This window comes from Trachypithecus francoisi, unplaced genomic scaffold, assembly GCF_009764315.1.
Source record: "Trachypithecus francoisi isolate TF-2019V2 unplaced genomic scaffold, Tfra_2.0 Lachesis_group6, whole genome shotgun sequence".
Taxonomy (NCBI): Eukaryota; Metazoa; Chordata; class Mammalia; order Primates; family Cercopithecidae; genus Trachypithecus; species Trachypithecus francoisi.
The window spans coordinates 77,169,493-77,241,581 of NW_022681471.1; the positions used below are offsets into that span (position 1 = coordinate 77,169,493).

Sequence of the window (72,089 nt, forward strand, 5' to 3'; positions counted from 1 at the left end):
ACAATGAAAACAAATTGAAAAGACATAAATAAAGTCACACCTACAACTATCCATTCTTCAACAAACCTGGCAAAAACAAGCAATGGGGAAATGACTCCCTATTCAATAAATGGTGCTGAGAAAACTGGATAGTGTTATGTAGAAAATTGAAACTGGACCTCTCCTTAAACAAAAATCAACTCAAGGTGGATTAAAACTTAAATGTAAATCCCAAAACTATGAAAATATTGGAAGACAACCTAGGCTATACCGTTCAAACTACAGGTATAGGCAAAGATGTCATGATAAAGATGCCAAAAACAATTGCAAAGCAAGCAAAAACTGACCAATTGGATTTGATTAAACTAAAGAGCTTCTGCACACCAAAAGAAACTATCATCAGAGTAAACTGATAACCTATATAATGGAAGAAAAATTTTGCAAACTATGTATCTGACAAATGTCTAATATGCAGTATCTATCAGGAGTTTAAGCAAATGTACAAAAATATAACTATTAAAAAGTGAACAAAGGACATGAACAGACAATTTTCAAAGAAGACATACATGCAGCCAACAACCATATCAAATAAAGCTCAACATCATTGACTATTAGAGAAATGTAAATCAAAACCACAGTGAGATACCATCTCACACCAGTCAGAATGGCTATTAATAAAAAGTCAAAAAATAACAGTTGCTGGCAAGGCTGTGGGGAAAAAGAATGCTTATACACTGTTGGTGAGAGTGTAAATTAGTTCAACTATTGTGGAAGACAGTGTGGTGATTCCTCAAAGGCTTAAAGTCAGAAATATCATTTGACTCAGCAATCCCATGACTGAGTATATACCAAAATGAATATAAGCTGTTCTACTATAAAGACACATGCACACATATGTTTATTGCAGCACTTTTACCATAGGAAAGTCATGGAATCAACCCAAATGCCTATCAATGATAGGCTGGATAAAGAAAATGTGATATATATACACTATGGAATACTATGTAGCCATAAAAATGACTAAGATATGTCCTTTACAGGGACATGGTTGGAGTTGGTGGCCATTATCCTTAGCAAAATAACACAGGAACAGAAAACCAGATGCCATATATTCTCACTTATAAGTAGGAGCTAATGATGAGAACACATGAATACATAGAGGGAAACAAGCACACTGGGGCCTATCAGAGGGTAGAGGGTGGGAGGAGGAGAGGATTAAAAAAAATGACCAATGGATACTAGGCTTAATACCTGGGTGAAGAAATAATGATTACAATAAACATGTTCACCTATGTAACAAACCTGCACTTCCTGCACATGTACCCCTGTACTTAAAATAGAAGTTTTAAAAAATAAAGTACATTGCTTAATTTCCACTAATTTTCAAGATTCTGTTTTTTTTTTTTTTTCTTCTTCTTAATGATTTCTGGCTTTATTCCACTTAGTTTCAAAAGCTACTCTTTATTTCAATATTTTAAAAAACATAAAGACTTGTTTTTCGGCTTAGCATGTACAATATCCTGGAGAATGCTCCTTGTGTGTATTGAGAAATATGTGTATTTTTCTGTTGCTGGCTGGAGTACGTCTGTTAGGTCAAGTTTCCCTATACTCTTATTTAAGTCCTCTCTTTCTGTATTGATTTTCTACCTGGTTATCTATTCATTATTGAAAGTGGGACAATGAAGTATGCTTCCATTAATAAAGATATGCCAATTTCTCACTTTAATCCTGTCTATATTTACATTACATATTTTGGAGTTTTGTGCATATATATTTGTAATAAATATTACTTCTTGGTAAGTGGATTCTTTTATAAACATCTAGTATCTTTTCTGGCTTCTTGTAATAGATTTTGACTTAAATTCTACTTTAGCAACATAGCCACCCATGTTCTCTTTTGATTACTTTTGGCATGGAGTATGTCTTTTCATACTTTCACTTTCAACTTATTTGAGATTTTACATCTAAATTGAATCAATTGTAGACAGCATATAGTTAGATTGGTAATATATATCTTTTAAATTGGAAGTTAATCAATTTTATTAAAAGTAATTACTGATAGAGAATGACTTCCTTTGCCATTTTGTTACTTGTTGCTGTATGTATTATAGCTTTTTTTAAAATTCTGCCTGCCTCTATTACTACTTTTCATTGTGTTTAATTGATTTTTCTGGTAGCACATTTCAATTTCTTCTCATTTATATCGATATTTTCTCTGTTGCTAACCTGAGCATTACATAAACACCTAAAGTTATAACTATTTTATATTAACACCAACACAACGTTATTACATTCAAAAACTCTACACCTTTACTGTTCCAGTCCTCCCTTGATTTTATTGATATTACTAACTACATCTTTATGTATTACATACCCATAACGTAAGTTTATAATTATATTTATGCATTTATTTTTTAGTAGAAAATAAAAGTAAAATTAAAAAATTAAAAAGTGGAGTTACAAATCAAAATTACAATAACACTTTCAAAAATATTTTTATGTGCTCAGTTTACCAAAGAACTTCATGTTTTCATATTGATTATTACTGTCTAATGTCCCTTAATTTTAACTTCAATTACTCCCTTTATGATTTTATACATGGTATGTCTAGTGGTAATAAAATCCCTCACCTTTTGTTTATCTGGGAAGTTATCAGTTTATGCTCCATTTTAGTAGAACAATTCTTTTCAGATATAAAATTCTTGGTTGACATTTGTTTTCTATCTCAGCACTTTAAATATATCATCCCACTGCTTTCTGGCCTTCCAGATTCCTGGTGGGAAATCCACTAAGAGCATTATAGATTTCTTGTACTTAATTAGTCATTTTTGTTTCTCAATGCATTTAAAATTGTCTCTCTGACTTTGACTTTGGACAGTTTGATCATATGTGTTAGTGTGAATATTTCTCTTTCATTCCACTTGCAGTTGGCTAGACTTGCAAGGAAAGATCTACATCCTTCCTCAAATATGGATGATTTTCAGCCCTTCTTTCTTCAGTTAAAACTTCTTCCCATTTCTCTCTTTCTTTTACTCCTAAAGCATGTATAATGTGTATATTGGTCTGCTTGATGGTATTTCAATATGTTTCTTAGGCTCTTTTCAGATTTGCTGATCCTTTGTTCCACCTATTCAAATCTGCTATTAAACCCCTCTGTATTAGTTAGAGTTCTCTACAGAGACAGAACTGATAGGATATACATAGATAGACATAAAGGGGAGGGAGTTCATTAAGCATTAACTCACATGATCAAAAGGTTCCACAATAGGCCATCTGCAAGCCTATTGTGGAGCTAGGAGAGCCATTCCAAGTCCCAAACTGAAGAACTTGGAGTTCAGTGTTTGAAGGCAGGAAGCATCCGGCATGGGAAAAAGGTGTAGGCTGAGAGGCTAGGCCAATCTAGTCTTTTCACATTTTCCTGCCTGTTTTATATTCTAGCTATGCTGGCAGCTGATCATATCACGCCCACCAAGATTAAGGGTGGGTCTGCCTTTCCCAGCCCACTGACTTAAATGTCAATCTCCTTTGGCAACACCCTCACAGATGCACTCACAAACAATAATTTGCATCCTTTAACCTAATCAAGATGACACTCAGTATTAACCATCACAAGCACACCTCTTGTAAACTTGAACCCACACACATCTTCTGAGATCATACACAATTTTGAAATAAAGACAATAATATTGTCATAATTACACCAAACAATATATGACTATCCTTCATACAACCAAAAATACACCAATATCCAACCCAAATACTATAATGTAAACTTAACAATATGTTCATTTTTGATATGATGTCAATCTTATGTCACATGATAAAGGATACATAAAATAAAAAGATATTTTCTTAGTATAAGTGTATATACATGCACAAATCTGTTTTTAACTAAAGAAAGAGAAAATACTCATGACAATTGCAGTCCTCATTTCTGCAGCTAGTAACATGGTCATAGCTGGTATTGATTACTGCCTTCTTATACTACCCAATCTGTAACCATTTGCCTTCAGCAAGCACCTCAGCAGATCATTTTTTTTTTTTTTTCAGGTGAAATGAACCAAATCTTCATTCTTAAAGCGTCTGGGCCATTTGTAGTCCTAGCTTGGACTGTTGTAGCTTTCCATTGACCTTAATCACAAGGCATGGTAATACTAAGAGATGCCCTGATGGATCTCCTGTATTCCATGTATTCTCCTCCTTACCTCCGTTGTGGAGTACTAGACTGATTTCATCTTGAGAGTCTGGGTCAATCACCCCAGTCAGCACTGTAACTCCCTTCCTAGACTGTTGGCTTCAAGGTAGGAGGGGCCCAAAGTGTCCAGGTGACAATCTTAACTTCTAATATAATGGATTATTGTTGTGTCTCCTGGTTGCAGTGTTCCATTCTCTAGAACTAAGACATCTAGGCACAGCAAAATGTAATGTCACTGTAACAGGAATCAAAAAATTTGCTAGTGGATCACTAGAAGTCATAGTGAATGGTGCCTCTTCCACTTCCACCCCTTGATTCCTGGACCATGAAACCTGGCTATGGGAGAAACAGTACCATACATTGGAAGCTGATTAAGAGGACACATGGCTCTCTGGAGAACTTTTCTGCAGCCCTGCAAAGTATTGTCACCTACTTGGGATTTTAATTATGAGTTCAAAAGGCCATTCTACCATTCTGTCAATCCAGCTGTTTCAGGATAATGGGAAACATGGTAAGACTAGTGAATTTCATGAGCATGAGCCCACTGCTGCACTTCTTTAGCCTTAAAGTGAATGCCTTCATCAGAGGCAATGCTGTGTGGAATACCATGACGGTGGATAAGGCATTCCATGAGTCCACAGTTGATACTCTTGGCAGAAGCATTGCATGCAGAATAGGCAAACCCATATCTGGAGTTAAGTGTCTATTCCAGTGAGGACAAAACTCTGCCCTTTTCATTATGGAAGAGGTCCAATATAATCAACCTGCGACCAAGTAGATGGCTGATAACCCCGAGGAGGGGTGCCATATTGAGGGCTCAGTGTTGGTCTTTGCTGCTGGCAAATTGTGCATTCAGCAGTGACCGTACCCAGGTCAACCTTGGTGAGTGGAAGTCCATGTTGCTGAACCCATGCGGAACCTCCATCTCCGCCACCATGGCCACTTTGTTCATGGGTCCATTGGGTGTTGACAGGGGTGGCTGGGGAAAGAGGCTGTGCAGTGTCCACTTGATTATTAAACTCCTCCTCTGCTGAGATCACCCATTGGTGAACACTCACATGGAATACAAATATCTTCACAGTTTTTGACCACTCAGAGAAGTCCATTCACATACATCTTCCATAAATTTCTCTGTCATCAATTTTTCAATCATGCTTCTTTTAAGTCCCTGGCCATCCAGCCAAACCTTTAGCTCATGAATCAGTATGTAACCACACATCTGGTCATTTATCCTTCCATGAAAAGTACACAACCAGTTGCACTGCTTGATGTTCTCCTCTCTAGAAAGATTTTCCTTCACTGCTGTCCTTCAGGGATGTCCTAGTAAAGGACTATAGTGCTGCAGCTGTCCACTTTTGGGTGGTACCTACGTATTATGCAGAACCATTTGTGAACCAGGCCCTAGTCTTCCCTTTCTCTGTCAACTGATCATAGGGAACTCCCTATGAGGCCTTCAGTGGAGGCTGGGGGAGAGAAGACAGGGTGACAGGAGTGGAGGGTATGGGCATTTGAGACATTTTCTCAGGTAACTTGCTTGTGCCTTCAGGACCTGCTCAAGACCAAACACATATATACCACTTCCAGTTCATGATGGAATGCTTGTGTGCAGAACCCACTTTATGACTAGATGGGTCAGAAAACACCCAGTTCATTATAGGCAGTTCAGTTTTGCCTACTGACTTGAATACACACAGTCAAACATTCAGTTTCCACCAAAGCCTAGGTGGAAGTTGTCTCTCAAGAAAAGAGTAGTTATCTGCAGAAGACAGCAGACCCTTGCTCCAAAATCTTAGAGGCTTCTGCTGTGATTCACATATGGGACCCTGCCCGAGGCTCCAAACAGCATTCCTATCTGTGACTGACACCTCAGGCACCATTGGATCTGCTTGGTCATATGGCCTAAGTAGGAGATCAGCTTGCACAGCAGCCTGGACCTGTTGCAGAGCACTATCCTGTTCCGAGCCCCCACTTAAAAGTATCAGCCCTTCAGGTCACTCAATAAATAGGCCAGAGTAACATACCCAGATGAGGAATGTGTTTCCTCCAAAATCCAAATCGGCCCACTAGGCATTGTGCCTCTTTCTGGTTCTAGGACAAATGCAGCAACTTATCCTTTACCTTAGAAGAAATAGCTCAACAGGCCTCATGCAACTGTACCCCTACAAATTTTACTGAGTTACAAGGTCCCTGAATTTTAGTCAGATTTATTTCCAATCCTCTGTCATGTAAATGTGTCACCAATAAATTTAGTGTGTTACTTCTTGCTCATTGGATTCAATCAACATAATGTCATCAATGTATTGGACCAGTGTGATATCCTATGAAAGTGAAAAGCAATCAAGTTCTCTGTGAATAAGAGTATGACACAGAAAGGGAGAGTAGATATACCCCTGTGGTATGACAGTAAAGGTATATTGCTAGCTTTGCAAGCTGAAGCCAAATTGCTTCTGGTAGGCCTTGTGGACAGAAATGGAGAAAAAAAAGCATTTGCCAAGTGAATGTCTACATACCAGGTACCAGGAGATGTGTTCATTTGCTCAAATAATGAAACCACATCTAGTATAGCATCTGCAATTGGAGTCACCACTTGGGGAAGCTTACAATAATCTACTATAATTCTCCAAGATGCATCTGCCTTTTGTAAAGGCCAAATAGAAGAGTTGAAGAAGGATGTGGTGGGAATCACCACCTCTGCACCTTTCAAGTGCTTGATGGTGACACTAATCTCTGCAGTTCCTTCAGGGATGTGATATTGTTTTTGATTTACTATTTTTCTAGGTAGAGGCAGCTCTAATGGCTTCCTTTCTCACCATAGCAGCCCTCATTCTATTAGTCAGGGAGTCAATGTGGGGGTTCTGTCAGCTGCTAAGTATGTCCATGCCAACTATGCATTCTGGCACTGGGGAAGTGACCACAGGATGAGTCCGGGACACACTGAACCCACTGTATGTCAGACCTGATATAAAACCCCACTTTGCCTATTCCCTATTGCCCAATTCCAAAGTCGCTTCCACATTTTCTGGTATCTTTTCAGCAGTGCCCCACTCTACTAGTACAAATTTACTGTATTAGTGCATTTTCATGCTTCTGACAAAGACATAACTGAGACTGAGCAATTTACAAAAGAAAGAGGTTTAATGGACTTACAGTTACACATGGCTGGGGAGAACTCATAATCATGGCAGAAGGTAAAAGGCACATCTCACATGGCAGCAGACAAGAGAAGAGAATGAGGAGGAAGTGAAAGTAGAAACCCCTTAAAAATACGTTAGATATTGTGAGACTTACTACCAGGAGAACAGTATGGGAGAAACTGCCCCCCCCCGATTCAATTATCTCCCATGGGTCCCTCCCACAATACATGGCAACTATGGGAAAAAATTCAAGATGAGATTTGGGTTGGGAAACAGAGTCAAACCTTATCAGTTGTTGTAGTTCTTTTTACTGTTTTCTAGAGCTCCTTTAAAGAAGCTTTAGAGAGTACTCGGGTTTTAAAAAAATATGTTTTCATAGAATGACAAAGAGTTTGAATTTCTAAAATTTCCTAGTTTCCTCAGTTCATCCTGGCTGCTACAACAAAATATCTGAGACTTGATAACTTATAAACAACAGAAATGTATTGCTTACAGTTCTGGAGGCTGAGAAGTCCACGATCAAGTTGCCAGTAGATTTTACGTCTAGTGAATGCCTTCTGTCTCATAGTTGGCATCTCCTACCTGTGTTTTCACACAGGAGAAAGAGCTAGCTAGCTCTCTGGGGTCTTTTATTAATAAGGTCACAATCTCACTCAAGAGGACTCTGCCCTCATGACCTAATCATTTCTTAAAACAACATTTTCTAAAACTATTGCATTGGAGATTATGTTTTGATTTGTAAATTTTGGGAAGGGAGGACACAAACATTCAGTTCATTGCACTATTCCACCATCGTGATGAGGTCATTCATTAATTTTTTACAATAAGGATGATTGTGTTTTTGGATAATGGTTTTCTAATATATTTCCATTCTCACGTCTTTATTTCATTATCTGTAGAATACCTTTATGTCCACTTTATTTCATCTGTGGCCTCAAGTAGGCTAGACTTTTGCTTTTCAACTTCAAATTGATGGATTTTCCGTAGAATAATAGTGGTGGCATCCACAGGAAAAAATACAACTAAACTAAACAAAAACAGATCTTGAGCATTTACTTTGTACATGAAGATAACAACCTTTACTCACAATTATCTTATTAAAAGATCTAAAACACTTTCTGGGACAGGTAAACTGATTGTCTTCTCATTTTTGTAAATAAAGGGGACTAATTTGGAGAAGAGGTAAATGACATGATAGTTTTGCAGCTAGTAATAAGGGCTGGATTTTGAGACTAAATCTGTCTGATTTCAAATTCCATGCCTTGAATTCCTACCTTATGCTATTCCTTCCCAGTGTCAATTGTTTGCTTTGCTGCTTATTATCTCTGCCCATCTAGTGGAACAGTTGGCTCCTTCATCTTGAAATTTTGCTACTTCTTACTAGCCAGCCTATTGGAGCTGTGGGCTGCCAGAGCTGTAATTTTATTGTGCCCTGTGTGGTAAATACTGTTGTGTGCCTACTTAAGAGCCATTACCCACTTTTTGGGTAAAGTAACTCTGATTTTTTAAAAACTTTTATTTCATGTGTTTCAAGGGATGTTGCTCTCAACAGCCTTATGGAATAAATCCTAATGGAGTTAAGCCAAGCAAGAGGACATCATGCTTTTTGTCAATGATTTGTTTAGATATTGGCATGTAATAAAAAAAAAAACTGGTCAGTTAGACATGAGAAGTCCACTGAAATTCACTGAGAAAAGTTTTTCTTGATTTTAAACATAAATTTTTGCAAGAAACAGTCTCTTTTAATACCTCTGGATGTTGATAAGTGGGGGATATTGGGCCTGGGTCTGTCATTGTCTTTTTATCAGGAGAACGTTCATACTAAAATATAGCAAAGTAAACAATGAAAAATTGAGTTTTGATGATATTTTTGAGCTACCAAATCAACCAATCCAAGAACTGTCCTGTCTCTTCACTTTCAGTTATGTAAAATAAAAATATATTCTGAACCCTCAAGCCAGTAGTTCTCCTCAGCTGATCATTAGATGCACATAAGAACTTTAAAAATACTATACTAGTGCTTGTGTCACACTTTCAGAGATTGTGATTTAGTCTGGGGATATATCTTCGTTCAGGATTCTAGTTTTTTTTTTTCTTTTATTGTATTGTATATTTTTAATTTATATCACATAGTGTTTTGATATATTTTGCATTCCTGCTTCACTTTTGCCCCCAATAATGCATCATCCACTAATCTTCTAAGCTCAATTCCATCCCTGATTTTCTGTATTATCTTGGAGAAATCATTTTCTTTTTCTGGTTCTCACAATTAGATAGTGGATTGAATAGATGATCTCTAAAGTCTCTTCTATCTCTGATGTTTGAGTAATGATTTAGTGGGTGAACGCTCTGAAAGAGAACACAGAGAAAAGAAAAAAAGACTAGAGAACCGAACCTCAAGCAATAGCAGCATCTAAACCTTATAATTTTGTGGAGTGAAACTTAATTGCTCCTTACACACTGATAAGTCACAAATTTGTACCTCTGAGAAATCCCTCTGGGAAGAGATTCATGTACCCCACTATATAATAGAAAGCTGCATTTGAATATACAACAAACATTTCAAATTAGCATGTCCTTGTATGATTTATTGGTTTATTTGTTCTCACAAACTTCCATTCATTGTAACTTCAGGAAATTACACCATTGCCGTGTAGCTGCTCAAGCCCAAAAGCTAGAGATTATTTTTGATTCTTCTCTCTTTCCCTACATACCAAAACCAACAGCAAATTATGCTGGTACTAACTTCAAAATGTATCTTGAATGTGTTCTTTTAACTCAATTTCCACTGCACAGTCCCAATCAAGGCTGCCATCGTCTTTTGCAGAAACGATTGCAAGTCTTGTAACAGATCTTCCTGCTTCACTCTTAACCTCTACAATCTATTGGCCATACAACAGTCAATGGAAGATTTTAAAAGCAAATAATAAAAATATGCTACTTCTCTCCTTAGAACCCTCTGTCTGCTTTTCTCACAGTACTATTTAAACTCATATGATGTATTTATTTGCTTGTTTATTGTTTGTTTATAAACTCCCATTTGAATAGGAGCTTATGATGGTATGTACATAGTTTGTACTGATGGCATTTTTATCTCCATCTCTTGACACTAGGCACCAGACACAAGGCATTACATAGATAATTGTTGAATGAATCAATCAAGAGAAAAAAAAAAGAAACTAAAGCAAAAGGAAGCTTTCTTAAGCAGATACACCACTATTTTCAACCCCATCACTTTCAAATCCAGATAGGAGACAAAAAGATAATTATTATTTACTGAATGCCTACGATGTGCCCAATGCTATAATGGAAACTTGGTAATGAATGGGATTCATTAACTTCATGAATGAATGTAATTCAGTAACATCTCTACCAAGTTCTCATTGTAGCATCCGGCTTATAGTAACTTCTCTGAAAAACCATATTAAGTAGATAGGCCTACATTTTACAGATGAGAAATCTGTAAACAATCAAACATCATCCTCTAAGGAAAGTAAAGCAACCTGGCAGCCTAACTGGAGTTGCCTGTTTCCAAGCAGTGCCAAGTGGACATTAAATGAGTCCAAGTGATGAAGTCATTATCAAGAAGTTCATCCAGGGACATTCTTAGCCTTCTTCCCTGTAACATGGTAAGTCTTCTATTGACCCTTAGCACCACTTCATAAGAGCATAAATACCACAGTTAAGGAGGTTATTATTTGTTCATTAATTCCAGAAATATTAATTGAGCACCTATTCTTCACCAGGTAAGAATATAAGGATTCACACAAGTACATTTCTTACTTGCATGGAGCTTACAGTCTAATGGAGATTGACAGATAATAACATATGTATAGATAGATAGATAGATAGATCAGTGATAATTGCCATAACAAAGATAAAGAGAGGAAGGAAACAAAATAATGTAGGAGGAAAATTTTGGATAGTATGAGTGGTCTAAGGTATCTCTGAGAAGGTATAATCACAGATCAAATATTAATAACAAGTAGCTTCTAATGAGTGAATACAGTAGAAAAACAGTTTAGACAGAGGAAGTAGCAAGTATAAAACTCTCAAGTAGGGCTAAGCTGTATATGTTTTAGGAACATCTAAAAGGCAGAGGTGACTAGAGAAAAAAGTTAGAAAAGTAGAAAGAATAAGAAAAACGTTTTATGAAGTGAAGATAGTAAAGTTAGCAAGGTCAAGATGAATTTGATTTAATTAAAATAGGAAGTAATTGGTAGATATTAAGCCAGAGAGTGACATAATTTAGCTTATATTTTAGCAGGAAAAACTGGCATAAATGTGGAAAGTGGATTGTAAGATGCAAGAGTAAAGACACAAAGAGACTGCTACTGTAATCTAGGTAAGATATGACAGTGGCATGGACAAGAAAAGTACAATGGAGGTGGAAATAATTGGCTAGATTCAAAATACATGTTGAAAGTAGAGGGGACGGAAACATAGTGGTTTAGAAACATGCAGAAGCCCAGGAATTCCAGTTTAATTCTATCACGAACCAGTTGTATGACTTGGAGCCAGTTTTGCTCCCCTCCCTTCAGCTTCAATTTCACAATGTCTACTTCACATGATATGGTGAAATCCTTATTTAAAAATACACACATTTGGGCAGCATTTACAAAATGCCTTCAAATCATTTTCCCATTTTCATTGTGAGCCTCACAGCAACCCTGTGAAATAGTTAGAACAAGGGTAATTAGCCTCAATTAAATGGTGAGAAAAGTGAGATTAAGTCTAGTAGAATCCAGAGTGAAAGCTTCAGGGAAGTCATACAGCATCTGTAGATTTGATGAAAACACCTGGGGCTTGGAGCCAGAACACCTGAGATTTAATCATGGCATGGGAAAGTCACTTCTCTCAAATTTAAGTATTTTTATGTACCATATTTACCTCTGAAGTTTGGTGGACAGGTTTGTATAAACTCTACCCTTTATAGCCAACATCATTGTTACATGGGTTTATCTTCCAACACATTGAGTTCATCTTAACAGCTGAGTTATTTATAGCTCTAGAGGCTATAGTCTCAGATTTTTCAGTAGTTCAATTATGACCTCTTGTTATATGATATAAGACCAAGAAGTCAAGCTTTACCCATTTTGTATGTCTGAGAATAATGGAAATAATCATACATTGGATATCTACTCTGTGCCTATTCCTTTGTATGCTTTGCCTCATTTAATCTTCACGGAAACTCTGGGAGGTAGATTTTGTTCTTTTCACTTGCTCCAAGTTACACTATTGGTCAATAATAGAGCTAGGCTGTCTGGTTTAAATTCTATGTTTACTTCACTCTGCCATATTCTTGGTAGCCAGCCATTGCTTGTATCTCTCATTTCAGCCACGTCCAAAATGGATTCACCTACCCAACTTCAGAAAATATCAGGGATCCTATAGAACTTCTAGGTTAGTAATTAGATTCTGTCACCTTGGTATACCAGTAACTGGTGTTGTGCATGAAACATAATATATTTTCACGAAGCTTGTTGTTGAGCCAATCCATTAATTAAACATTCATACAATCATCTATTCATATAGTCATCAACCAAGTATCTAGGGTGTGAAGGTTGAGAGTATAGGCCTTTAAGTCAGATTATATGAATTTAAATCTCAGATCTTGCTTTCAATAATGTGATGATCTGGGCAATATGCTTAATCTCTCTGTTCCTTGATTTTCTTATCTGTTAAATGATGGTAAAATTACCTTTTTTGTAAGCTTGTTGTGGGGATTAAATGAAAAAATCTACGTAAAAGTTCTGAAAATAGTGCTGGGCATGTAGTAGATACTCAGTAAATATTAATTCTTATTTTTAAGTGTTTCATCAATAAATCCATTTACTTAAAGTGATATGTTGCAATTAATTACATTAAGTGATATTACCAAACAATTTTAGAGTGGTTAGATCTAGAACAAGAAATGACACACTCTCTTGACCCCAGTAATCCCATTACTGGGTATATACCCAAAAGATTATAAATCATTCTACAATAAAGACACATGCACACATGTGTTTGTTGTGACACTGTTCACAATAGCAAAGACTTGGAACCAATCCAAATGTCCATCGATGATAGACTGAATAAAGAAAATGTGGCACATATACACCATGGAATACTATGCAGCCATAGTAAAGGGTGAGTCCATGTCCTTTGCAGGGACGTGGATGAAGCTGTAAACCATCATTCTCAGCAAACTACCACAGGAACAGAAAACCAAACACTGCATATTCTCACTCATTAGTGAGATTTGAGCAATGAGAACACATGGCCACAGGGAGGAAAATATCAGTTGACCAAGTGACCCAATCCCATATTACTCCTCTCTTCAATTCTATTCCTTCCCAGGGTCCTAAGCTTCCCATACACCCTAAATATTGCTAAGGAGTGAGCTGATGCTGTCATGGTATGAATGAGGCCAGGTATGATATGCTCAGGTTTATGGAAAGAAGATGACAAGAAGTGGACCTGGAAGATAGAGAGCTAAAAAAGCATACCAACTGATTCTATTCACTTTCCCTCTTCCTCTGAGTATTCAACCACACCATCCCTCCAACAAAAGGAAGCTAATGTAACACAATGAAGCTGATGAAGAAATAACAGTGTTATGGTGTCCTCCCCTTATCCTAGTCCTAAGCACAGATACAGATATGTATATGTTCAGGGAAGCTTCTAAACGTGAACAGAGCTCTAAAGGAGGAATTGGATAAATACTTCAAGGTCTTCATGCCTGGTCCATTTATTTTTATCCCTTAGTCACCTAGGCAAATAGCTTTGGGTTATCCCCTCTTGTAGTTCCAAACCCAATGCTTGGAGCAGCCAAATGGGGCACTGAGAGAAGATGAAATCCCTCTCATCTAAGAATTTGCCACCTTATGGGCTGCACACTTGGGAGGCAGTTTTCTTAAAGGGGACTACATCCTAGTTGACCTGAAATCTTTAGGCATGGAGGGACTACCGTGCCCTCCTTTCTCTCCATCATGCTGTATGGCTGGAATTATTCAACAGTAGAAACTGTTTGGTGTCCTTGACACAAGCACACTTATATTTCTTTAATTAATATTAATTCTTATTATTTCTATGTGCCAGGTATTATGCTAAACACTAGATGTGTATTTATAAGTAAAGCAGACAAGGCCTCTGCATTCTTGGAATTGATAGTTTAGTGTTGGAGACAAGCATTAAATAATTAAACAAATAAACATATAAATACAGATTTTCATATGTTGTAAAATGTAAATAAATATAACACAGTAATATAAAATAATTGTAAGGGGAGAGTATGGTGCCTATTCAGAGCAGGCATGGAAGACCTCTTTGAAGAAGTATCAAGTAAGCCTGAAGGTGAAAAAGGACCAAGTCATGCAATGAGCTGATGACAGAAGAAAGGCCAAGTAGGATGCCCATATTCCTAGTTTTCTCAGACAGTTTCTTTCTTTACTTGTTCCAGCACAGTTACCATAGCACTCCCCCTCACTCTCAGAACTTTTACAGATTACAAGTGAAGAATGATCCAACCAATTAACTGCAAACCCCTCAGGCCCCAGTGTTTATTACCAGGTACCAACTTTGTTTTCTGAGTGAAAGCAGCACTGTGTGCTTGGAGACCTTCTGGGTTGTTGTGTACAAAAGAAACAGTGGCCCAGAAGTATTTCTGAGCCCATGTCATGGGTCCATGCACTGATCTATCTGGGAGAGGAGACTAGATTTGAGAAGCAGAAATTCCTTCCATGCGGCATATCAGGCTCTTTCAGGACCCCTCAAGAGTTTTTGAACCAGCAGCCAAGCTACCTGCATCCATATTTTCCAGCGTAGAAGGTAACAATTCTTTAAAGAGTGACATTGTGAGAATTTTCCACCTAGATTATTTAAAGTCAGACAGATTAGGGTTACTTGAGTTTCAACACTGATTTTCTACTAAGCTAAAGAAACTTGGAAATGTCTCTGCATCTTTCTGATCCTCATTTTGCTTATCTGTGAAATGGAGAGCAGTCAGGCTCATCACCCTCATGAAATTAAAATGAAAATATGTGAATCATCTAGCACAGTTCCTTGCATGTAGAAAATACTCAGTCAGTTGTGATCATTGATAATAACAATAATAGCTCCCACTACCAAAAGCTAGCTGAGCCAATCCCAGTACTGGCCTATCAGTCTTCAGCCTTCTTAAAAACTTCAACCATCACTTGTACAGCCTCTGACTCTGCTGAGATTCTCCATTTCCCTGCCCTGAAATGTCAACCACTGCCCTGCCTTTCCAAATGCTTCTTTTCAGCCCTAGCTGAAACCCATTTCTATCTAGTAAGCTGTTTTCCTCACTCCAGCTAACACATAGTACACTATCTCCAGAGCCTTCAAGATTGCAAAGGCTGTCAGCAGCCTTTGCATCCACTCCTAGGCTGCCTAATATCACTTTATTGTCTCACGTGTATGTTGCCTCATCTTTCCAATTTGTTGTAAACCTTCAACGGATACTTTGTACTTAAACCGAAAACAAGAATGCATCCCTGTTGACCCTCTTAACTCCTCACTGCAAAGCGATAGAATGCTGAATTTATCACAACACCGAGCAAGTGGATTTCACCCAGCCTCTCTGTCATTCCTTCTTGTACGGTTAAAGAAGGTGTTATGGATAACTGTTGTTTCCACACTGAGTCCACGGGGATCTTCCATTTTCCATTTCCCTTCTCTCTCTCTCTCCCTCTCTCTGCCACAAGAAATGCGGAAAGAAGTTTTGCTGTTATACATTTAACATTTACATTCTCCTGGAAAGGGGGCTGAAGCCAGGGAGTCAAGTGGTCCAGCTCAGAGGAACCCACCCCCATGGAGCCAAGCAAGCTAAGATCCACTGGCTTGAAATTCTCATTGCCAGCACAGCAGTCTGAAGTCAACCTGGGATGAGCGAGCATTGTGGGCTTGAATAGACAGGTTTTCCCCTCACAGTGTAAACAAAGCAACTGGGAAGTTCAAACTGGGCAGAGCCCACAACAACTCCAAAAAGCTGCTGTAGCCAGACTGCCTCTCTATATTCCTCCTCTCTGGGCAGGGCGTTTCTGAAAGAAAGGCAGCAACCCCAGTCAGGGTCTTTTAGATAAAACTCTCATATCCCTAGGACAGAGCACCTGGGGGAAGGGGCGGCTGTGGGCACAGCTTCAGCAGACTTAAATATTCCTGCCTGCCGGCTCTGAAGAGAGCAGTGGATCTTCCAGCACAGCTCTAGAGCTCTGCTAAGGGACAGACTGCCTCCTCAAGTGGGTCCCACAAACCCATGCCTCCTCACTAGGGGATGCCTCCCAGCAGGGGTTGATAGACACCTCATACAGGAGAGCACTGGCTGGCATCTGGTGGGTGCCCCTCTGGGATGAAGTTTCCAGGGGAAGAAACAGGCAGTAATCTTTGTTGCTCTGCAGCTTCCACTGGAGATACCCAGGCAAACAGGGTCTGCAGTGGACCTCCAGTAAACTGCAGCAGACCTGCGGCGGAGGGCCCTGACTTTTGGAAGAAAAACTAACAAGCAGCTAGGAATAGCATCAACATCAACAACAACAACAAAAAAAATCCACACAGAAACCCCATACGAAGGTCACCAACATCAAACACCAAAGGTAGATAAATCCATGAAGATGAGGAAAAACCAGTGCAAAAAGACTAAAAATTCCAAAAACCAGAAAGCCTCTTCTCCAAATGATCACAACTCCATGCCAGCAAGGGAATAAAACTAGACAGACAATGAGTTCGATGAACTGACAGAAGTAGGCTTCAGGAGGTCGGTAATAACAAACTCCTACAAGCTAAAGGCACATGTTGTAACCCAATGCAAGGAAGTTAAGAAGCTTGAAAAAAATTAGAAAAAATGCTAACTAGAACAATTAGCTTAGCGAAGAACATAAATGACGTGATGGAACTGAAAAACACAGCACAAGAACTTCGTGAAGCATATACAAATATCAATATCCGAACTAATCTAGTGGAAGAAAGGATATCAGAGACTGAAGATCATCTTGATTAATAAAGTGTGAAGAAAACATTAGAAAAAAAAATGAAAAGGAATGAACAAAGCCTCCAAGAAATATGGGACTATGTGAAAAGACCAAACCTACACTGATTGTTGTACCTGAAAGTGAGAGGGAGAATGAAACCAAGTTGGAAAACACTCTTCAGGATAGTATCCAGGAGAACTTCCCCAACTAGCAAGACAGGCCAATATTCAAAGTCAGGAAATACAGAGAACACTACTAAGATACCCTTTGAGAAAAGCAACCCCAAGACACATAATTGTCAGGTTCACTAAGGTTGAAAAGGAGTAAAAAATGGTTAGGGCAGCCAGAGAGAAAGGTCAGGTTACCCACAAAGGGAAGCTCATCATACTAACAGTGGATCCCTCTGTAGAAACTCTATAAGCAGAAGAGTTTAGGGCCAATATTATATTCTTAAAGAAAAGAATTTTCAACCCAGAATTTAATATCCAGCCAAACTAAGCTTCATAAGTGGAGAAATAAAATCCTTTACAGACAAGCAAATTCTGAGAGATTTTGTCACCACCAGCCCTTCCTTACAAGAGCTCCTGAAGGAAGCACTAAATATGGAGAAAAAAAAAAAAGTACCAGCCACTGCAAAAATATACCAAATTGTAAGACCATCAACACTATAAAGAAACTGAATCAACTAATGAGCAAAATAACCATCTAGCATCATAATGACAGGGTGAAATTCACACATAACAATATTAACCTTAAATGTAAATAGGCTAAATGCCCCAGTTAAAAGACACAGACTAGCAAGTTGGATAAAGAATCAAGACCCATTGGTGTGCTGTATTCAGGAGACCCATTTCATGTGCAAAGACACACATGGGATCAAAATAAAGGGATCAAGGAATATTTACCACATAAACGGAAAGCAAAATAAAAGCAGGGGTTGCAATTCTCATCTCTAATAAAACACACTTTTACTCAATGAAGATCAAAAAACACAAAGAAGAGCATCACAGTTAAAGGAAATAGGGAAGGAAGAGCAAACAAATTCAAAATCTTGCAGAAGACAAGAAATAACTAAGATCAGAACAGAACTGAAGAAGATAGAGACATTAAAAACACTTCAAAAAATCAATGAATCCAGGAGCTGATTTTTTGTAAAGATTAACAAAACAAATATCCCACTAGCCAGACTAATAAAGAAGAAAAGAGAGAGCAATCAAGTAGACACAGTAAAAAATGATAAAGTAGATAACACCACTGATCCCACAGAAAGACAAACTACCATCAGAGAATATTGTAAACACCTCTAAGCAAATAAACTAGAAAATGTTGAAGAAATGGATAAATTCTGGGACACATACACCTCCCAAGACTAAATCAATAAGATGCCAAATCCCTGAATAGACCAATAACAAGTTCTGAAACAGAGGCAGTATTTTTTTTTTTTTTTTTTTTATTATACTTTAAGTTCTAGGGTACATGTGCATGACGTTTATATCATGTATAACTCCCCAATGCAATCCCTCCCTCCTCCCCCCTCCCCATGATAGGCCCCAGTGTGTGATGTTCCCCTTCCCGAGTCCAAGTGATCTCATTTTTCAGTTCCCACCTATGAGTGAGAACATGCGGTGTTTGGTTTTCTCTTCTTGTGATAGTTTGCTAAGAATGATGGTTTCCAGCTGCATCCATGTCCCTACAAAGGACGCAAACTCATCCTTTTTGATGGCTGCATAGTATTCCATGGTGTATATGTGCCACATTTTCTTAATCCAGTCTGTCTATTAATAGCTTACCAACCAAAAAAAAAGCCCTTGACCAGACAGATTCACAGCCAAATATTATCAGAAGTACAAAGAGGATCTGGCACCATTCCTTCTGAAACTATTACAAACAATAGAAAAAGAATGACTCCTCCCTAACTCATTTTAGGAGGCCAGTATCATCCTGATACTAAAACCTGGGAGAGACACAACAACAAAAAAAGAAAATTTCCGGCCAAAATCCCTGATGAAAATCCACACAAAAATCCTCAGTAAAATACTGGCAAATCGAATCCAGCAGCACATTAAAAAGCTTATCCACCATGATCAAACCAACTTCATCCCTGGCATGGAAGGCTGGTTCAACATACACAAATCAATAAACATAATTCATCACATAAACAGAACCAATGACAAAAACCACATGATTATCTCAATAGATGCCAAAAAAGGTCAACAAAATTCAACACCCCTTCACGTTAAAAACTCTTAATAAACTAGGTATCGATGAAACATATTTCAAATTAATAAGAGCTATTTATGACAAATCCACAGCCAATATCTTACTGAATGGGCAAAAGCTGGAAGCATTCCCTTTGAAAACCAGCACAAGACAAGGATGCCGTCTCTCACCACTCCTATTCAACATAGCATTGGAAGTTCTGGGCAAGGCAATCAGGAAAGAGAAAGAAATAAAGGGTATTCAAATTAAAAGAGAGGAAGTCAAATTTTCTCTGTTTGCAGATGACATGATTGTCTATTTAGAAAACTCCATAATCTCTGACCAAAATCTCCTTAAGCGGATAAGCAACTTCAGTAAAGTCTCAGGATACAAAATCAATGTGCAAAAATCACAAGCATTCCTATAAACCAAAAATAGAGAGCAAAATAATGAGCAAACTCCCCTTCATAATTACTACAGAGAGAATAAAATACCTAGGAATACAACTTACAAGGGATGTGAAGGACTTCTTCAAAGAGAACTACAAACCACAGCTCAAGGAAATAAGAGAGGACACAAACAAATGGAAAAATATTCCATGCTCATGGATAGGAAGAATCAATACCACAGAAATGGCCAGACTGCCCAACGTAATTTATAGATTCAATGCTATTCCCATTAAGCTACCATTGGCTTTCTTCACAGAATTAAAAAAACTGCTTTAACTTTCATATGGAACCAAAAAAGAGCCCGAATAGCTAAGACAATCCTCAGCAAAAATAACAAATTGGAGGCATCATGCTACCTGACTTCAAACTATGCTACAAGGCTATAGTGACCAATACAGCATGGTACTGGTACCAAAACAGATATATAGAACGATGGAACAGAACAGAGGCCTCAGAAATAACATCACACATCTACAACCATCTGATCTTTGACAAATCTGACAAAAACAAGCAATAGGGAAAGGATTCCCTATTTACTAAATGGTCTTGGGAAAACTGGCTAGCTATATGCAGAAAACTGAAGCTGGATCCCTTCCTTACACTTTATACAATAATTAACTCAAGATGGATTAAAGACTTAAACATAACACCCAAAACCATTAAAAAAAAAAAAAAAAAAAAAAAGCACCGTAGAAGAAAACCTAGGCAATACCTTTCAGGACATAAGCACAGACAAAGATTTTATGATAAAAACACGAAAAGCAATGGCAAGAAAATCCAAAATTGACAAATGGGATCTAATTAAACTAAAGAGCTTCTGCACAGCAAAATAAACTATCATCAGAGTGAACGGGCAACCTACAGAATGGGAGAAAACTTTTGCAATCTATCTATCTTACAAAGGTCTAATATCCAGAATCTACAAAGAACTTAAACAAATATACAAGAAAAAAGAAAACTCATGAAAACGTGGATGAAGAATATGAACAGACACTTCTCAAAAGAAGACATTTATGTGGCCAACAAACATGAAAAAAAGCTCATTATTACTGGTCATTAGAGAAATGCGAATGAAAACCACAATGAGATACCATCTCTCACCGGTTAGAATGGCAATCATTAAAAAATCAGGAAACAACAGATGCTGGAGAGGATGTGGAGAAGTAAGAATGCTTTTACACCGTTGGTGGGAGTGTAAATTACTTCAACCATTATGGAAGACAGTTTGGCAATTTCTCAAGTATCTAGAACCAGAAATACCATTTGACCCATACCTAATGTAGATGACGGTTTGATGGGTGCAGCAAACCATCATGGCACATGTATACCTATGTAACAAACATGTACATTCTGCACATGTATCCCAGAGCTTAATGTATAATAAAAAAAAAAAAAAAAGAAAAGAGAAAGAATGTGTAATTATTGTTTACTGTGTGAAAAAGCTTGACTATTTTGGTGCTAAAGATTGTGCAATATAGAGAATGTAATCAGTGCCACTAAATTTTCCATTTAAAATTGTAAAAATGGCACGTTTTATGTTACATACGGTTTAGTGTAACAGAATAAAACAAGAAAGTTCTAAAATTTATAACCTGACTTTACATCTTCTAAAACTAGAAAAAGGAGTGCACACTAAAACCAAAGAAGCATAAGAAATTAAATAATAAATAATAGAATTAACAAAAATGAAACAGAGAATAAATCAAAACAACAATACAGAGAATCAGTGAAAACAAGATTGGTTCTATTAAATGATCAACAAAATTAAGAAATCTTTATAAAAACTTTAGACTGAGAAAAGATAGATGACTTAAATTAATAAAATCAGAAATGAAAGCATAGGTATTGCTTTCAAATTTATAGAAGTAGAGTTGATTTCAAGAGAACATCTTGATAAATAGTAATTCAATACATTATATAATCTATATGAAATGAACAAATTTATAGAAACAAACAACCAAAACTGAATCAAGGAGAAATAGACAACTCACATAGGCCTAACAAGTACAGAAATTGAATTAGTAATCAAAAACCTCTCAACTAAGAAAAGCTCAAGACTAGATAGTTTCATGGTGAATTTTCTTGTTTAACAAAAATTAACCTAAGTCTTTTTCGAACTCCACCAGAAAATATAGCAAATAACGGAAAACTTCTAAACTTATTCTTGTGAGAACAGATGTAACTTGATACCAACATCAGGCAAAGATATCAGAAGAAAATTACAGACCAATATCTCTTATCAATAAATATAAAACAATTCTCAACATACAAGCAAACCAATCCATCAGCATATGAAAATCATTGCACACAATGATGAAGTGGAATTTATGCCAGAAATACAACAGTTTCCACACTCAAATATCAATCTGTGTAATACTCACATTAATAGGAATAAAAAAATAAAAGAAACACATGATCATCTCAACTGGCGCAGGAAAAATTTTCAATACATCATAATGAAACATGTATTTCTTAGATACAATATCATAACACAGCAGTAGAAATAGATCTTAAACCCTAAAACTCATACAAGAAAACAGATACGTCTCCATGAACATTTGTTAGATAATAATTTCTTAGATACAAAACCAAGCACAAGAAAAAGGTGAATAAATATAACTTCATCACAATTTAAAATGTTTTGCTTCAAAGGCAAATTCAAGAACATATAAAAACAATTCACAGTATGGCATATAATTTGCAAGGCATGTGTGTGATAAGAAACTTGTGAGTAAAACATATAAATAACTTTTACAACTAAACAATGAAATGTAAAAAGCTAATAAAAATATGCATAAAATATTTGCATAAATATTTCTGTAAAGAAGATACACTAATTACTAATGAGCAGAAAAATGATGTTTGAGATTATTAGTCATCAGGGAAATCAATATCAAAATCTAAATGTAATATCACTTAATACTCACTGGGAAAAGTATAATAATAACTGAACAATAACATGTGGTGTCAAGGTTACAGATTTATCAGACAACTTGCACACTGATGGTAAGATAGAGGATAATGGTATTTACAGTATGCAGAACAGTCTGGCTGTTCCAAAAAAGGTTAAACATAGCGTTACCATATGAAGCTGCAATTCCATTCCTAGGTATAAATCCAAAAGAATAATAAACTATGTTCTAGCAAAAGTTCTACACCAACGCTCATAGCAGTATTTTTCATAGTAGCCAAAAAGTGAAAAGTGACAAATTACCATCAATCAAAGAATGGATACCTAAAATGTAGTATATCCATACAACTGATATTATTTGGTAATATAATACATGAAGTATTGGTATATACTAAAACATAAATGAACCCTGAAAGCATCTTAAGTGAAAGTCAATCACAAGCAAGCACATATTGTACTGCTCCATTAATACAAAACATTAAAATAAACAAATCTATAGAAAAAGGAAATAGATTGTTGGTTGGCTATGACTAGAAAAATTGAGGGAAAAATAAGACTGACTGATAATGAGGAGAGTAATATCTTTTGGGGTGATGAAACTATTTTAAAAGCAACAATGATGATGGTTGTGTAGATTTGTGAATATTTCAAACACAAACTATACACTTTAAATGAGTAAATTATGTAAATTATACATCAGTAAATCTGTTACTAAGATGACATCAAAACAATAGAAGCCTTAGGAATAAAACTAACAAAAACACAAACTTGTACAATAAAATGCACAAGTATTACTTAAAGAAATTGAAAGGGGCAGAGCAGGATGGTAGACTAGAAGGCCCCACTGTTCGTGTCCACCAAGAGGAAAACATAATTTAACGACTATCTACACAAAAGAAGCACCTTTGAGAAAACCAAAAGTCAGGTGAGTACTCACAGTACCTTGTTTTAAATTTGTATCATGGAAGGGGCATTGAAGAGGGTGTGGTGTTATAACATATATTGTTTTCATCCATGGTTCCTGGTTCATTACTCCTATAACCCTTGTTAATCTTTTGTTATAAGATTGGGTGTGTTAGACCTCAGAGGCACTCCTCTGCTCTTCTCCTGCCCTTCTTTAACTCCAGTGTTTCTCTGACTTTCTGATTGTGAATCTTAAGACTCTTCCCTGAGAGGGTCTCACCCTATACCCTGGAGAAGAAGAAATGCTGATGTCATGAAGCTTCCATAAAAACTCAAGAGAACAAGGTTCAGGGAGCTTCCACATAGCTGAAAACAGGCAGGTTCCTGGAGAGTGGTACAACCAGAGAAGAAATGGAAGTTCTATGCCTCACTCAATGCCTCTCTTCATCTGTATCTTTTGAAATATTCTTTATAATAAACCTGCAAATGTAAGTGTTCCCCTGAGTTCTGTTGGCCACCCCAACAAATTAATGGAAACTGAAGTGGAGGTCATGAAAATCCTAATTCGAAGCCAGTTGGTCAGAAGTTCTGGAAGCCCAGACTTGTGACTGCTGTGTAGAGGGATCAGTCTTTGGGACTGAGCCCTCATCTTGTGAGATTTGACACTATTACTGGGTAGATAGTGATAGAACTAAATTATAAAACACCCAGCTGTTTTTCACTACTTGCTGTGTGGGGAAAACCCCACACACATTTGGTCACAGAAGTCTTCTGTGTTGATGATTGTTTTTGTGTGAGAGTTGAGGGAAATCATGGCTAAAGGGTGATTTCCCTAAGCATTTTGTGTCAAGAGTGGAATTTGCCAGATAGCCCTGACTCACGGAAACATGCAGTTTGAAGAGAGAAAGGATAAAAGGGTGGAGAATGAGAAAACTTTGATTCCTGGGTGTCCACATGATCATCCATGATATGAAGCCACAGTTATGTTGACATCAGTTTCAAAAGGCAAAATTGACCAGTGGAATTTAGAGATGGATCCAACTCCCCAGGAACTGATCTGCTAAATGCATAAGGAAATGTGAAATAATAAGAGAAAAGTGAAATATTCAATCTCTTGGTTATTGTTATCTGTAATAACTAAAATGAAGTTAAAAGAGAATACTGGGTCAGATTTTTGTGCTAGAGCAAGCTCATATTTCAGTCAGTCTGAGCTCAGGCCACTAGTCTCAAAGTTACCTACGAAGCAGAAAATTATGCAAGGACAACCGAAAGTATCTCTGAGACCTGTGGTTACCAAGGATGTAGTGAATGTGAAGGAAGAGCAAAATCAAGTAACTGTTGATACCATATGATATATTGTGAAGCAATTGTTTCATTTTGTAGATCAGTATCATCAACTTACTGGGGGATGTTTGTTAGAATGGATTATTAGAGTGACTAATGTAGGAGCATTATCTTTGTTTTTAAATGTTGCAGGGTGAAAGAGCATGTTTGGGTTGATGTAGGACCCACAGCTCACCATTGAACAATCAAAGATGGGTATATATGATCCAGACACAAAGGAGGTTATTCTTGAGGAAACAGACATTCTGGTGGACTGGATAAAAGCTACTATAAGGTCTCTTTACCCTGAGAATTGGAACTGTCCAACTCTACCTATAAATGCCAAATGGAACGCCCTAGATGAGGCAGCTGATATGCTTTGGAAGCAAGCCATGTGGGACTGGCTATATAAAGACAAGAATATTTACCCACTGAATATACTGATTTCTCATTCATGGTAAATCATACCGTGTTTAAGGGGCACATGTGATGTTGATCCTGAAAAATCTAACAACAGTTTGCGAAGGCTTATCAAATTTACTGTCTCGTCTTTCCTTCACTGGTCTTACAGATGTTGATAAAAACAATAGGTTAGTTAATATGATAATGGGGAAGGGCAAAAGTGAGAGTCAAATGACTCATTCCAGAAAGGTGGAAATATTTAAATGGTTATTAAGAAAAAAGGTGAACGGCTCCAGCTCCTTTGCTCTCTTTGCTCCACTAGGGGAAGGAAGAGAAGGAAAAGGACTGGGTGTCACCTGCCCACACTCTCTTTGGATGCTGGAGGCACTGAGGTAGTATGGCAGCAACAGCATGAGGCAACTTTGGAGTGGCGTCATAGTGACCTTGCCTTTCATTGAGCTTCTTTCCAGAGCCCAAGAAGCCCCGAGCATATGACAACCAGCACTAAAATGAGGAGGAGGCAGCCCAGGAAAGGAATTAAAGAAATAATCAGAATGCTTCCATATTTAAGACCACATATTTGCTGGTGAAGAAGTGCGCACTGCAAGGACTAACCATCTGAATTCCACCGCACAACATAACTTTCTTGGGAATGGTCAAGTGGCAGAGTGCAGTGATAGTAGGATGTGCATAGGTAAAATTCATTGTACAGGGTAGTGAGCTCAGTGTGAAAGTCATGACAGCCAGAATATAAGAAGGAAAAGGAGCCAGTGCCTCAAATAAAGGCTGGAGTGCAGTGGCATGATCATGGCTCATTACAGCCTCAACCTCTGGACTCAAGCAATCCTCTAACCTCAGTCTTCTGAGTAGCCAGAACTACAGGTATACACCGCCACACCTGGCTAATTTTTGTATTTTTTGTAGAGCCTCACAATAAATTTAGACAGAAATCAGACAGAAAGTCTGATGCTGCAGGCTGTTGAATTGTAAGGCTCTTGCAGAAGCAACTTTCCTGATAACAGAGGCAGTGTGGCTTTGGGAGCTATTCAGATTTAGTCCTGCTCCTCTTGACTTTCCAACAATTTTATTTGATCCCTCTTCAAGATGACTAGAAGCAGCTGCAGTATGTGTCATTCATTGAGAGGAAGAAAAGGGGCCAGTGAATACAGCACATTCAATTGGAATATCTAGGTTCTCATGTGCATTGGGACTAATCAGGAAATCAACTTGACCCCTGGAGAATGAAGAAAAGCAGGGTAGGGTAATGGCTCACCTGGGAGTGACAAGGAGCCAAGGGAATCCCCACTCCCAGTCAAGGGAAGTGGCGAGTAATTGCGCAACCCGGGGAAACCACACTTCTCCCATGGATCTTTGCAACCCGTGGATCAAGAGATCCCTTAGTGAGTCCATGCCAACAGGGCCTTGGGTCTGACACACACACCTATGTAGAGTCTCAGCAGAGCAGCTGTTCAGGCATGCGCAGAAACCCGGGAGCTTTACATATTTCAGCCCCAGGATTCACAACAAAGGTATGTGCAACTCAGGCAAGGCAAGAAGTCAGTACACAACCCTAGGAAGGTGGCTAAATTCAGGGAGCCAAGCAGCATTGGTCTGCAGACCCCACTTCCATGGCATCCACCTATGCTGCTTGGTTGACTCAGCTTTTCCAGTCTGCAGGTTTTGGAGAGTCCAAATGACCCAGATGAGGAAGGTTCCCCACAGCACAGCACAGCTGCTTTGCCAGAACATGGCTAGACTGCTTCTAAAAGTGAGACCCTGATCCATTCCTACTCAATGGGGCAGGACTTCCCACCTGGACCCTCCCACAACCCTGCCTGTATTCTATAGGTAGAGTGAACTCTCCCTGGGACAGAGTGCCCAGAGAGAGGCAGGTTGCCACGTTGGTATTTTGGATGACTCAGCTGCTCCAGCCTGTGGGATTTGGAGGGTATAAACCGACATGGGTAGAGGTGGTTCCCAAGCATGGCATGGATATTTGATTGAGGCATGGTCAGACTGCTTCTATAAGCAAGACCCTGATCCACTCCTCCTTGTGAGATGGGTACTCACAACCAGGGCCTCTGGCTACCCCCGCCAGTGTTCTATGACAGAATTCTAATTTCTCCCTGGGATGGAGTACTAAGGGGGTGGGGCAGGCCACCTCCTTGGCTGTTTGGGTATCTCAACCAGTCCAGCCTGTGGGCCTTGGAGAGACCACACTAATCAGGGGCTGAAGGAATCCCCAACACAGCACAGCTGCTTTATCAAAAAGCAGCCAGGCTGCTTCTTTAATCAGATCCCTGATTCCATTCCTCTTGAATGGCTGAGACCTACTAACTGGGGTCTCCAGCCACCTCCTACAGGTGCATTCAGACTGGCAATAGGTCAGTAACCCCCTGGGATATAGCTCCCAGAGGAAGGAGCAGGCTGACATCTTTGCTGTTTTGCAGACTTCACTGGTGATATCTTCAGGTACAGGAAAATCTGAGGTAACTAGGGTCTGAAGCAGACCCTATCAAACTGCACCAGCCCTATAGAAGAATGACCAGACTGTTAAAATAAAAATAAACAATCAGAAAACAACAAGAAAGGCCGGGCGCGGTGGCTCAAGCCTGTAATCCCAGCACTTTGGGAGGCCGAGACGGGTGGATCGCGAGGTCAGGAGATCGAGACCATCCTGGCTAACACGGCGAAACCCGTCTCTACTAAAAAATAGAAAAAAACTAGCCGGGCGAGTTGGCGGGCGCCTGTAGTCCCAGCTACTCGGGAGGCTGAGGCAGGAGAATGGCGTAAACCCGGGAGGCGGAGCTTGCAGTGAGCTGAGATCCGGCCACTGCACTCCAGCCTGGGCGACTGCGAGACTCCGTCTCAAAAAAAAAAAAAAAAAAAGAAAACAACAAGAAAAACAAAAAAATCCAGAAAAAGAAAACCCATCCAGAAGTCAGCCATGATGACAGGGCAGCACTGAGTTACATGTAAAGTCTCCCAGCCACTGCACTATCTCTCCCGAAAGTGCACAGACTCTCAGTGCCACACAACCACTGCTGGGGGATGGGACATAAATGGCCTCAACAATTCAGGACTTTCTATTCGACCCTCTTCAATATCTCTTTCAAAGATATAAAGTTAAAATCAGGTACCGTGATTGCTCACCTGAAGTGAAACATGGCTAGGATGCCCACTTTCACCACTTCTATTCAGCAGAGTAAATGTCCTAGCCAGAGCAATTGTGCAAGAAAAAAAGTATAAAAGGCATTAAAATTGCAAAAGAGTAAGTTAAACTGTCCCTCTTTGCAGATGACATAATTTTATATCAAGAAAAACCTGAAGACTCTGCCAAAAATCTCTTAGGTATGATAAATAGATTCAGTAAAGTTGCAGGATACAAAATCAATATGCAGCAATCAGTAGCATTTATATACACCAATAATGAACAAGTTGAGAAATAAGTCAGTAAGTTAATCAAATTTACAGTAGCTACAAAAGAAATACCTAGAAATAAATTCAACCAATAAGATAAAAAACACTACAAGAAAAACTACAAAACACTGATGGAAGAAATTGAAGACAACATAAACAAATGGAAAGACATCCCATGCTCATACATCAGAAAAATTAATATCATTAAAATGGTTATATGGCCCAAAGCAATTGACAGAGTCAATACAATTTGTATCAAAATACCAATGCTATCTTTCACACAATTGGAAAATAATTCTAAAATCCATATGGATAGAAAAAAAGAGCCTGACTAGTCAAAGCAGTACTGATGAAAAAACAACGAAGCTAGAGGCATTATACTACCAGACTTAAAAAATATATTACAAGGCTGTATAATACAAACAGTGTTGTTTGAGTGTAGGAACGGGCATGTCAACCAACAGAACAGAAAAAAATAATCCAATAAAGCCACATATTTAAAGCCAACTGATTTTCAACAAAGGCAACAAGAACATATATTGGGGAAAGGGTACTCTCTTCAATAAATTGTGCTGAGAAAACTGGACTTCCACATTCAGAAGAACGAAACTGGATCCCCATCTCTTGCCATATAAAAAATCGACTCAAAATGGATTAAAGACTTAAACATAAGACCTAAAACTACACAACTACTAAAAGAACACATAAGAATAACACTTTAGGGCATTGGTCTTGGCCAGTATTTCATAGCTAAGACCTCAAAAGCATAGGCAAGAAAAGCAAAAAATAGATAAATGTGACTATATTAAGTTAAAAGACTTCTGAACATCAAAGGAAATAATCAACAGAATGAAGGGCCCATATCTTGAATTGGATATGTGCAAACTATTCATTCAACAAGACACTATATACAGGAAACTCAAACAACTCAACAGTAAAAAAACAAAAATAATCTTATGGAAAAGTGGGAAAAGGACATAAGAATATATTTCACAAAAGAAGACATAGAAATGATCAACAAGTATGTAGAAAAATATTCAACATCACTCATTCCCAGGAAAGTGCAAATAAAAGTCACAACGAAATATCATTATACTCCAATTAGAATGCCTATTATTAAAATAAGAAAAAATAGCAAATACTGGTAAGTATGGAGAAAAAAAGAAACTCTTATACACTGTTGGTTGAAATGTAGATTAGTATAGCCACTATGGAAAAGAGTATGGAGATTATGGGAATTAAAAAAAAAAAAAAAAAAAAAAAAAAACTAGCTACAACTAAAAATAGAACTGCCATATGATTCAGTAATCTCAGTACTATATATTATCCAAAGTAAAGAAATCTGTATATCAAAGGGATACCCGCACTTGCATGTTTATTACAACACTATTCACAATAGCAAAGAATTGAATTAACCAAAATGTTATTCAATGGATTAATGGATAAAGAAAGTGTGGTACTCAAGGGAGTACTATTCAGACATGAAAAGGAATAAAATCATGTCATTTGCAGCAACATAGATTAAACTGAAGGTTCTTATGTTAAGTGAAATAAGCCAGGCATAGAAATACAAATATTATATAATCTCATTTATATGTGGGAGCTAAAGAAGTTTATCTTGTGGAGGTAAAGAATAGAATGATAGATACCAGAGGTGGGAAACTTGTGTGGGTTGGGGTTTGGGGTGATAAAGAGAGGTTCAGTAATGGGTACAAAAATAGTGTTAGACAGAAGAAATAAGTTCTAATGCTTGCCAGCAAGGTAAGGTGTCCATAGTTAACAACATGCATTGTATATTTCAAAATAGCTAGAAGAGAGGAATTGAAAGGTTTTAAATACATAAAAATAAAAAAATAATTGAGGTGATGCTACTCCAAATATCATTACTGGATCATTAGAAAGTCTACACATGTAATAAAGTATCCCATATACTTCAAAATATGTACAGATATTATGTACCAATAAGAAATAAAAATAAAATATGTTTAGAGAGGTGAAGAAAACTATATCTAAAAAATCAAGGAAAACAAGACAAGAAGGGGAGAAGGTGCTGGTTTTTGCGTGTCTGAGTGAGATGGTTGGACTGCTATGTATCCCTCAAGTACTTGAGGACACTTTGCATCTAAATGCTTGGCTGGATTAATAGCCTAATTGGGATGATTTTCCAACAAGTTGGAATAAGCATGGAATCAGTATTTTGGCCTGGGAAGCCATATGGTTTGTCTCTAAGTATCATGAAGAAAATTGTTACTATTAATAATTTATCTCTGATTCAGTATCCAAGCTTACCTGCCATGCAACAGAATAGGGTCCCAACCACCCAGGAGAGGATGCAGTGGTGTCTTTTGTGGCTGTTGAATGGGTAGCCAAAGGAGAGTGTTCAACAAGACCAAGAACAGAAGCCAGGTCAAGGCCATCCTTTCACGATGACCTTTTCTTTGAGAAGGCCACAACCAGACAGATTTCCTTACCAGACTTGTCTCAAGAAAAGCCTCAGCTGAAGACCCCAGGCTGGTAAATGAGGAAGCATTGCAGAAGATTTGTGCTCTTGAAAATGAACTTGCTGCTCTCAGAGACCAGATTACCAAAATTGTGACTCAGCAATAGCAGGAAAATCTCATTGAAAGTGACTTAGATTTTACCACATCTGTTACCACACCACCATCCCCTCCACCTCTCCCACCACTCTAGCTCCCCTCTCCACTGGGACTCCACCAAAGTATATATGATATTGATCTGATTAGATAGTGAGGATGGAAAAAAGCCAATGCTGGAAAGACGTTGGCTAAGAACAATCCAAAAAAACCTGACATGGCAAAAAAGTTAGAGATTCTTAAAGATATGATCAGTGTAGAACTTTAGTCAGTAAAAACATCAGAGCAAGATGTACAGCCCAAGTCAGTGGATGCTGCTGGCCCTGGTCCCCTCATAGCAGAGGCTCTGAAAAAGAAAAATTTGCTTGTCGGTATCAAAGTGGTATACCAATAGGCTTATTGGTATACCCAAGATGAACTTGAAAAAGGAGTTCCAAGTCCGAATCAGAGGCCACCTCAGATACAGAGTTGTTTGCACTACACATGTTTAAGTCAACAGGAAAAATGAAGACTTCAACTGAAAATATAACAAACTCCTAATAGACAATGAACCACCAAGGACTATCCTGGTTCAGCTGTTGGTTTGTGAGGGGTAACTTTGACTAGTATAAATCAACACTATTTAGTAAATACCTGATTTTGGTATTCAGTGGTCTCCTTCTCAGTCTAATTAGAGGATTAAACAATAATAAAAGCACAATAAGTTTGTTTTTGCTTTTATGAGATGGTCAGTTTTGACATTCTCCACAGCATATGTGCATTCAGATGTGTTTCTAACGTGAAGCCAAGGTGTACAGATTTCCAGTCTTGAAAACAATTGTGTAGATTTTAGAACACAGAGAGGACATTTGTGGATGTTACTGCACATTTTTATTCTTAACACTAGCTCATCTGCATAAATGTTTATACACATATTTTGGACAGTTTATGTAAAATTAGTAACGAATGATGACAATGGCTTTAGCCTACAACTGTTACTGTTATAGGGTACTGTTATCTTTGCTTGTTTTCAATAGTTCAATAATGATTAGTATTCGATGGTGGAACAGCTAGTACAACATAAGTTGTTGGCATGAAATACTTGAGATTGTTCATATCCTTTGCCCACTTTTTGATGGGGTTGTTTGTTTTTTTCTTGTATATTTGTTTGAGTTCTTTGTAGATTCTGGATATTAGCCCTTTGTCGGATGAGTAGATTGCAAAAATTTTCTCCCATTCTGTCGGTTGCCTGTTCACTCTGATGGTAGTTTCTTTTGCTGTGCAGAAGCTCTTTAGTTTAATTAGATCCCATTTGTCAATTGTGGCTTTTGCTGCCGTTGCTTTTGGTGTTTTAGACATGAAGTCCTTGCCCATGCCTATGTCCTGAATGGCATTACCTAGGTTTTCTTCTAGGGTTTTTATGGTATTAGGTCTAACATTTAAGTCTCGAATCCATCTTGAATTAATCTTCCTATAAGGAGTAAGGAAAGGATCCAGTTTCAGCTTTCTACTTATGGCTAGCCAATTTTCCCAGCACCATTTATGAAATAGGGAATCCTTTCCCCATTTCTTGTTTCTCTCAGGTTTGTCAAAGATCAGATGGCTGTAGATGTGTGGTATTATTTCTGAGAACTCTGTTAAGGATATGAACAGACATTTCTCAAAAGAAGACATTCATACAGCCAACAGACACATGAAAAAAATGCTCATCATCACTCGCCATCAGAGAAATGCAAATCAAAACCACAATTAGATACCATTTCACACCAGTTAGAATGGCAATCATTCAAAAGTCAGGAAACAACAGGTGTTGGAGAGGATGTGGAGAAATAGGAACAGTTTTACACGGTTGGTGGGATTGTAAACTAGTTCAACCATTATGGAAAACAGTATGGCAATTCCTAAGGATCTAGAATGGATGTACCATATGACCCAGCCATCCCACTACTAGGTATATACCCAAAGGATTATAAATCATGCTGCTATAAAGACACATGCACATGTATGTTATTGCGGCACTATTCACAATAGCAAAGACTTGGAATCAACCCAAATGTCCATCTGTGACAGACTGGATTAAGAAAATCTGGCACATATACACCAGGAATACTATGCAGCCATAAAAAGGATGAGTTTGCATCCTTTGTAGGGACATGGATGCAGCTGGAAACCATCATTCTTAGCAAACTATCACAAGAACAGAAAACCAAATACTGCATGTTCTCACTCATAGGTGGGAACTGAACAATGAGATCACTTGGACTCTGGAAGGGGAACATCACACACCGGGGCCTATCATGGGGAGGGGGGAGGGGGGAGGGATTGCATTGGGAGTTATACCTGATATAAATGATGAATTGATGGCTGCTGACGAGTTGATGGGTGCAGCACACCAACATGGCACAAGTATACATATGTAACAAACCTGCACGTTATGCACATGTACCCTAGAACTTAAAGTATAATAATAAAAAAAAAAAAAACTTGAGATTGGAAACTTCTTGCCTGAAACACAATCTGTATACTAGATCCTCTCTCTCATTTTCTTGGAGCTGGGATTTGAGTAGAAACCAGATTATATTCACCGCTGAAATTCCATAATGCTTTCCATTAAAGGGAAGTTCAGAACTAGGAAAGCTGTTTTCACCTCATTGTCATCCAGGACAGAAGAAGAAAATGTAGTTTTCAAATAGTAACAAATCAAATTAGTGAGTTAAATATCCTTTTAAGTAAAACCCAGAATGTATCATCTTTTCTTTCAATTTAATAAATATCATTATAAATATTATTTTGCTGAGTTAATACTTCTGGAAATGTCAGAAGAGAGTTTTAAAATCTTTAATATTGGTCAAAGTATTAACTTTACAATGAAATATTAAGTAAGTAAATTTTCTATAATTTGTTTATCATTGGTCAGAATGCTATTTTGTTTAATTGTATTATGCATATAAACCATAGGTGTTATAAAGTGGAGAATGCTTTTCTCATATAGGGTTTTTAAGCACTTGATGTAAATGATTATTTTAAATATCTTTTAAATCTTAATGATTTTTCTATTTCTTATAAACTCAGCTACAGTTAATGCCAGAATAAATATTTGTGTGTGTTTTTAACATTTTGGTGTATTTCGATTTTGTTCTTTTTTTTATTTTCAAGTTTTGTGGGTACGTAGTAGGTATACATATTTATGGGGTATAAGAGACATTTTGATACAGGCATACAATACATTATAATCGCATCTGAGTAGATGGGGTGTCTATCATTTCAGGTGTTTATCCCTCTTTTGTGTTGCAAAAAACCTAATTGTACTTTTAGCTACTTTAAAATGTATAATTAAATTATTGTTAACTATAGACACCCTGTTGTGCTATCAAATACTAGATCTTATTCATTACAGTTCAATACACTAACTATACTTTTGTAAACATTAATCATCCCCACTCCCCCCACCTCACACTGCCCTTCTTGTTATCTTCTGATAACATCATTCTGTTCTCTATCTCCATTAGTTTGTTTTAATTTTTAGCTCCCAGAAAATAAGTGAAAACATGCAGTTTATCTTTCTGTGCCTGGCTCATTTTACTTAATATGACTTCAATTGCCACACATGCTGTTGCAAATGACAGAATCTTATTTTTTACGGCTGAAAATACTCCATTGTGTGTGTGTGTGTATATGTATATGTATATACATATATACACACTCACATATATATACACACACATATATATATATATATATATATATAATATATATATACTGCATTTCCAGTCTTGAAAACAATTGTATAGATTTTAGAACACAGAGAGGACATTTGTGGATGTTACTGCACATTTTTATTCTTAACACTAGTTTATCTGCTTTTATTTTAAGTTCAGTGTTACAAGAGTAGATTTGTTATATAGGTAAATTTGTATCATGGGGATTCATTGTACAGATTATTTTATCAGCCAGGCATTAAGCCTAGTACCTACTGGTTAGTTTTCCTGATTCTCTCCCTCTTCTTAGCCTCCACTCTCTGAAGGGTCCCAGTGTGGGTTGTTTCCTTCTATGTGTCCACGTGTTCTTATCATTTAGCTCCCACTTAAAAGTAAAACATGTGGTACTTGGTTCTCTGTTCCTGTATCAGTTTGCTAAGCCACCAGCTCCATCCAGTTCTCTGCACAAGACATGATTTCATTAATTTGTATGGCTGCATTGTATTCCATGATGTATATATACCACATGTTCTTTATCCAGTCTATCATTTACAGAAATTTAGGCTGATTCCGTGTCTTTGCTATTGTGAATAGTGCTGCAATGGACATACACGTGCATTTGTCTTTATAGCAGAATAATTTATGTTTCTTTGGTTATATGCCTAATAATGGTATTTCTGAGTCAAATGGTATATCTGTCTTTAGGTCTTTGAAGAATCACCACACTGTTTTCCACAATGGCTGAACTAATTTACACTCCTGACAGTGTATAACCAAACATTTTCTCTACAACCTAGCCAGCATCTGTTATTTTTTGACTTTTTAATAATAGTCATTCTAATTGCTGTGAGACAGTATCTCATTGTAGTTCTGATTTGCATTTCTCTAATGATCAGTGAAGCTGAACTTTGTTTTCATATGATTGGTGGCAGCATGTACGTCTTTTGAAATGTGTCTGTTCATGTCTTTTGTCCACTTTTTAATGGGGTAAATTTGTTTAAGTTTCTTATAGAGCTTCATATTATATTTTTACCAGAAGCATAATTTCCTAAAATTTTCTAACATTGTGTAGGTTGTCTGCATACTCTGTTGATAGTTTCTTTTGCTGTGCAGAAGCTCTTTTGTTTAACTAGATCCCATTTGTCAATTTTTGATTTTGTTGCAATTGCTTTTGGCATCTTCAACATGAATCTTTGCCCTTGCCTATGTCCTAAATGGTATTGCCTAAGTTGTCTTCCAGGTTTTTATACTTTGGGATTTGATATTTAAGTCTTTAATCCATCTTGAGTTGATTTTTGTATATGGTGTAAGGAAGGGGTCTAGGTCAAATCTTCTGATATCCCAGCACCATTTATTGAATAGGGAATACATTTGCCATGGCTTGCTTTTTTCAGGTTTGTCAAAGATCAGATAGTTGCAGGTGGATGGTTTTATTTCTGGGTTCTTTATTCTGTTCCATTGGTCTATGTGTCTGTTTTTGTACCAGTACAAATACCACGCTGTTTTTGTTACTGTTACCCTGCAGTATACTTTGAAGTTGAGTAGTCTGATGCCTCCAGCTTTGTTGTTTTTTCTTAGGATTATCTTGTCTATTTGGGCTCATTTGGTTACATACGAATTTTGAAATAGTTTTTTTTTTTCTAGTTCTGTGAATAATGTCAGTGGTAGTTTAATGGGGATACCATTGAATCAATAAATTGCTTTGGGCAATATGGCCATTTTAATGATATTAATTATTCCTATCCATGAGTATGGATTGTTTTTGCATTTGTTTGTGTCATCTTTGATTTCCTTGAGCAGTGGTTTGTAATTCTTGTTGTAGGGATTTTTCATCTCCCTACTTTGTTGTACTTCTAAGAATTTTATTCTTTTTGTGGCAATTGTGAATGGGAATTCATTCCTGATTTGCTCTCAGATTGCCTGTTGTCTGTGTATAGGAATGCTAGTGTTTTTGCACATTGACTCTGCATCCTGAGACATTGCTGAAGTTGCTTATAATCTTAAGAATTTTTTTGGTTGAGATGATGGAATTTTCCAGATATAGGATCATGTTATGTGCAAACAGGGATATTTTGACTTCCTCTCTTCCTATTTGGATGCCCTTTGTTTCTTTCTCTTGCCTGATTGCCCTGGCCAGAACTTCCAATAGTATGTTGAATAGGAGTGGTGAGAGAGGGTATCCTTGTATTTTGCTCGTATTCGAAGGGAATGTGTCCAACTTTTGCCCATTCAGTATGATATTGGTTGTGGGGTTTTTATAGATGACTCATCATTTTGAAATGTATTCCTTCAATGCCTAGCTTATTGAGAGTTTTTAACATGAAGCAATGTTAAATTTTATCAAAGATCTTTTCTTCATCTATTGAGATAATCACGTGATTCTTGTCTCTAGTTCTGCTTGTGTGATGAATCACATATATTGATTTGTGTATGTTGAAACAACCTTGCATCCCAGGGATGAAGCCAACTTTATCATGGTGGATAGCTTTTTGATGTGCTCCTGGATTCAGTTTGCCAGTATTTTGCTGAGGATTTTTATATAGATGTTCATCAACCATATTGCCTTGAAGCTTTGTGTTGCTGTATCTCTGCCAGGATTTGTATCAGGATAGAATGAGTTATGGAGAAGTCCCTCCACCTCAATTTTTTGAAATAGTTTTAGTTGGTATGGTACCAGGTCTTCTTTGTATGTCTGGTAGAATTCAGCTGTGAATTCGTCTGGTCCTGGGCATTTTTTTTCTTTCTTTAATAGGCTATTCATTACTTCCTCAATTTCAGAACTTGTTATTGATCTGTTCAGAGATTCGATTTCTTTCTGATTCAGTCTTGGGAATATTATGTGTCCTGAAATGTATCCATTTATTTTAGATTTTCTAGTATGTATTCATAAATATGTTTATAACATTCTCTGTTGGTTGTTTATATTTTTATGGGGTCGGGGTTATATTCCCCAGGTTTTTTCTGATTGTGTTTATTTGACTCTTCTCTCTTCTCTTCTTCACTAGTCAATCTAGTACTCTATTTCATTATATTTTTTACAAAAAAAAAAAAAAGCTCCTGTATTTATTGATGTTTTGACTGGTTTTTTGTTCCTATTTCTTAGCGAATGGAGTCACAATAAGTGTCAGTCCTTGCCTCAACAGTGACACTTTTGAAGGCAGTGCTGGGCTCTGGAAGGTACCTTATCTTCTTCCACTGACTATTGTAGACACCTCATATAAGTGGAATTATACAATATATGTATTTCCTTTGTGTCTGGCTTATTTCACTTAGCATAATGTCTTCAAGGATCATCTACATTGTAGCATGCCCCAGAATTTCTTTCTTTTTATGGTTGAATAATACTCCATTACATATATACTACATTTAGTTTATCCACTCATCTACCAGCGGACACTTTGATTACTTCCATCTTTTGGCTATTATGAATAATGCTGCTATGAACATATTGTACAAATATCTTTTTGAGACCTTGCTTATAATTCTTTTGGGTAAATACCCTAAAGTGGAATTGATGGATCATATGTTAATTCTATTTTTATGTTTTCTCTTTTTATTGTATCTTATGGTATACATATAGATTATTTGATATAAGTGTACATTGTGGAATCATCATCACAATCATGCTAAATTAACATAGTCATCACTTGACATATTACCTTCTCTTTGTGTTGAGAATACTTAGCATCCACTTTTTTAAAGCAAATTTCAAGTACACAGTATTATTACCTATAGTCACCATACAATGTATTAGAACTCCAGATCTTATTCATCTTAAATAACTGAAACTTTGTAATCCTAGTTATTTTTACATTGTATAAACACATTATTAAAATACATGTACGTGTTGAAATTTGATTATACTGTTGAAATTTAAATATAAGCTTCCTGTGTCTTTGAATGTATCTTTCCACTCCCTCCTGGCTTGCAAGGTTTCATTTGAAAAGTTGGGTGATATCCTTTTGAGGCTTCTTTGCATGTGATCAGCTGCTTTATTTTTTTCTGCTCTCAAGATCATTTCTCTGTCTTGAATGTTTGACAATTGACTATAATATCACTTGGTAAAGATCTCTTGATGTTCAGCCTATTGGCGTTTCTTTCTGCATCAGGGATCTGAACATTCACTTTTCCCCCAGATTGAATAATTTTTTGTCATTTTTTCTTTAAATATGTTTCCTGTCCCTTCTCTTCTTCTCTGCTTCTATTAAAATTTCCATAATGTGTACATTGCTTCACTTAATGGTGTCCTGTAGTGCCTTTGGCTTTCTTTATTCTTCTTTTGTTGTTGTTCCTATGACTGGGTAATTTCAAATAGGTAGTCCTCGAGTTCGCTGATTATTTCTTCTACTTGATCTAGTTTGCTGATAAAACTAAATCTTTTTTTCGGTTTGTTCAGTGTATTCTTCAGCTTCAGAATTTCCATTTGGTTGCTTTTATAAATGGTTTATATATGTTTATTGAATTTATCATTTGTTGATATATTATTTCTTTGAATTCTGTTCACTTGTCTGCATTCTCTTATGGCTTACTGAGCTTCCTTAGATAATTATTTTGAATTCTATGTCAGGCAATTTTTTTTTATTTTTTATTATACTTTAAGATCTAGGGTACATGTGCATAACGTGCAGGTTTGTTACATATGTATACTTATGCCATGTTGGTGTGCTGCACCCATTAACTCGTTAGCACCCATCAAGTCATCATTTATATCATGTATAACTCCCCAATGCAATCCCTCCCTCCTCCCACCTCCCCCTGATAGGCCCCAGTGTGTGATGTTCCCCTTCCCGAGTCCAAGTGAAGTCATTGTTCAGTTCTCACCTATGAGTGAGAACATGCGGTGTTTGGTTTTCTCTTCTTGTGATAGTTTGCTAAGAATGATGGTTTCCAGCTGCATCCATGTCCCTACAAAGGACGCAAACTCATCCTTTTTGATGGCTGCATAGTATTCCATGGTGTATATGTGCCAGATTTTCTTAATCCAGTCTGTCACAGATGGACATTTGGGTGATTCAAGTCTTTGCTATTGTGAATAGTGCCGCAATAAACATACGTGTGCATGTGTCTTTGTAGTAGAATAATTTATAATCCTTTGGGTATATACCCAGTAGTGGGATGGCTGGGTCATATGGTACATCTAGTTCTAGATCCTTGAGGAATCGCCATACTGTTTTCTATAATGATTGAACTAGTTTACAATCCCACCAACAGTGTAAAAGTGTTCCTCTTTCTCCACATCCTCTCCAGCACCTGTTGCTTCCTGATTTTTAATGATTGCCATTCTAACTGGTGTGAGATGGTATCTCATTGTGGTTTTGATTTGCATTTCTCTGATGGCCAGTGAGGATGAGCATTTTTTCATGTGTCTGTTGTCTGTATGAATGTCTTCTTTTGAGAAATGTGTGTTCATATCCTTTGCCCACTTTTTGATGGGGTTGTTTGTCTTTTTTATTGTTTATTTGTTTGAGTTCTTTGTAGATTCTGGATATTAGCCTTTGTCAGATGAGTAGATTGCCAAATTTTTCTCTCATTCTGTAGATTGCCTGTTCACTCTGATGGTAGTTTCTTTTGCTGTGCAGAAGCTCTTAGGTTTAATTAGATCCCATTTGTCGATTTTTGCTTTTGCTGCCGTTGCTTTTGGTGTTTTAGACATGAAGTCCTTGCCCATGCCTATGTCCTGAATGGTACTACCTAGATTTTCTTCTAGGGTTTTTATGGTATTAGGTCTAACATTGAAGTCTCTAATCCATCTTGAATTAATTTTCATACAAGGAGTAAGGAAAGGATCCAGTTTCAGCTTTCCACTTATGGCTAGCCAATTTTCCCAGCACCATTTATGAAATAGGGAATCCTTTCCCCATTTCTTGTTTCTCTCAGGTTGTCAAAGATCAGATGGCTGTAGATGTGTGGTATTATTTCTGAGGACACTGGTCTATTCCATTGGTCTATATCTCTGTTTCGGTACCAGTACCATGCTGTTTTGGTTACTGTAGCCTTGTAGTATAGTTTGAAGTCAGCTTCAGCAAAGTCTCAGGATACAAAATCAATGTGCAAAAATTGCAATCATTGTTATACACTGGTAACAAACAGAGAGTCAAATGATGAATGAACTTCCATTCACAATTGCTTCAAAGAGAATAAAATACTTAGGAATCCAACTTACAAGGGATATACAGGACCTCTTCAAGGAGAACTACAAACCACTGCTCAGTGAAATAAAAGAGGACACAGACAAATGGAAGAACATACCATGCTCATGGATAGGAAGAATCAATATTGTCAAAACAGCCATACTGCCCAAGGTAATCTATGGATTCCATGCCATCCTCATTAAACTACCAATGACTTTCTTCACAGAATTGGAAGAAACTGCTTTAAAGTTCATATGGAACCAAAAAAGACCACGCATTGCCAAGACAATCCTAAGTCAAAAGAACAAAGCTAGAGGCATCACACTACCTTACGTCAAATTGTACTACAAGGCTACTGTAACCAAAACAGCATGGTACTTGTACCAAAAACAGAGATATAGATCAATGGAACAGAAAATAGCACTCAGAAATAATGCCACATATCTACAGCTGTCTGATCTTTGACAAACCTGAGAAAAACAAGAAATGGGGAAAGGATTCCCTATTTCATAAATGGTGCTGGGAAAATTGGTTAGACATAAGTAGAAAACTGAAACTGGATCCTTTCCTTACTCTTTTTATGAAAATTAATTCAAGATGAATTAGACAGTTAAATGTTAGACCTAAAACCATAAAAACCCTAGAAGAAAACCTAGGTAATACCATTCAGGACATAGGAATGGGCAAGGACTTCAGGTCTAAAACACCAAAAGCAATGGCAAAAAAAGCCAAAATTGACAAATGGGAACTCGTTAAACTAAGGAGTTTCAGCCCAGCAAAAGAAACTACCATCAGAGTGAACAGGCAACCTACAGAATGAGAGAAAATTTTTGCAATCTACTCATCTGACAAAGGGCTAATATCCAGAACCTACAAAGAACTCAAACAAATATACAAGAAAAAAACAAACAGGGGGTGGAGCAAGATGGCCAAATAGGAACAGCTCCAGTCTCCAACTCCCAGCGTGAGTGACACAGCAGACCGGTTATTTCTGCATTTTCAACTGAGGTACTGGGGTCATCTTACTAGGGAGTGCCTGACAGTCTGTGCTGGTCAGCTGCTGCAGCCCAACCAGCGAGAGCTGAAGCAGGGCAAGGCATCACCTCACCTGGGAAGCACAAGGGGGAAGGGAATCCCTTTTCCAAGATAGGGGAACTGAGACACACAACACCTGGAAAATCAGGTAACTCCCACCCCAATACTGTGCTTTAAGCAAATGGGCACACCAGGAGATTATACCCACCCCTGGCCAGGAGGGTCCCACGGCCACGGAGCCTCCGTCATTGCTAGCACAGCAGTCTGCGATCTAACCGCAAGGCAGCAGCGAGGCTGGGGGAGGGACACCCGTCATTGCTGAGGCTTAAGTAGGTAAAAAATGCTGCTGGGAAGCTCGAACTGGGTGGAGCTCACAGCAGCTCAAGGAAACCTGCCTGTCTCTGTAGAATCCACTTCTGGGGACAGGGTACAGCTAAACAAAAACAACAATAAAAGCAGCAGAATCCTGCCCAGATGCAAACGACTATGTCTGACAGCTTTGAAGAGAGCAGTGGATCTCCCAACACGGAGGGTGAGATCTGAGAACTGACAGACTGCCTACTCAAGTGGGTCCCTGACACCTGAGTAGCCTAACTGGGAGACATCCCCCACTAGGGGCAGTCTGACACCCCACACCTCACAGGGTGGAGTACCCCCTGAGAGGAAGCTTCCAAAGGAAGAATCAGACACGTACACTCGCTGTTCATCAATAATCTATCTTCTGCAGCCTCTGTGGCTGATACCCAGGCAAACAGAGTCTGGAGTGGACCTCAAGCAATCTCCAAAAGACCTACAGCTGAGGGTCCTAACTGTTAGAAGGAAAACTATCAAACAGGAAGGACCCCTATATCAATACCCCATAAGTACGTCACCATCACCAAAGACCAGAGGCAGATAAAACCACAAAGAAGGGAAAAAAGCAGGGCAGAAAAGCTGGAAATTCAAAAAATAAGAGCCCATCTCCCCCTGCAAAGGAGCGCAGCCCATCGCCAGCAACGAATCAAAGCTGGTCAGAGAATGACTTTGATGAGATGAGAGAAGAAGGCTTCAGTCCATCAAACTTCTCAGAGCTAAAGGAGGAATTACGTACACAGCGAAAGAAACTAAAAATCTTGAAAAAAGAGTGGAAGAATTGACAGCTAGACTAATTAATGCAGAGAAGGACATAAACGAAATGACAGAGATGAAAACCATGACATGAGAAATACATGACAAATGCACAAGCTTCCGTAACTGATTCGATCAACTGGAAGAAAGATTATCAGCGATTGACGATCAAATGAATGAAATGAAGCAAGAAGAGAAATCAAAAGAAAAAAGAAGAAAAAGAAATGACCAAAGCCTGCAAGAAGTACGGGATTATGTAAAAAGACAAAATCTACGTCTGATTGGAGTGCCTGAAAATAAGGGTGAAAATTGAACCAAGTTGGAAAACACTCTTCAGGATATCATACAGGAGAACTTCCCCAACCTAGTAGGGCAGGCCAACATTCAAATTCAGGAAATACAGACAACACCACAAAGATACTCCTCGAGAAAAGCAACTCAAAGACATAATTGCCAGATTCACCAAAGTTGAAATGAAGGAAAAAATGTTAAGGGCAGCCAGAGAGAAAGGTCGGGTTACCCACAAAGGGAAGCCCATCAGATTAACAGCAAATCTCTTGGCAGAAACTCCACAAGCCAGAAGAGAGTGAGGGCCAATATTCAACATTTGTAAAGAAAATAATTTTAAACCCAGAATTTCATATCCAGCCAAACTAAGTTTCACAAGTGAAGGAGAAATAAAATCCTTTACAGATAAGCAAATGCTTAGAGATTTTGTCACCACTAGACCTGCCTTACAAGAGACCCGGAAGGAAGCACTAAACATGGAAAGGAACAATCGGTACCAGCCATTGCAAAAACATGCCAAAATGTAAAGACCATCGAGGCGAGGAAGAAACTGCATCAACTAACGAGCAAAATAACCAGTTAATATCATAATGACAGGATCAAGTTCACACATAACAATATTAACCTTAAATGTAAATGGACTAAATGCTCCAATTAAAAGACACAGATGGCAAACTGGATAAAGAGTCAAGACCCATCAGTCTGCTGTATTCAGGAGACCCATCTCACATGCAGAGACATACACAGGCTCAAAATAAAGGGATGGAAGAAGATCTACCAAGCAAATGGAGAATAAAAAAAAGCAGGGGTGCAATACTATTCTCTGATAAACCAGACTTTAAACCATCAAAGATCAAAAGAGACAAGGAAGGCCATTACATAATGGTAAAGGAATCAATTCAACAGGAAGAGATAACTATTCTAAATATATATGCACCCAATACAGGAGCACCCAGATTCATAAAGCAAGTCCTTAGAGACTTAAAAAGAGACTTAGACTCCCATACAATAAAAATGGGAGACTTTAACACTCCACTGTCAACATTAGACAGATCAACGAGACAGAAAGTTAACAAGGATATCCAGGAATTGAACTCATCTCTGCACCAAGCGGACCTAATAGACATCTATAGAACTCTCCACCCCAAATCAACAGAATATGCATTCTTCTCAGCACCACATCGCACTTATTCCAAAATTGACCACATAATTGGAAGTAAAGCACTCCTCAGCAAATGTACAAGAACAGAAATTATAACAAACTGTACCTCAGACCACAGTGCAATCAAACTAGAACTCAGGACTAAGAAACTCAATCAAAACCGCTCAACTACATGGAAACTGAACAACCTGCTCCTGAATGACTACTGGGTACATAACGAAATGAAGGCAGAAATCAAGATGTTCTTTGAAACCAATGAGAACAAAGATACAACATACCAGAATCTCTGGGACACATTTAAAGCAGTGTGTAGAGGGAATTCATAGCAGTAAATGCCCACAAGAGAAAGCAGGAAAGATCTAAAATTGACACCCTAACATCACAATTAAAAGAACTAGAGAGGCAAGAGCAAACACATTCAAAAGCTAGCAGAAGGCAAGAAATAACTAAGATCAGAGCAGAACTGAAGGAGATAGAGTCACAAAAACCCTCCAAAAAATCAATGAATCCAGGAGTTGGTTTTTTGAAAAGATCAACAAAATTGACAGACCGCTAGCAAGACTAATAAAGAAGAATAGAGAGAGGAATCAAATAGACACAATAAAAAATGATAAAGGGGATATCACCACCGACCCTACAGAAATACAAACTACCATCAGAGAATACTATAAACACCTCTATGCAAATAAACTAGAAAATCTAGAAGAAATGGATAATGTCCTGGACACCTACACTCTTCCAAAACTAAACCAGGAATAAGCTGAATCCCTGAATAGACCAATATCAGGTCTGAAATTGAGGCAATAATTAATAGCCTACCCACCAAAAAAAGTCCAGGACCAGATGGATTCACAGCTGAATTCTACCAGAGGTACAAGGAGGAGCTGGTACCATTCCTTTTGAAACTATTCCAATCAATAGAAAAAGAGGGAATCCTCCCTAACTCATTTTATGAGGCCAACATCATCCTGATACCAAAGCCTGGCAGAGACACAACAAAAAAAGAGAATTTTAGACCAATATCCCTGATGAACATCGATGCAAAAATTCTCAATAAAATACTGGCAAACCGGATTCAGCAGCACATCAAAAAGCTTATCCATCATGATCAAGTGGGCTTCATCCCTGGGATGCAAGGCTGGTTCAATATTCGCAAATCAATAAACGTAATCCAGCATATAAACAGAATCAAAGACAAGAACCACATCATTATCTCAACAGATGCAGAAAAGGCTTTTGACAAAATTCAACAGCCCTTTATGCTAAAAACGCTCAATAAATTCGGTATTGATGGAACGTACCTCAAAATAATAAGAGCTATTTACGACAAACCCACAGCTAATATCATACTGAATGGGCAAAAACTTGAAAAATTCCCTTTGAAAACTGGCACAAGACAGGGATGCCCTCTCTCACCACTCCTATTCAACGTAGTGTTGGAAGTTCTGGCTAGGGCACTCAGGCAAGAGAAAGAAATTAAGGGTATCCAGTTAGGAAAAGAAGAAGTCAAATTGTCCCTGTCTGCAGATGACATGATTGTATATTTAGAAAACCCCATCGTCTCAGCCCAAAATCTCCTTAAGCTGATAAGCAACTTCAGCAAAGTCTCAGGATACAAAATGATTGTGCAAAAATCCCAAGCATTCTTATACACCAGTAACAGACAAGCAGAGAGACAAATCAGGAATCATCTTCCATTCACAATTGCTTCAAAGAGAATCAAATACCTAGGAATCCAGCTTACAAGGGATGTAAAGGACCTCTTAAGGAGAACTACAAACCACTGCTCAGTGAAATAAAAGAGGACACAAACAAATGGAAGAACATACCATGCTCATGGATAGGAAGAATCAATATCGTGAAGATGGCCATACTGCCCAAGGTTATTTATAGATTCAATGCCATCCCCATCAAGCTACCAATGAGTTTCTTCACAGAATTGGAAAAAACTGCTTTAAAGTTCATATGGAACCAAAAAAGAGCCCGCATTGCCAAGACAATCCTAGGTCAAAAGGACAAAGCTGGAGGCGTTACGCTACCTGATTTCAAACTATACTACAAGGCTACAGTAACCAAAACAGCATGGTACTGGTACCACAACAGAGTAATAGACCAATGGAACAGAACAGAGTCCTCAGAAATAATACCACACATCTACAGCCATCTGATCTTTGACAAACCTGAGAAAAACAAGAAATGGGGAAAGGATTCCCTATTTCATAAATGGTGCTGGGAAAATTGGCTAACCATAAGTAGAAAGCTGAAACTGGATCCTTTCCTTACCCCTTATACGAAAATTAATTCAAGATGGATTAGAGACTTCAATGTTAGACCTAATACCATAAAAACCCTAGAAGAAAACCTAGGTAGTACCATTCAGGACATAGGCATGGGCAAGGACTTCATGTCTAAAACACCAAAAGCAACGGCAGTAAAAGCCAAAATTGACAAATGGGATCTAATTAAACTAAAGAGCTTTTGCACAGCAAAAGAAACTGCCATCAGAGTGAACAGGCAACCTACAGAATGGAGAAAATTTTTGCAACCTACTCATCTGAAAAAGGGCTAATATCCAGAATCTACAAAGAACTCAAACAAATATAGAAGAAAAAAATCAAACAACCCCATCAAAAAGTGGGGAAAGGGCCGGGTGCGGTGGCTCAAGCCTGTAATCCCAGCACTTTGGGAGGCCGAGACGGGTGGATCATGAGGTCAGGAGATCCAGACCATCCTGGCTAACACGGTGAAACCCTGTCTCTAATAAAAAATACAAAAAACTAGCCGGGCAAGATGGCGGGCACCTGTAGCCCCAGCTACTCGGGAGGCTGAGGCAGGAGAATGGCATAAACCCAGGAGGTGGAGCTTGCAGTGAGCTGAGATCCGGCCACTGCACTCCAGCCTGGGCGACAGAGCCAGACTCCGTCCCAAAAAAAAAAAAAAAAGAAAAGTGGGGAAAGGATATGAACAGACATTTCTCAAAAGAAGGCATCCATACAGCCAACAGACACATGAAAAAATGCTCATCATCACTCGCCATCAGAGAAATGCAAATCAAAACCACAATGAGATACCATCTCACACCAGTCAGAATGGCAATCATTAAGAAGTCAGGAAACAACAGTTGTTGGAGAGGATGTGGAGAAATAGGAACACTTTTACACTGTTGGTGGGATTGTAAACTAGTTCAACCATTATGGAAAACAGTATGGCGATTCCTCAAGGATCTAGAACTAGATGTACCATATGACCCAGCCATCCCACTACTGGGTATATACCCAAAGGATTATAAATTACTCTACTACAAAGACACATGTACACGTATGTTTATTGCGGCACTATTCACAATAGCAAAGACTTGGAATCAACCCAAATGTCCATCAGTGACAGACTGGATGAAGAAAATGTGGCACATATACATCATGGAATACTATGCAGCCATAAAAAAGGACGAGTTTGCATCCTTTGTAGGGACATGGATGTAGCTGGAAACCATCATTCTTAGCAAACTATCACAAGAAGAGAAAACCAAACACCGCATGTTCTCACTCATAGGTGGGAACTGAACAATGAGATCACTTGGACTTGGGAAGAGGAACATCACACACTGGGGCCTATCAGGGGGTGGGGGGAGGAGGGAGGGATTGCATTGCAGAGTTATACATGATATAAACGTTATACACATGTACCCTAGATCTAAAGTATAAAAAAAAAAAAGAAACAAACAAACAAACAAAAACTATATAAATAAATAAATAAATAAATTTGGAATATACAGAAGGCACGTAAAATCTATTTGCTTGGAATCTCAACAGATGTTTTACATTATGTTGTCTTTTATTCTCCAGTACTTCTGACAGAATTCAAATTTATATAGTCTAAACTTTGGGTTCAACATGACTCTACCTACGGCTAAGGCATAGGCTCCTTGGGCTAGAATGGACATCACACCGTTATCAAATGCATCATCCTGCCTCCACTGCAAAGAATGGTTTATCAGCACAGAGGAAACTTTTATATGCCTTCTCCCATGTAGTCACACCCTTTTCTCCTTCCTATAATCTCAGCCTTGATTTTTTTCAGTGGTTCTGTGGAAACTGGCAGGTCATGCTAATCTTTAAGATCAGAGCACATGTCAAGCAGCACAGTCCCTCTCCCAGGACAAAATAATTAGTTCAAGAGTGAGCATGTGATCCATGTAGATCCTGTCGGAGCAAATACCAGAATTTTTTATGGGGATTCTGAGGCACAGGTATTTCCCTGACTTCTGTACAGTTTAGTGTGATAATGTGAAGTCTGAGCCTGCTGCAGTTACTTTATTACCACAAGGGAAATCAACATGAAAATATGTTAACAGATAGAAGAAGGAAGAGTTGGGAAAAACTTCATGAAAAGGAAGATGAGCCCAGACAGATTGGAACTCAAAATTCCTTCGACCATTTGAATTACATGAGCCATTAATTTTCTTTTAGCCATTAAGCCAATTTCATATAAGTTTTCTATTAATTGGAACTGAAAGCATATCAACTGATGTAAATAGGGCATTTTGGTTTTAAGTAACAGAAAACAAACTATTCTAAGCCATGAAAAGGAAATTCATTGGCTCAAAAAATCCCAAACTTTGAATTCTAGTCATGGTAATGTTGGAAATGCAGCAGGATTTTAGGAACAATTGGACCCCAGTCTCAAATGCTATCAGAATTTTTTTTTGCTGGTACTTTGTGGTGTAGAATAGTGGTTCTTTCATTTTAATGCAGTCATTGTGGTGTCTTCGTTAAAGCATATTATTGATTTCCAACAAACTTAACAGAAGATGTTGTGCTATTGGTGCACAGACCACATTTTAAGTAGCAAGGTTCTAGATAAGGATTTGGCAAATGTTTTCTAAAAGTGCCCGAATAGAAAATATTTTAGGTCTTTAAGGCCATGAAGTAAAATCAAAGACATTATGTAAGTATTTCACATAATCATTTAAGATGTACATAACCATTTTTTTCACTCTCAGTTTATTAACATTTCCAATAAGCATCTCAAATGTAAAATGTCCAAAACAGAGTTATTTTTCCACCTTCACAGAAATTTAGTTCACTTTCAGTGTTCTCCATCCTAGTATATGACACTGCATTTACCCAGTTTCTTTGACCAAAACCCACATCCAATCTATTAGAAAATTCCCAAAATCGATCCTTGAAATGTAATAAAAACCTATCCACTTTTCACCCTTTCTACTGCTACTAACCTGGTCTCATTCTTATTATATTTTACCTTATGTTATTTTCAAATCTCTAAAACTTGCTTGTTATTTTCTTGAGAAAACTTGAAATGAAAGATAACTACCTAGATTTTCTTCTAGGGTTTTTATGGTATTAGGTCTAACATTTAAGTCTCTAATCAATCTTGAATTAATCTTCGTATAAGGAGTAAGGAAAGGATCAGGTAGTACCATTCAGGACATAGGCATGAGCAACGACTTCATGTCTAAAACACCAAAAGCAACGGCAGCAAAAGCCAAAACTGACAAATGGGATCTAATTAAACTAAAGAGCTTCTGCACAGCAAAAGAAACTACCATTAGAGTGAACAGGCAACCTACAGAATGGGAGAAAATTTTTGCAATCTACTCATCTGACAAGGGCTAATATCCAGAATCTACAAAGAACTCAAACAAATATACAAGAAAAAAAAACAAACAACCCCATGAAAAAGTGGGCAAAGGATATGAACAGACATTTCTCAAAAGAAGACATTCATACAGCCAACAGACACATGAAAAAATGCTCATCATCACTCGCCATCAGAGAAATGCAAATCAAAACCACAATTAGATACCATCTCACACCAGTCAGAATGGCAATCATTAAAAAATCAGGAAACAACAGGTGTTGGAGAGGATGTGGAGAAATAGGAACACTTTTACACTGTCGGTGGGATTGTAAACTACTTCAACCATTCTGGAAAACAGTATGGCAATTCCTCAAGGATCTAGAACTAGATGTACCATATAACCCAGCCATCAAACTACTGGGTATATACCCAAAGGATTATAAATTATTCTACTACAAAGACACATGCACACGTATGTTTATTGTGGCAGTATTCACAATAGCAAAGACTTGGAATCAACCCAAATGTCCATCAGTGACAGACTGGATGAAGAAAATGTGGCACATATACACCATGGAATACTATGCAGCCATAAAAATGGATGAGTTTGCGTCCTTTGTAGGGACATGGATGCAGCTGGAAACCATCATTCTTAGCAAACTATCACAAGAAGAGAACACCAAACACTGCATGTTCTCACTCATAGGTGGGAACTGAACAATGAGATCACCTGGACTCGGGAAGGGGAACATCACACACTGGGGCCTATCATGGGGAGGGGGGAGGGGGGAGGGATTGCATCAGGGAGTTATACATGATATAAATGATGAATTGATGGGTGCTGACGAGTTGATGGGTGCAGCACACCAACATGGCACAAGTATACATATGTAACAAACCTGCACGTTATGTACATGTACCCTAGAACTTGAAGTATAATAAAAATAAAAAAAGAAAGATAACTAAAAGATAAATTTCACAAAATTCTACCACCACATGTTCCTATTTATCTCCACATATGCCAGTGTACTCTCCTATTTGCCCTATATTTATGAGTGAAATTTCCATATTCCAGGCTAAAAGCCAATCCTCACCCCTTGACTTGTGGACTGCATCATTTTCCCCCTTGCTAACTCATAAATATTACTCTAGCAATTCTTAAATCTCATAATTACATATTATTTATTTTATTTTCCACTACTAGATTGTTCCCATAAGCATAAAGATATACTAATCTTTCTTTTTTTTATTATACTTTAAGTATACATATGTAACAAACCTGCACGTTATGCACATGTACCCTAGAACTTAAAGTATAATAAAAATAAATAAAATTAAAAAATGAATAAAAAAACCTAAAAAATAAAGCTAAAAAAAAAAAAAAAGAAAATGTGGAACATATATACCATGGAATACTACACAGCCATAAAAAAAGATGAGTTCGTGTCCTTTGTAGGGACATGGATGCAACTGGAAACCATCATTCTCAGTAAACTATCGCCATAGCAGAAAACCAAACACCACATGTTCTCACTCATAGATGGGAATTGAACAATGAGATCACTTGGACACGGGAAAGGGAACATCACACACCGGGACCTTTTGTGTGGTGGGGGGGGATGGCATTGGGAGTTATACCTGATTTTAATGACGGATTGAAGGGTGCTGACGAGTTGATGGGTGCAGCATACCAACATGGCACATCTATACATATGTATCAAATCTGCACGGTGTGAACATGTACCCTAGAACTTAAAGTATAATTAAAAAAAAAAAAAAAAAAAGAAGAAGAAGTTGGGTCCTTTGTTATTGGTTTACCTACCACACAAACCTCAAAGCAATCTCACCTCAAACTCTTATACAAAATGATGAACAGTACAAACTCCATTCCAGCCATCCAATTGATCCCTCTCAAGGCCATTCTGGCCATAAATTGCATTCAACGTCTTAAAAGTTATTTCTTCAGATCACGTTTAGACATAGAGGTGGTGGCAGTGCTGATCCTGTAAGTAGAAGGATCAGATGGTTCCAGTTGCAGGCAATGTTAATCCTGTCTGTAATTGAGGGAGCCCAAGTGGTCAAGCTGTAGGAAGAGGAGATAACATTCTAGACGACTGATTTTTTTTTATTTTAAAATATTTATTTGACAAATTAAAATTGTATATGTGAGTAACAATATATAACATCATAACTTGATATATCTATTCAGTGTGTAATGATTACTATAGTATAGTTAATTAACACATACATAATCAGCCATATTTACCATTGTACATGTGTGTGTGTATTTGGTGAGGACATTACAATATGCTTTTTAATCAAATTTTAAATAAACAATATAGAATTACTAACTACAGTCACCATTCTAAACATTAAAGCCACAGAATTTGTTCATCTTGTAACTTAACTTTGTATTGTTTAACCAAGATTTTTCCATTTCCCCTTCTCTTCAGTCCCTGGCCACCACCATTGTACTCTGCTTCTGTAAGTTTAATGTTTTTAGATTCCACATGTTACTAAGATTATATAGTCTTTGTCTTCCTGTGTCTGGCTTGTTTTATTTAGCTTATATATACTTATATTTATATGCTTATATATGTATACATACCACATTTTATTTATACATTCATCCATTGATGCCTACTTAGATTGTTGCCGTAGCTTGGCTATTGTGATTAATGCTTCAAAAGGCATGAGGGTGCAGATATCCCTTTGAGATACTGATTTTATATGCTCTGGACACAAATTCAAAAATAGGATTGATGGATCATACGATAGTTTTATTTTTAACTTTTTGAGGAATGTTCATACTGTTTCCATGATGGATTTACCAATTTACATTGCCACTAACAGTGTACAAGTATTCTCTTTACTCCAAACCCTTGCCAACACTTACCTTTTATGTTTTAATAACTGCTATCCTAACAGGAGTGATGACATATCTCATTAAGGTTTTCATTTGCATTTCCCTAATGTTTAGTGCTGTTGAACACTTTTTTATATACCTGTTGGCCATATTTTTTCAACTTTTATTTTAGTTTCAGGGGGTGCATGGGCAGATTTGTTACATGGGTAAATTGTGCTTCATTGAGGTTTGGGAAATGAATGATTCTGTCACCCACGTATGAGCATAGAACCCAATAAGTAGATATTTTTGTCCCCCCCAGTGTCCCCACTCTAGCTGTCCTCAGTGTCTGTCGTTCCCATGTTTATGTCCGTGCATAGTCAGTGTTTACCTCCCACTTTTAGGTGAGAAAATGTGGCATTTGGCTTTCCGTTCCTGTGTTGATTTGTTCAGATAACGGTCTCCAGCTACATCCATGTTGTTGTAAAGCATGATTTTATTTCTTATGTCTGCATAGTATTCCTTCATGTATAAGAACCATATTTTCTTTGTCACTTTGTCTAATCCACAATCTAGACATCTAGATTGATTCCATGTCTTGCTATTTTGAATAGCACTGTGATGAACATGCGAGTGTATGTATCTTTTTGGTAGAACAATTTATTTTCTTTTTTTTTTTTTTTTTTTTTTTTTTTTTTGTTGAGACGGAGTCTCGCTCTGTCGCCCAGGCTGGAGTGCAGTGGCCGGATCTCAGCTCACTGCAAGCTCCACCTCCCGGTTTACGCCATTCTCCTGCCTCAGCCTCCCGAGTAGCTGGGACTACAGGCGCCCGCCACCTCGCCCGGCTAGTTTTTTGTATTTTTAGTAGAGACGGGGTTTCACTGTGTTCGCCAGGATGGTCTCGATCTCCTGACCTCGTGATCCGCCCGTCTCGGCCTCCCAAAGTGCTGGGATTACAGGCTTGAGCCACCGCGCCCGGCCAGAACAATTTATTTTCTTTTAGGTGTATACCTAATAATGGGAATGCCAGGTTAATTGTAGGTCGGTTTTATATTCTTTGATAAATCTTAAAACTACTTTCCACTGTGACTGAACTATTTACTTTCCCACCAGCAGTGTATAAGCATTCCCTTTTCTCCACAATCTTGGCAACTTCAGTTATTTTTTGACTTTCCAATAATAGCCATTCTGACTGGTATGAGATGGTTTCTTATGTGATTTTGATCATCATTCCTCTAGTGATTAGTGATGATGACCATCTTTATAAGTTTGTTGGCCAAATGTATGTCTTTTTTGAGAAGTATCTGTTCATGTATTTTGCCCATTTTTAATGGGGTTATATGGTTTTAGATTGTTCAATATTTTTAAGTTTCTTATAGATTCTGGATATCAAAGTTTGTCAGATTTGTAGTGTGTAAATATTGTCTCCCATTCTGTAAGTTATCTGTTTACCCTGTTCATCATTTCTTTTGCTGTGCAGAAGCTCTTTTGTCTAATTGAGTCTCATTGTCAATTTTTATTTTAGGTTGCAATTGATTTTGAGAACTTGGTCATAAATTATTTGCCACGACCAAAGTTCAGAATGGTATTTTCTGGGTTTTCTTCTGGAATTTTATAGTTTGAGGTCTTACATTTAAGTCGAATTCATCTTTAGTTAGTCTTTCTATGTGGTGACAGATAAGGGTCCACTTTTACTCTTCTGCATATCGCTTGACAAATATTCTGGCACCATTTATTGAATAGTGAGTTTTTTCACCATTGCTTGTTATTGTAGACCTTATTGAAGATTAGATCATTGTGGATGCACAGTTTTATTTCTGCATTCTTTATTCTGTTATATTGGTCTATGTGTTTGTTTGTGTAACAGTGCCATGCTGCTCTGGTTATTGTATCCTTGTAGCATAGTTTGAAGTCAGGTAGTGTGATACCTCTGGGTTTGCTCTTTTTGCTTTGGATTGCTTGAGTTACTATGACTCTTTTTGGTTCCATATGAATTTTAGAATAATTTTTGTTTTCTAATTCTATGAATAATGTCACTGGTAGTTTAATAGGAATAGCATTGAATCTTTAAATTTCCTTGGGTGGTATGATCATTTTAATAATATTGATTCTTCCTATCAATGATCGTGGAATGTTTTTCCATCTGTTTGTGTCATCTCTGATTTCTTTCAGCAGTGTTTTGTAACTCTCTTTGTAGAGGTCATTTACCTCCTTGGTTACATGTATTCCTAGGTATTCCTGTTGGCCATTGGTATGCTTTCTTCTGAGAAATGTCTATTTGGGTCTTTTTCTAATTTTTTCAATTGGGTTATTTGTTGTAGTATTTTGATGTTGTTGTATTTCTTTCCTACTATTGAGTTATTTAGTTTCTTATATATTGTGGATATTCATCTATATGTATATGCATATTCATAAACATTTTCTCCCATTCTATAGGTTGCCTTTTTATTCTGTTGATTATTGTCTTTGCTGTGCAGAAGCTTTTTGGTTTGATGTAGTCCCACTGGTTTAATCTTTGCTTTTTTGCCTATGCTTTTGGTGTTCTTATACACAAAATGATTGCCAAGACCAATGTCAAGAGGCTTTCTCTTTATGTTTTCTTCTGAGAGTTTTATGTTTTCTAATCTAAAATTTAAGCCTTGTATTATTTCTGAGTTTTTTATGGTGTAAGACAAGAATCTAAATTAATTTTTCTGCATGTGAATATTCAGTTTTCCAAACTCCATTTATTCTTCATTGTGTATTCTTGTCTCCCTTGTCAAAGATTATGTCACCATATATGCCTGGGTTTATTACTGAGATTTCTACTCTGCTCCATTCATTCATGTGTCTGCTTTTATGCCAATACCGTACGGTTTTTATTATTACGATGGCTTCCTAATATCATTTTAAATCAGAGAGTGTAGTGACTCCAGCTTTGTTCTTTCTCAAGATTCTTTTGGCTATCCCTAGTCTTTGCGGTTCCATGTAAATTTTAGAATCATGTTTTCTATTTCTGTGAAAAATTACACTAGGTTTTTTTTTGTTGTTTTTATATGAGTAAGTTATTTGGTGGTGATTTGTGAAATTTTGGTGCACCCATCACCTATGTATACACTGCACCATATTTGTACTCTTTTATCCCTCCCCCCTCTCTTCCCCCCGAGTCCCAAAAGTCTATTTTATCATTTTTATGACTTTGTGTCCTCATAGCTTAGCTCCCACACGTAAGTGGGAATGTATAATGTTTGGTTTTCCATTCCTGAGTTATATCAGTTAGAATAATAGTCTCCAATCTCATCCAGGTCACTGCAAATGCTGTTAATTCATTCCGTTTTATGGCTGTGTAGTATTCCATATTTTATACATATATATGTATATATTATATATATATACACATTATATATATTATTATATCATATATCTGTTTATATATATCATATATACATATATCATATATCTGTATACATATACATATGTATACATACATATACATATATCATATATCTGTAATATATATCACAGTTTCTTTATCCACTCATTGTTTGATGGGCATTTGGGTTGGTTCCATGATTTTGCAACTGTGAATTATGCTGCTGTAAACATATGTGTGCAAGTTTATTTTTCAAATAGTGACTTCTTTTTGTCTGGGTAGATACCCAGTAGTGGGATTGATGGATCAAATGGATCATATCTCTACTTTTAGTTCTTTAAGGGATCTCCAGACTGTTTTCCATAGTGGCAATACTAGTATACATTCCCACCAGCAGTGTAGAAGTGTTCCCTGTTCACCACAGCCATGCCAACATCTACTGTTTTTGATATTTTAATGATGGCCATTCTTGCAGGAGTAAGGAGGTATTGCATTGTGGTTTTGTTTTGCATTTCCACAGTCATTAGTGGTGTTGAGTATATCTTCATATGTTTGTTGGCCATTTGTGTATCTTCTTTTGAGAATTGTCTATTCATGTCCTTAGCCCACTTTTGGATGGGATTGTTTGTTTCTTACTGATATGTTTGAGTTCATTGTAGATTCTAGATATTAGTCCCTTGTCATACGGATACATTGTGAAGATTTTCTCCCACACTGTGGGTTGTGTTTACTCTGCTGACTTTCTTTTTCCATACAGAAACTCTTTAGTTTAATTAGTTCCCAGCTATTTATTTTTGTTTTTATTGCATTTGCTTTTGGTTTCTTGGTCATTAAAATCATTGCCTAAGCCAATGCCTAGAAGAGTTTTTCCAATGTTAATTTCTAGAATTTTCATAGTATCAGGTCATATGTTTAAGTCTTTAATCCATCTTAATTTTTTTTTTATAAGGTGAGAGATGAGGATCAAGTTTCATTCTCCTATATGTGGCTAGCCATTATCCCAGCACTATTTGTTGAAAAGGTTGTTCTTTCCCCACTTTTTGTTTGCTGTGTCAAAGATTAGTTGGCCATATGTATTTGTGTTTATTTCTGAGTTCTCTATTCTGTTCCATTGGTCTATGTGCCTATTTTTATACCGGTACCACACTCTTTCGGTGACTATGGCCTTATAGTATAGTTTGAAATCAGATAATGTGATGCCTGCAGATTTGTTCTTTTTGTCTGGTCTTGCTTTGGCTATGTGGGCTCATTTTGCATTCCACATAAATTTTAGAGTTTTTTTCTAATTCTGTGAAGAATGATGGTCGTATTCTGATGGGGATTGCATTGAGTTTGTAGATGACTTTTGGTAGTATGATCATTTCCACAATATTGATTCTAACCATCCATGAGCCTGAGATATATTTCCATTTGTTTGTGTCATCTATGATTCCTTTCAGCAGTGTTTCATAGTTTTCCATGTGGAGGTTATTGGCTCCACTCCTTTGTTAGGTATATTCCTAAGGTTTTTTTTTTTTTTTTTTTTTTTTTTTTTTTTTTTTTTTTTTTCAGCTATTGTAAATGAGTTGAGTTCTTGATTTGATTCTCTGCTTGGTCGCTGTTGGTGGATAAAAGAGCTGCTGATTTATGTACGTTAATCTTGTATCCAAAAACTTTGCTGAATTATTTATCAGCTCTGGGAGCTTTCTGGATGAGTCTTTAGATTTTTCAAGGTAAACAATCATATTGTCAGCAAACAGTGACAGTTTGACTTCCTCTTTACCAATTTGGATGCCCTTTCTTTCTGTTGTCTCGTTGCTCTGGTTAGGACTTCCAGTACTATATTGAAGAGGAGTGGTGAGAATGGGCATCTTTGTCTTGTTCCAGTTCTCAGAGAGAATGCTTTCAACTATACCCATTCAGTATTATGTTGGCTCTGGGTTTGCCATAGATGGCTTTAATTACATAAGATATGTCCCTGGTATGCCAATTTTGCTGAGAGTTTTAATCATAAAGGGTCGCTGGATTTGGTTGAATGTTTTTTGTTTTGTTTTGTTTTGTTTTTTTTTCTGCATCTATTGAGATGATAATGTGCTTTTTGCTTTTTATTATGTTTATGTGGTGTATCACATTTCTTGACTAGTGCATGTTAAACCATTCCTGCATCCCTGGTATGAAAAACATTTGATCATGGTGGATTATCTTCTTGATACATTGCTGGATTTGCTTAGCTAGTATTTTCTTAAATAATTAGGACCCATGTTCATCAAATATATTGGTCTATAATTTTCTTTTTTGGTTATGTCCTTTCCTGGTCTTAGTATTAGGATGATGCTGGCTTCATAAAATAAATGAGGGATTTTTCCTTCTTTCTTTGTGTGGAATAGTGTCAAAATATTTGGTACTAATTCTCCTTGAATGTCTGGGAGAATTCTGCTGTGAATCTGTCTGGTCCTGGACTTTTTTGTTGGTAATTTTTTAAATTACAATTTCAACCTCACTGCTTGTTATTGGTCTGTTCAGGGTATCTAATTATTCCTGATTTAAGCTGGGAGGGTTGTATTTTTCCAGGAATTTATCCATGTCTTCTAGGTTTTATAATTTATGTGCATAAAGTTGTTAATAGTATCCTTGAATAATCTTTTCTATTTCGGTGGTGTCAGTTGTAATCTGTTTTGTTTCTTTGTGAGATTACCTGGATTTTCTCTTATTTTCTTGGTTAATCTTGCTAATGGCTGATCAACTTTATTTATATTTTTAAAGAACCAGTTGTTTGTTTCATTTACCTTGTATTTTTTGTTTGTTTGTTCATTTCTATCTAATTTAGTTCTGCTCTGATCTTGGTTATTTTCTTTCTTTTGCTGGGTTTATGTTTGGTTTGTTCTTGTTTCTCTGATTCCTTGAGGTGTGACCTTAGAATGTCAGTTTGCGCTCTTTCAGTCTTTGTGATACTGGCATTTAGGGCTATGACCTTTCCTCTTAGCACTTTGTTGTATCCCAGAAGTTTTGATACATTGTGGCATTATTGTAATTCAGTTAGAAGAATGTTTTAATTAGCATCTGGATTTTGTTTTTAACCCAATGATCATTCAGGAGCAGATTATTTAATTTCAATTTATTAGCATGGTTTTGAAAGTTCCTTTTGGAGTTGATTTCCAGTTTCATTCCACTGTGGTCTGATCAAGTGCTTTATAAAATTTCAATTTTCTTAAATTTATTGAGCCTTGTTTTATTATCTATCATATGGTTTACCCTGGAGAAAGTTTCATGCACTGTTGAACAGAATGCATATTCTGTGGTTGTTGGATAAAATGTTCTGTATATATTCCAAGGTATAGTTTAAATCCATTGTTTCTTAGTTGACTTTCTTTCCTGATAACCTGTCTAGTACTGTCAGTAGAGTATCGAAGTCCCCCACTATTATCCCCACTATGAATGTGTATCACATTTCATAGGTTTATAAGTAATTGTTTTACAATTTGGGAGCTGCAGTGTTAAGTGCATATATGTTTAAGATTGTGATATTTTCCTGTTGGACAAGGCCTTTTACCATTATATACTGTCCCTCTTTGTCTCTTTTAACCACTGTTGCTTTAAAATTTGTGTTGTCTGATATAAGAATAGCTACCCCTGCTCACTGTTGGCATCCATTTGCATAAAATGCCACTTTCCTCCCCTTTACTTTAAGTTTATTTGAGTCCCCATGTGTCAGGTAAGTCTCCTGAAGACAACAGATAGTTGGTTTGTGAGTTCTTATCCATTCTGTGGTTCTGTATCTTTTAAATGGAGCATTTAGTCCATTTGCATTCAATGTTAGTATTGAATGTGAGGTACCATTGCTTTAATTTTGCTCTTTGTTGCCTGTTCAGTTTTGTTTCTTGTGGGTTTTTTTCTTTTTTTTTTTTTGCTTATAACTTGTATTTTTTTATACATGCTGTGTGATTTATGCTTTAAAGAGGTTATGTTTTGACGTATTTCTAGGATTTGTTTAAAGATCTAGAGTCCCTTTTGGCAGTTCTTGTAGTGGTGATTTGGTAATGGCGAATCTTCGTGATATTTGTTTCCCTGAAAACGACTGTATCTTTCTTTCATATATGATGCTTAGTTTCACTGAATACAAAATTCTTGGCTGATAATTGTTTTGCTTGAGAAGGGTGAAGATAGGTCCCTAATCTCTTCTAGCTTGTAGGGTTTCTGCTGAGAAATCTGCTCTTAATAGGATAGGGTTTCCTTTATAGATTACCTGGTGCTTCTGTCTTACAGAACTTAAGTATTTTTTCTTCATCTTATCTTTGGATAACCTGATGATGATGTGCCTAGGTGAAGATCTTTTTGTGAGGAATTTCCCAGGTCGTCTTTGTGCTTCTTGTATTTGGTTGTCTAGGTCTCTCGCAAGGCCAGGGAAGGCTTCCTCGATTATTCTCCCAAATATGTTTGCCAGACTTTTAGAATTGTCTTCTTCTTCGGGTACACTAATTATTCTAAGGTTTGGTTATTTAACATAATCCCAGACTTCTTGGAGGTTTTGTTCATGCTTTCTTACACTTTTTTCTTTGTCTTTATTGGATTGGGTTAATGTGAAGACCTTGTCTTCAAGCTCTGAATTTCTTTCTTCTACTTGTTCAATTCTATTGCTGAGACTTTCTAGAGCATTTCAGATTTCTAAAAGTGTGCCCAAAGTTTCCTGAACTTTTTATCTTTTTTTGTTATGCTATGTATTCCGTGAATATTTCACCCTTCATTTGTTGTATCATTTTTTGTATTTCCTTGCATTGAGCTGTGCCTTTCTCTTATCCCTCCCTGATTAGCTGAATAACTAACCTCCTGAATTCCTTTTCAGGTATATCAGGGATTTCTTCTTGGTTTGGATCCATTGCTGGTGAACTAGTGTATTGTGTGTGGGGTGGGGGGGAGTGGCGGGTGTTGAAGAGCCTTGTTTTGTCATATTACCAGGGTTGGTCTTCTGATTCCTTTTCATTTCAGTAGACTCTGCCAGAGGAAAGGTCTAGGGCTGATGGCTGTTGTTCAGATTCTGTTGTCCCATGGGGTTTTCCCTTGATGTAGTCCTCGCCCCCTTTTCTTTTGGATGTGGCTTCCTGTTATAAGATAACAATAAACCTTTCTGAGTTTCTCTTCAAAGTGTTTAGCCTGTTAACTTCCTTATCCTTTGTTCTCAAATCAACTTTCTTGTTCTTTTTTGCTCCCTGTTACATAAAACACCCTACCCCCTTATGGACAGCTCTAATCAATAACTCACATCTGTTCCTTTGGTTACCTGTACCCATTGTGAGACGTGTGTGCACATCTCACACACTCCACCTCTGTACCTCACGTTCCCCTTCCCTTCTATATTTAGAAAAATATTTACAAGTAGTCAATCGGGTCAGCTCAGGTTGTGTGGTCCAACCCCAGTTTATGGGGAGGGACACAGAGACAGGGATTGTGTTCAGTATATAAAAGCCTCCTGGTCTCTGTTCTCTGTGCTCTTGTGATCTTGGTTGATGTGAGTGGCACCCCTCTGCAGAAGTAAATTGCCTTATTGAGAGAATTAAACTTTTGCCTGAGTGCTGGTTTTACTTCACAGCACTGAGCATTTATTCCTGGAGTATTTTATATCCAACACTGTAAGCTGAACTGCAGTGATTGTTGTCTGTTTTCTGGGTCTAGCCACTCAGTGAGTCTACCTGGCTCCAGGCTGGTACTGGGGGTTGTTTGCACAGAGTTCTGTGATGTGAACCATCTTTGGGTCTCTCAGGCATGGATACCAGTGCCTGTTCTGGTGGAAGTGGTGGATGGTGCAATGGACTCCATGAAGGTCCTTAGCTTCGGTGGTTTAATGCTCTATTTTTTTGCTTGTTGGCCTTCTGCCAGGAAGTGGCACTTTCCAGGAAGCATCAGTTATAGTAGTGTGGAGAGAGACTGGCAGTGGATGGGGTCCTAGAACTCCAAAGATTATATTCCCTTTGTCTTCCACTACCAGTGGGGATAGGGAAGGACCATGAGGTGGGGCTGGGGCTAGGCCTGTCTGAGCTCAGACTCTTCTTTGGTGTATCTTGCTGAGGCTGCTCTGGGGAAAGGGAGTGAGATTCCCAGGTCACTGGAGTTGTGTACTTAGGAGGATTATGGCTGCCTCTGCTGAGTCATGCCTGTTCTCAGAGAAGTGGGGAAAGCCAGCTCCTTTGCAAACTGAAGGGACAGTCTTGCTCCCACTCTGCCCCCACCAGCAGCCTTGAGTCTGTTTCCAGGCAGAGGATGAGAAGAGCTTGAAAATTTGCTCAAATCTATCTGCCTCTCAGCTGTGGGAGAAAAAGTCTTTAGTTCTTCCCCCAACTGTGAAGCCTGCATACCTGATTCATGCCCTCCCCCTAGTCCTGGCCAGAAGGCTTCTTCCCCCATTCAAACTGTTACAAAGTTCAACTAGAGAATTCCTTCTCCCTCTGGAGTTTTACCCCTGCTCCTCTGGCCACCTTCCCAATGGACCACTGTGGTGCCAGCCAGGAATGGGAGGCTTGGTGACCCAGCAAGATCCCAGGAACTTTCTGCTACTTTACTCCTATATTTTGCTCAGCTTTGTAATTTGATTCAGCCTCAGGTAAAGTTGGAAACTTCTCCCACAAACAGACCTTTGGCTTCTCCAGCAGGGGTGTATGTTCAGGAGAGGAGAGACTCCCTTTCCCACTTCCGCAGTTGGGCACTCAGCATTTGAGTTGTCTCTGGGTCCTGCAGGAGCAATCCGTTTCCTTCTGAGTCTGTGGGTCCTGTTGGGATTACAGGTTTGTTCTTGCAATCAATCTGGAGCTAAAATTCAAAATGCAATCCTTCGCATGGTGCTGTCTAGAGCTGCAATCTAGTCCTGCCTCTCATCTGCCATGATCCTCTGGTATGGCATTGCCGAGACTAGCTCAGTCGGGGAGACCCTAACCCAGTGGTGCTAGAGGAATAAAAGCACACACACAGAAATATAGAGGTGTGAAGTGGGAAATCAAGGGTCTCACAGCCTTCAGAGTTGAGAACCCTGAACAGAGATTTACCCACATATTTATTAACAGCAAAGCAGTCATTAGCATTGTTTCTATAGATATTAAATTAACTAAAAGTATCCCATATGGGAAATGAAGGGATGGGCTGAATTAAAGGAATAGGTTGGGCTAGTTAAATGCAGCAGGAACACGCCCTTAAGGCACAGATGGCTCATGCTATTGTTTGCGGCTTAAGAATGCCTTTAAGTAGTTTTCTGTCCTGCGGGGGCCAGGTGTTCCTTGCCCTCATTCCTGTAAACCCACAATCTTCCAGCTTGGGTGATAGGGCCGTTATGAACATGTAACAGTGCTGCACAGATTTTGTTTATGGCCAGTTTTGGGGCCAGTTTATGATCAGATTTTTGGGGGCCTTGCTCTCAACACTGCTGACACTAGGATTTTGATAGGGATTGCACTAAATCTGGAAATTCTTTGGGTGATAGGAACATTTGTAAATTATTAATTCCTCCTATCTACGAACACAGGGTATCTTTTCATTTATTTGTGTATTTGTTCAATTTCTTTCATTGATATAGTTTTTAGTGTACAAATTTTTAACTTTCATTAAATTCATTCATAAGTACTTCATTATATTGGTGCTATTGTAAATGAGATAATGTTCTTATATTCTTTTTAAGATAGTTTGTTGTTAGTGTATAGAAATACAAGAGATTTTTGTACATTCCTCTTGTATCCTGAAACTTTACTAAACTGGTTTATTAGTTCTAAAAAGTTTTTGGTGGCATCTGTAAGGTTTTCTATACAATTGACTGTTAAACAACAATGGTTTGAACAGCACAAATCCACGTAAGTGGATTTTCTTCCACCCATTCCACATCTAAGACAACAAGACTAACTCCTCCCCTTCTTCTTCTTCCTCAGTCTACTCATGCAAAGACAAAGATGAAGACTTTTATGGCCAGGCATGGTGGCTCACGCCTGTAATCGCAGCACTTTGGGAGGCCAAGGTGGGTAGATCACTTGACGTCAGGAGTTCAAGATGATCCTGGCCAACACAGTGAAACTCTGTCTCTGCTAAAAATACAAAAATTAGCCAAACGTGGTGGTGCACACTTGTAATCCCAGCTACTTGGGAGGCTGAGGCCTGATAATTGTTTGAACTCAGGAGGTAGTGCAAGTTCGAACTTGGTCCCTCCGTTCCACAACATACAAGAGGGCCCCAAACAATGTGTGCGCTTGCTATTTATAGCTCGAGGTAAACAGGACTTGTGAGGTTACAGAGGAACAAGGCATTTCTCTAGGCTACAGCATTACAATGGGTTTACATGTTAATGTGAAGCTATGCTTTTAGCAGCCTTCTTATCGATTCCTGCGCTTTTACAAACGGTTGTAACCTTATTGGAGCTTCCCCAGGTGTTGTTTTTCTTAATGTGTTTGTGTCGGGCAGGCATATGGGGCTCACGACGTTGGGACAAAATAGAGGATTGTGTGTACTGGGCCCAGGACTAAGATATGTGGCAGACACTGGTAATTAGAGCAGGACAGAAACTTTCACAACGTTTGTCCTTACAATGTCTGGAGTCTATAGATAACCTTAATCGGTTAGGTCCGGGGTCGATCTTTAACTAGGCTCAGGGCGCCGCCCGGGCTGTTTGCCTGTGGACTTCATTTCTGCCTCTTAGTCTCTTCATTTGATCTCTTTCAGTAGAGATTGCAGTAAGCTGAGATGATGACACTGCACTCCAGCCTGGGCAACAGCATGAGACTCCACCTCAAAAAAATAAAAATAAAATAAAATAAAATAAAATAAAGAAAAAGAAAAATGGGAAGAAACAAGAAAGACTTTTATGATGATCCACTTCTACTTAATGAATAGTGAATACATTTTGTCTTCCTTATTATTTTCTTAATAACATTTTCTTTTTAGTTTGTTTTTTGTAGAAATACAGTGTATGATACAAATACAAACTATGTGTTAATCAACTATTTATGTTACCAGCAAGGCTTTCAGTCAATCATAGGCTGTAGCAGTTCAGTTTTTGGTAGTCAAAAAGTTATACAGTTATTTTTGACTGCACAAGGGGTTAGTGCCCCTAACCCCCATGTTGTTGAAAGATCAACTATATATTAGATAATGCCATCTGCAAACAGAGACAATTTTATTTCTTCTTTTTCAATTTGGATGTCTTTTACTTTTCTTCTTATGGAACTGTTCTAGATAGGACTTCCAATACTATGTTGAGTAGAAGTAGCAAGAGTGAGCATTCTTGTCTTATTTCTGATATTAGTCAAAGTTTTTCAGTGAGACAGAAATAATAGGAGAAATAGATGAGAGAGAGAGAGAAACATAAAAATATAGAGTATAGATATATGAGAAGGCATTTACTATGGGAATTGGCTCATGTGATTTTGGAGGCTGATAAGTTGCATGACAGGCCACTGTGAGCTGGAGAATCATAGAAACTGTCAGCATGACTCAGTCCAAGTCTGAAGGCCACAGAATCAGAGGAGCTGATAATATACTCTCCATTTAAGGCTGAAGGTCTTGAAACTCTGAGGAGTATTGGTATAAGTACCTGAGTCGAAAGGCAGGAGAACCTGTAGTTCTATGTCCACAGACAGGAGAAAAGATGTCTTAGCTCCAGAAGGGAGGAATAAAGCAAATTTGCTTTCCTTTTCATATTTGTTCTGTCTGGTCCTTCAGTTTATTGGGTGATGCCTGCCCATATTCCACGAGGCTGGATCTTCTCTTCTGAGTCCACTGATTCAAATGCTAATTTATTCTAGAAACTACCTCACAGACACACTCAGAAATAATGCTTAACCAGCTATTTGGGCATCCCTAAATCCAGTCAAGTTGACACCTAAAATTAGCGATTACACTAAACTTCAAGGAGAAACTTTAAGCTATTCACTCTTGAGAATGAGGTTAACTATGGGCCTGGCATATACAGCTTTTATTATGTTATTCTAAATTACTTAATATTATTATTAGGTATCAGTATCCTATACTTAATAATATATTAAGTATATTATTATACTTAATATGTTAATAACATATTAGTTATAGTATACTAATAATTATTAAATTACTTAAATATTATTAACATAAGTATTACTTAACATAAGTATTATTAACACTTAATATGTAACACTTAATGCATATTATTAAGTATAGCTTATACTTAATTTTTGAGATCTTTTATGTTGACTTTTGTCAAGTGCTTTAGTTGCAACTATTGAGATGATTATATGACTTTTATCTTCATTCTGTTAAAGTGGTTATCATATATATCATTTTGTATATGTTGAAACACCCTTGCATTCCAGGGATAAATTCCACTTGAGCATGATGTCTAATCATTTTAATGTGCTGTTTAGTTTGATTTGTTAGTATTTTATTAAATATTTTTACATCTATGTTTATCAGAGATAGTGGCCTGCAATTTATTTTTTGTAGTGTTCTTCTCTGGCTTTGACATAAAGGAAATGGCAGCCTTGTCAAATAAGTTGGAAGTGACTTCTCCTTTTCAACTTTTTGAAAGAGATTGAAAAGTATTGGCATTAATTCTTCTTTAAATGCTTGGTATAATTCAACCTGGAAACCCTTTAGACCAGTAGTACCTAAATTGTGGACCATTGTCATCAGCGTCATCATTCAAGTTTATAGAAATACATATTATTGAGTTCTACCTCAGATTTATGGAATTAAAACTTCTGGAGGTGAACTGGTGATCTGTGTTTTAACAATGCCCCAAAGGATTCTCATGCACAGTCAAGTTTGAGAACCACTGAAAGAATCTATATTTTATATAATATAGTAACTGAAAATCTGCTGAGTTTGCCAAGAAAAATCATAAAAAGTAAAACAGAAGTTTGTTAAAGCAATGTCTTATATTTTCTAGTGATAGTTTAAAATAGAAATAAAGGCTGAAATAAAAGAACTGGAGACAGTTCCTGAATGATTGGAAGTACCAGGAAGCAGTAGATCTGAAGGCCAAACTTCAAATCCAGCATACATAGCTACCTTGTGAACAATTTGTAGCTTAGGTGCTCATGTCAACATCCATAACTGTCATTGCCTTTATGAAGACTGTCATGGGTGGAAGTAGCTCTGGCAAGATACTTCCTAAAGAGATAAGGGATATGGTAATAGGGGAATATGAAGAAGGGTATAATTCTAAAGTCACTATTAACAGGAAATTGGGCACTCTTCTGTGGAAGCCTTTCCACTGGCATCTTCCCTTCAAAGCTAAGTTGCTGGCATATTGCAAAAGGAGGCAGATTCTGTATATTGACTTAAACTGTCATAAGTTTCCTTTACATCCTGTGATACCATCATAGCCACTCCCCAAGCCCCACTTATAGCTCCCAGGCATCCCTGAAGAGAAGAGAGAAGTCTTCTAACAACTGGGCACTAGCCTTGCTGAGAGACAACAGAACAGTCTGGTGAGGAAGAAAAAAAGGATATGGAGAAAGCCTGGGTCAGGCAAGAATAGAGCATGGGGAAAGTGAACTGGATGGATGGCTAACTGAGTAAGATAGCAAAAAAGGTGACCTACTGTGGTATTGTCAACCTGGTCTTGAATCAGTAACATGCCAAAGTCAAAAAAGATAGAATTTGGTGAGAAGAAGCACAGTGGAAAGAATCCAGGACAGAGAGAAGTACTATCATTAGTTTAGTCCTACTATACACCAAGAAAAAATCTAACTCATTTTATATCTTTTTTAACAAAGTTAATGCTCACCACACTTTAGAAGACAAGAGTTATTATTCCTATTTTACAGATGAAGAAACTGAGGCTCAGAAATGAGACAGAATTTTCCCAAGGCCATACTATTATCAGAATGCAAATCCAGGGCTTTCTCATGTCAAATCCCACTCTTTATACTATGTTGTCTAAAAGTTATTAAATGTCAGTGACTTGCTGTCTAAACTCAAGAAGTTTACTTTCACTTCTTAAGGTTTCATCTTCCTACCAATAGGCTGAGATGGCATGTGAATGTCTGGTTTCCAGAATTTGTCTCACTCCTCTATCCCCCACCCAACTGGGAACTCTAAACTCACACCTAAGTCTCAGTCCTGCCCCAGGATCCATATCTTGGGGCCTGAGGAATTGACAGAGCCCAAACTCAAATCAAAGCTCTGTCATCACTTGCTACTTACCATCACTCTAGCCCTGACTTTGTGCCCCTTCTGATAATCAGTGGCAGTCCTTGTTGGCAAGAGTTTACTCCACAATACGGCTGTTAACCTAGGGCCTCTAGGACTTGAGTCCTGCCTTATTCTTTATTTTGTCCCCTTCCCTAGGCCTCAGGACATAGAGCAGAGTGTCTGAGTCCCTAAGTAGTTCCAGAGGCTATGCTTCTTCCTGGGATATCTCTGAGCCTCTTCTCCTCGGATACCAACTTCTGGTTACTCTATCCTGTCTCCAGACTGGACTTCTAAAATTTGCAGCTAGTTCTGCCTGTCCCTCAGGAAAGACCAAACATAAAAACAGAACCATTTTCTGGCCCTATCCTTTTCTATTTTGCCCTATCTGGCCATCCTAAATTGGGACATATTCAGTTGTGTCATAAGACACACTACTTCAAACTTCATCCCTTCTTAGAACTCCCTCTACCTCCTCACTAAAACCATGGGTTAAGTTATTTAAAAAATTCCTTTAGAAGATGTTTTTATTTATGGTGATAAAGGGCAAAGAAAAGTTACCTCATTAAATACAGTCATTAACTACAGTAAGTTTACAAAATTTAGAAAACTTATCTACAAATCTTTTTTATCTTTCTTTCTCTTTCTTTTTCTCTCCCTCCTTCCTTCTGTCACTCCTTCCATCCCTTCTTCTCCTTCTTCATTAAGTGAATAAACTGAATTTAAGGCAGAGAGACACCTGACTGGCTTATTTGCCTACTAAATTCCTGGTGGCGAGTGCAAACACAATTATGAAATTCCTGAGAATCCATTATTTTCTACTGAGTCAGGCGTGCCCATTGCTATGAACATGAAGTCCACTTTACCATATTGACTGAATCCTAATTTTACTATTGACATTTTAACTGTATTCTACTTGTCTTGTTGCCTTATTTTGCCTGTTGTGGTTTTTTAATTAGTAAGTATTGAACACCTTCTCTTTTAATTGTGTGTGACTTCTATATGATTTTTGTGGCTATCAAGGGGCTAACATGAAATGTCCTATACTTATAACAGTTTCCTTAGAGTTATCAGCTTAATTTCCCTTCCATGCAAGATCTATACACTTTTACCACACCACTTCCTCATATTATATGCTATTGATGCCACCATTTATATATGCTTACATTATGTATTCAGTAACATCCTTTACTTGTAGTTGTTTTGAGTATTTTTGTCTGTAACTTTTATAGTTGACTTATAATTGATTTACCCACCAATGTTATAGTAATTCTTTTGTCTATAAATTTATCATTGCCAACAAGTTTTATATCTCCTTATGGTCTTGCATTGCTGTTTAGCATCCTTTATTTCAATTCAGAGGACTCTATTTAGTGTTTCTCATAAGTGAGGTCTAGTGGTTGTAAACTCCTCAGCTTTTCTTTGTCTGAGAATGTCTTTATCAACTTCTTTATTTTTGAGGAACAAATTTGATAGGTATAGCATTCTTTGTTGGCAGGTTTTTCTTTCTTGCAGCAGTTCAAACATGTTAGCCAACTTCCTTCTGACCTGCAGATTTCTGCTACAAAATATACTGAATCATGTGGGAATTTAAGTTGCTTTTATCTTGCTACTTCTAAACTATTTAATACTGTCTCTGTCTTACATTTTGACAATGTGACTGTAATAGGTTTTGACATGAGTCTCTTTGGATTCATCTTATTTAGTGTACTTTGGGTTTCCTGTGGCTAAATTTCTATTTCCTTCTTTAGTATTAGAAATTGTTCAGCCACTATTTCTTTGAATGAGCTTTATATATTTTCTCTCTTTTCCTCTGGAATTTTTATAACATGTATATTGTCCTGCTTGATGGTCTCTCCTAGGTCTCTTCAGCTATGTTCACTCTTTTTATTTGTATTTTTATTCCTCTGATTGGGTGATTCAAATGACATGTCTTCAAGCTCACTGATTCTTTTCTCTGCTGGATGTAGACTTGCTTTACAAACCTTATATTGAATTTTAAGTTTGGTTATTCTGTTCTTCAGCTTTATGATTTCTGCTTGATTTTTTGTTTGTTTGTTTCTAGTTTCTAAACTCTTTGTCAAAATTCTCACTTGTTCATGTATATTTCTCTTGTGACTTCTGGGACAATCTTCATGACCATTCTTCAATTCTCCATTGGCTACATTGTTTATCGCCATCTAATCAGGGACAGTTTCTGCAGATTTATTTGGGCTTGGGGGAGCATATTCTTCTGTTTCTTCATTTTCCTTGACTGTGTTGATTTCTTCACATTAAATAAGACAAATAACCAAAGGCCAGGAAGGGTAGAGGGAGGGGGAAAGATGATAAGTTGATTAATGGGTACAAATATATTTTTTGACAGAAGAAATAAGACATAATGTTAGATAGATCAGTAGGATGATTATAGGTTACAATAATCTATTGTATATTTTGAAATAGCTAGAGGAGAATAATCCAAATGGTTGTAGTATAAAGAAAAGGCAAATATTTAAGTTGATGAAGATCCCAAATACACATATTTGATCTTTACAAATTATATGGCTGCATTAAATTATCACAGGTACCCCCAAACTGTGTACATCTATTATGCATCGTATACAAATATTTTAAAAATACAAACATCTTTTCCAGTTTTATCAGGCTGGCCTTGTGTAAGAGATAGACCTCATCAATTAACCTCTCAAACCTTTGTGCTGATTGAAATTGCTATCTTTTCTCTTAGTGGTCCATGAAAAATTAAAGTGTGCCAAGTCCTGTCAGTACCTCAAGATAGGTAAGATAGAAACCAGTTCCTTGAGATGCAGAATAAAAAGTTGGATTGGGGAAAGGATCTTTAGCAAATGTCTTCTCCCTTGCTCAGACCACATTCTCTTTAACCCATTGCTTTGCACTTTCTCACCCTCAGGGACTTAGCAATGCTGCCCCATTTGCTCTCAGAGACAGGTGGGTTGGATGGAAGCTTGGCTGTACCTCCAGAATGACTCAACAGGACGCATTGTGGAAAATTCTCATGCACCTGTTATGGTTCTCAGAGAGCCACAGATTACCTCCTCCATTATCTCTCAGATGTAGGGTAATTAAAGGCTCGATGCATAGGCAGCAGCTGGGAAAGCTGGGATGTTAGGTATGTAGTGAAACCTCCTCACCAGTGAGAAATAGAGAAGAGGGATTTTTCACCTGTTCTTTCTGAGCCTAGACCAGCTGGATATATTCACTTGCCCAGTAAATCCTCCTCTTTATTATCTATGATTCTGGGAGACTTACAGAAACAAGTCTCATCAGCTTCCATAGCTA

General features: G+C 37.6%; 1 pseudogene; it reads left to right on the forward strand.

Annotated features, from left to right (window-relative positions):
* The first annotated feature begins 31,015 nt into the window (after nt 1–31,015).
* On the forward strand, nt 31,016–32,023 carry LOC117078294 (annotated as a pseudogene).
* Nucleotides 32,024–72,089: the final 40,066 nt, after the last annotated feature.